We start from the raw sequence: 72,089 nt of genomic DNA on the forward strand, positions 1-72,089 counted from the left end.
ATATTTGTTCCTGTTGTTGAGGGACCTGAGTCCGTGCGTTATGTGGTGGATCCCGGCACCTGACAGGCAGCTGACTGTAACTTTCTCCTTATTCAACCTAGTGAGTGGGACATCAGTGCCCCTCACTATCGAGTCACCTATGACTAGTGTGTTGGGCATGCTGCTTTGCCTTAGGGCTTTGGTTGAGCAGTACACTGTTTAGGAGAGTTATGTGTCTCATAATTAGTGTTGTGTTGTGGTGGACAAGTGTGTTTCTGCCTTGGAGGTCTCTGCTGTTTGGGTAGATTTTTATTGAGAGCCTCTGCGAAGGTGGGTGTGTTGTTTGTGTTTTTATGTGAAGGCAGTGCAGGTGCATGTTCTGGAGGGCTATGTGTTCCATGTGGAGTGGTGCAAGTCTTGACCTTCTCTTGACCAGCTATTCCAGTCTTGGCTGGAGAGTGCGTGCCTTCCAGTTTGGATATATAAGTGCATCTCTCACAAGTTTGAGTGTTGAGAGGTAAGAGGAGAGGGTTGTTAGTGTACATGAGGCAGTTGCTACATTGCCTCAGGATGCCCAAGTTCACCAGGTGAATAGGAAAAAGCACAGGGAACTGACCTTTAGACATGCTTGGAGGGATGGGCATGAATAATAAGTACTGGAGCGGTTTCCTTGTATAACATTTAGTGCTAATAGCACTTTTGTGTGCTACAATAATTGCTATAAGAAGTCTGGTAAAGTGCTAGACTAATAAGCTAGTAGAAGTGCAGAAGAGGAGAGAACTAGCAGATCTATGGGAAAATTTGAAGAGCAGACTTTGGCACCGCTCAGAAGCATACAAACAGTCCTAGATACAGCAAATCTGTATCTGGACTAGACTAGTTATAGGGAAGGTGGGAAACAAGCGCAAATGTGGGCGTTTAAATCAGAAAGTTGAAAGAGATGGAAAAAACTGCCCAAACGGCCAATGAGATTCTCTCTAGAGAAATTATCTGTGTTCTTCATATTGATTACTGCGCAGTAGCCTAAACTATATGGGTTATATCCTGTATAGGATATAACAGCTGGCCATCTTCCAAAGATTCAGGACACCTTCACCATGCTCAAACCATTAGCCATTCTAGGTTAAGATAACTAAAACGATAGGGTTGGGCACCAAGCCCTTTAGGCCTTTCCTGTTCCTCAGCAGGCTTTCAAGTATTAGCAGTGGGCTTGTGCTCTTTCATTGCTAGGCAGGTAACTTCCCTTTGGGAAGAACCTTCCATGTATCAATTTTAATGTTTAAATTTGCTTTTCTGTTTGGAAAAGTACTTTTCAAGCTAGAAATATGTTTTTATTGACTGTCTTGAGACTTTGCAATACTTTTAAATGAGCGTGCACTTTTGTGTTTGGCAATTTAAAAATTAATTTAAATATTCTAAAACCGTTTTTTTTTTTTTTTCATTTGGAAAACTGTGTAGGGAAAAATGACATAATTTACTAGTTTGTTTATTTTATTGTCATTGTTTACCAGGAAAGTCTGACTGGGTAACGTAGATCATTGTGCATCTTGAACCTAGTCAGCCACTGTAGCTAGATAGCATGTGCATATAAGTTACTGAGCATGTGCAAGATCAATGCCATTTTGTATAGTCAGCCAGATTGAATGCAGTCATGAATGGAGATGCACATGTGGGTGTGTTTGAAGTCAGTTAGTTAGCTTATGAAGTGTGAAGTATATGTTCCAGTTACAGCTCCTGATGTGTTTATGTACAATAAACAACTTGAACGCACACCCAGCTTCAGTGTTTCATTTGATTACATGAGACATGTGATGGGTAATGCCCATTTTCAGCAGAGGCCCGGGGAGAGAAGCTCCATTTGTTTACATTGCATTATACATAGTTTCAATTAAATACAGAGTAGTTACATTTTATATATTACTTTTGACATTTTTTTTTCAATAATATTTATTGTTTTCCTTATTTTCATTACATAACATTTCAGAAGAGAACACACAGGTGATGATCAAACAGTGATAACAGCAATATTCTTACAACATATTTACACTATTTACATGAATGCTTCCATACTTCCCTCTTAGTGGAGGAGATAAAGGTTATTTTCTCCAGGGTTCGTATCTTAGGTTAATAAAGTCTTATATCATGTTATGTTTTTTATTATGAATATTATAAGAGCATTTCAAGTTCATTGCTTTATGCCAGTATAATATTGAAAATTTGTTCCCAGAGTTTCAAATTATAGGAATTTTTGTTTTGTTTGTTTATTATGTATTCGTGGGCTAACATGTTTTATCGCTAATATCCTAAAACTTTTCCATGAGGTTTTAAGATGGGGTCAGCCAGTTCATAGCTATGTATAGTTTCATTAGTAGAAAAATATTAATGAGGATGATTATTTGGGTATTAGGTTATTTGGGGAGATATGTAATATCATAAATTCCAATGTAAGCATTGATGATTGATAATCCTGTCTTTTGTAGTTGTATTTTCAGGGAGTTCCAAAGTTTAAATATACATTTATAGCTCCAGAACATATGCAAAAGGTCAGCAGTTTCATCTTTACAATGTGGGCACTTTGGAGAATTTTTAGGATTAAATTTATGCAAACTAAGATGTGTGTAGTAGGCATTATTATATATCATGAGTTGGGTAAATGTTAACTTTTGAAGAGATACGGATTTTCCCGTTAGGTACTTTTGAAATTTTACCAGCTTAAGCTGCTTAGTTTCCAGAAAAAGAGGCACCATTTTTGGTTTGACCATAGAACAGTCTGGTAGTCCTACAGTCAGTCATTCTTCCAGCTGCAAAAAGAAAACTTTAACCAAACAGCCTTTGCCATCACATTAGGCTATTGGTTTGTCTCAGTTGCAGTTGTGTATCTCTGCTTTGCCTATGCTGGTTCCTCAGGCAACTAATTTTTTTCCATTGATCCCTCTAGTGTTGCCCATACAGCCAATATAGACTAGGGGTTAGCCACATTCTCTGTGTCTGTCGGGCTTCCTTTAGTGGGCAAGTGAGAGCCACTTTTGTCGGTGTTGCGAGAAATGGCAGGGAAGGTACCCCTGCTTAACCAGAATGTTGTGCCCATCCCTGGAGAAGCTGCTGTTATTGGACAGGACTAGTTTATTATGTCCGGCTCAGGGTCTTGAACAAGCTGTTGCCCCTTCTTATGTGATTCCTGGTAAGAGAAAAAGGGATTCCTCTTTTTTTTTTTTTTTCAATTATTTTATTGAAAATTTTAACACCAAAACATTAATATATGATAATAGAAATAAAGACATTGAATCTGTATATGAATTTGATTGGATATAGATTTTTCGCTTCAGAATTCTGATTTGGATCCATAGGGGAGCATGTTATCTGAATCACCCTCTCAAATATTCTCTTTCTCCAAGACTGTTTACAAAATGTGCCAGTGTTTTCAGTGGGATAACACTGAGGTTTTTCAGTCCCTCAGAAAATAACCATGAAATTTTACAACCTGTATTCCTAGAACCTCCTCCCATCCCCCAGTTATGTTAGCATTGGAAGTTGCTTGTCACAGCCTGCAGTTTCTATGATAGCCAGCCTGCTGCACCTAATAAAGCAAACAGAATGTACAAAGTTCTTCAGTCTTTCATATTTCTTTACACTCATTCCAGACCTGGCCCAGCAGCTATAGCTTTAACTAATCCAGCTGCTGCAAAACATTTTGTTAAGTGTAATCCTTTCCCTTCTGACAAGGATGGTTAAACAGTTGGTAAATTTGGGGATACAGCATAAGCTTCTTCAGCTTTCATTTTTAGAGGTTTGAATTCAGAGAGGAGTCACCTAATGGGGCCAGGAAACACAGCTTCCAGAGCAGTTCTTCCCTCAGCCTGTCTGTTCTGGCCCCTGTTAGATGATGACGACTCTTCTCTGGAAAGTATGAGGAATGTTTTATCTGCAGTTTCTTCTTGTGAGGAAAAGGCTGCTTTGTTTGGTTAGTTTCTTCTATTTCTCAGATCACTATTCATTATTTAAAGTGTGTCTGTGACCGTAGCTACTACATGCAGGGCTGTTGCCACTAGTACTCTGTTTAGGAGGTTTGTCTGGCTGCATTCTCAAGGACTCCCAGAGGATGAATAAATGAGATTTTTAAATTTGCCTTATGATAGAAATTTATATTTTGGTTCCTCTGCTGCGGAGGTTATCAAAATGTGATGAGAGGAGTCAGCTGATACAAGGAATCTCTCAGATTTTCAGCTCTCCTCTTCTAAATTTTCCAAGGATTTTTCTGCTCCCTCATCCAATTTTGGCAAAAAACAAAACCGCCTCAGCAAATGCTAGTAAGCAGATGGTTAAAATCAGAGGCAGGGAGGCTCCAAAAAGAAAGCAGCCCCCCCCCTCAAAAAAAAAAAAACAAGGACAATCACATAAGAATGACTATGTAAAGGACTTTCTCTTCCCCCTGTCCAGTAGCCTCTTGTCTCTTCTCAGAAGTCTGAATTGCCATTTCTGTCTTTGGCAACATATTGTTTCAAACAAATGGGTTCTGAGACTGATTCAGATGGGGTATCGATGGCAGAAAAAAATGCGTTTTCCATCCTGTCCTACAGCACATGCTTTCCAAGGGGATAATGGAAACAGTTCCTCCTTCCCAGTGCAAAAGAAATTTTTATTCAAGAATGTTTCTAATGCTATACAAAGAAAATGCTTGAATACCATTTCAAGCCTTTCTTTCCTAAACCACTTTGTGATCATGCCAAAGTTCAAAATGCTTTCACCACCCAGTCTCTTACCCCTTCTTCCTCATCTGAGATGTTTGGTAATCTTATGTTTAAAAGATGTGCATCACATTCCCATCCATCCAGACGGACAGTTTTGTCTGGATTATACTGAGCTTTCTCCCTTACCCTTTTGGCTATCCACTGCTCCAAGAGGGGATCACAAAGTGTCTAGCTCCAGTTATAGCTCATTGCAGGCAGCAGGGTATGCATATTTTAAAGGTTTACTTATCTTTGCAGAGTCTTTTTCAAAGTGTCAGCAATCTCTCACTTTGGTGATGGATCTCCTGTGCAGGTTGTGATTCCATTAGAACATTCAAAGGTCTTTTTTGACTTCTTCACACAGGATTGTGATCCTGGGGTGCCTGATAGACACTTCAGTACAAAGAGCTTTTCTTCCACAGGAAAAATAAATAAATAAATCTATATTTAGATCTTTTACAGTAGTTTTCCACTCAGACTTCGGTCAGTGGGAGGGCAGGATTCTGGATCTCATGGCATCTATGGTTCTTATGATACCTCTGGCAAGGCACCACATGAGAAACATGCAATGGTATCTGGTCTATCTCTCAACACCAATAGACATGATCTTTTCAGATTTCAGTTCTTGGATTTGTGAGAAGAGAAATCACTTGGTAGAGACATCAAATATCCCTGAATCCAGGTCTCCCCTTCTATCTTCCTACTCCAAAAGAGCAAGTCACCACAGACACCTCGGACTTTGTATGGGGAGCAGTGTCAAGGGGGAAAGAGTAAAAATGTATGGGGAGCAGTGTCAAGGGGGAAAGAGTAAAAATGTATGGGGAGCAGTGTGAAGGGGGAAGGAGTAAAAATGTAAGGTTATCTGTGACAAAGACAGACACAAGCACATAAATATCAAACAGATGCTTGCTTGTATCAAGATACTTAACACTGTGAATTACCTTTGGTTGCAAGGACCACTTCAAGTTATGGACAACACCATAGTTATGTGGTACATAAACAAGCAAGGGGGAACCAGATCTTGCCCCCTATGCAGACTAGAAGTGTTAGCATGGGATATAGCTTTACAGTACAAACTCACTCTACAGGCATCCTACATTCTGTCAGACCAAAACTGTATGACAGATAAACTGAGCAGGACAAAGGCTGACCCTCACCAATGCAAACTAGATAAGGGGATCTTTCCAGATTTGATTCATCTGTGGGGAGTTGCTAAACTAGATCCTTTTGCTTCGTTGCTGAAGAATCAGCTGGAAAAATTCTGCTCCTGGATTCCTACAAGAAGGCCAGGAAGACAGATGCCCTTTTCTTTTCCTTGGACAGGAATGTTCCTACGTGCTTTTCCACCCTTTCAACTGATATCCCGGGTACTTCAGGAAGAAACCCCAAGATAATTTTAGTCTAGGCAACAGTGGTTCTCCCTTTTTTTGGAATTGGCCAGAGGCAAATACAAGCTTCCTCACAGACTGGAACTTCTCACACAAGAACAGGATGTTTGGTACAGTCTGACCCCAAATAACGTCTTCTGACTCCCTGGGTGATACGGTCTTAATACCTTTTAAGGCTCCTGTATATTGAATACATGCAGCAAATACTAAGGGAGATAAAGCCTGCTACGAGAAAATTTTATATTAGTAAAGGGATAAGGCTTTCTATTGGTGCCACCAACATAACCAATACCCATTCAATGCTGGTGTTTCTTTGGTTTTCTAATATTTGTATGAGTTACTTTCCTATGGCCTGTCTTGCTCCTCTATCAAGGTTCATTTGTTGGCCAATTCAGCATGCCTGCCATTTCATTAACCCCAAAATGAGGAAGAAAGGTATACTTCATACATTGGACGTCCACAAACAACTACAGTACTATCTTGACAGAACTAAATCTTTCAGAACTTCTGATCATTTGTTCATTTCTTGTGAAGGTAAGAGGAGGGGACAACCTGTGTCAAAGCAGACTATTTCCAAATGCTTGTCTTGGGCTATTACCTTTTGTTATTTCCATCATAGCAAAACTATACTAGGCAAGATTAAAGCATATTCTACCAGGGTTTTGGCTTCACCTGTGGCTTTTTGGAAATGGCTGGACAAAGAACTACAAGCTAAATTCCTTCTCCTGCTCTAGGTCAGACTTTGCTAGCACCATTTCCCAGGGGTCTTGGGCCCTCCTCCTTCCACCTCCCAGTATCTATCCATATAACTTTGGCTATTGCAGCAGTGATCAATATGAAGAACATAGTACAATTGTGTAAGTAAACTTATCATAGCAGTAGATGTCTGAATGATCACTGCTGCAGTAGCCATTCCCTGACACCATCTTCCTTGTTTTTGGTGTGTTATGGTGGATATTTTGTTCCTACCAATGTGCTATCACAGCTCAGCCTCCCTCTCTCTCAGTTGGCATAGAAGTTCTGAAGGGCTTGGCACCGAAACCTGCCTTTTTAGTTAGCTCAGGTTGAGCTGACTAATAGTTTGGGTGCAAAGGTGCCCTGAAGCTTGGAAGCTTAACAGTTGTAGCCTCTGCAGGATGCAACCCAGATAGCTTAGGCTACTGCAGCAGTGATCATTCAAACATCTACTCTTATGGTAAATTTACTTACACAACTGTACTTTTTACAACACCATATCTAGAAAGAAAGCCGCCTTCAAGTGAGAGGAAAATAAATTTCTGAAGCTCAAAAAGACATTTCGTCCTTCAGGTAGATAACCCTAAACCTCTGGCCCACCCCCCTTTTATTAGAGGATACGTTCAGTGCTGCTTGTACTTCAACAGGTAGTCAACCTCCTGCACCCCCAAAACACAAACAGCCTTTACAAAGTACCCCATCCCACAAATTCCATTTTGTAACCCCTTAACAGACCCAGCTATTTCTTTACCAAAAGACACTTTCTCTAAGCAGGTAACTACTAATAACCCTCTGCCATCAGACAAGGAAGGAAGGAAGGGCTTTTGGTAGGTATGAGAGAACTACTTTATACATCTTCTGTCCTAGCCTTTAGAAGTGTAAATTGCTAGGTTTTCACTGATATGAATAAATAATTGCTGAGCTGTCTTCTCTGAGGTCAAACCTTTGCTTTACCCGATTTGCTGTGTATCTCGGGTAACGAAGCATTGCAGTATCCTGAGCAGAAGCAGAACGATGAGTCACACACAGGTAAAAACGTACCTGAATATGGAAAAGCCCACAGTCCTAATGCTCCATTGCACAAGGAAGTAGCATCTTCTACTTCTGCAGACAGGGTAAAAAAATCATCCAAGGGATAAAGTGGATTTTTCAGTCTCCTATCCCAAAATACAATGCAACCTACCTAGCCAGTCCTAGACCCTTTATTAGGAAGCCCTTTAACAGACGTCGGGGAAACAGCACATGAAAAAGTGGAAAGGAGGTGATACTCAAGATTAGTCAGAGAGCCATTAAAAACGCATGGCTGTCATTCTCTTCTCACCTCTCGTCTTGCCCCCCCCCCCCCCCCAATATCTGGCCACTCTTTCAACTTTACAGGCAGTCTGTTTCGTTTTTTCCCTCTTTGGAAGCAAAGCAATGTAAGTAAAGCAGCTAAACTCTAGGGGAGTCTAAACACCACACCACAGCTCACAATCCTGCACATAATCCAATAACATTGTTTCTGCAGAGGGTACTCCCTGTACCCCCAACATAAGAGCACACCAACGATTTCTAAATATACTAACTTTGAAGTTGCATAGATACAAGAGTGAAGAAAAATGACTTCAAAAATCACCTTTTCTATTTAAAGAATCAAGAATCTTCCCCAGGAAATGGTCTGATAATCCTTGGATCAAAGTTTTTGGTTTAATTGAAACTCTTAAATTATCGTATTCTCTATAATTCTGACTGAATGTTTTTCTTGAATGTTTTGAATTATTGTTTTGGTAAATGGAAGTTTCATTATTTCTTTCCTGATGGAAAATGTTCATTTTAGGCTAAATATAAATAATGTATATAGTTATTTAACAAAAATTTACATTAGAATGATTGTAATATTTACATGTGTTTAAATTCAATAAAAATATTGGGGAAAAAATCACCTTTTCTGTTATGTAGGTTGACTGTGCTCAGAGTTGGTATTAAACTTAGAAACCAAAATCTAAATAAATCAGCAGGCAACATAATAAAACATTAGCAATCCAAAATATATGTGATACAGTGACCAACCATAGTGTCCCCTGCTTCGTTAACTTAAACATTATCTTACGACGACTTGAGAGATTTATTAATCATATTTTGTTAACCAGTTAAGTGCACCATTCACATCTGCGTATTTTAACTTGCATGAAGATACAAGATGGTCGGTAGGTACATATCGTGATGCAACTACAGTCATCAATTACATAAAGGATGAGTTTTATACAATTTTATGATGCAACAATAAGCACTATTTGCAAAACGTAGTATAACAATTTATTGACAACGACACTGAGCCTTGAGGAGAATACTGATGAAAACAACACATACAGAATGAATACAAAGTCCGTTGAGAGGGCAAGTGTTATTCTGTAAGTCTGAAGTCCATACTCTAAAACCGTGTTCATGTTTGAGAGAATTATAGCAGCAGAGATGACATCATCCATTCACAGGGATCTATTCAGTAGCACAAACAGTGACCGTGAAATTTGTGCACATAGGCCACAATCTTAGTGCCCATGTACTGTAAGCTGTTGCAGGGGATCACAATTCATACATATGAATCTTGGTGTTCCCCAGTGGGGCGCAGTCACATTATGAGTATCCTGAATGGCACACAGGAACACCCAATACTCATTAACGTACCAGGCAGTCTTGTGCTTTTTAATGACCGGTAGCACTGTGAAGCCTGGCAGCACCATTGAGGGAGGCAGCAGATGCTGCACAGCATACCGCCACAGGAAGCAGCAGATGCTGCACAGCATACCACCACAGTCGCTGCTTGGTAAGCTGTGCTGTACAGCAGTTCCCTACCTTGCTCAGTAGTGCTGTATGCTACAAGCATGACTGGTTGTGATTTCAAGAATGGAAGATTATGAGGAATGCAGATGGACGGCACAGTGGTGCAGCAGTAGCGTTGTCGCCTCACAGCAAGAGGTTCCCTGGTTCGATTGTTGGCTGGGGTGCCTTCTGTGTGGAGTCTGCATGTCCTCCCTGCATTCGTGTGGGTTTCCTCTGGGTGTTCCGGTTTCCTCCCACGTTACAAAGACATGCATCTAGAGCCTTTCTCCCTGGGCCTCTGCTGAAAATTGGCTTCGTTCCAAGTCGGACTTTCCCAGTTAACAAATTTTAAATAAAAAAATAAAACAAATGGTGCTGGGATGTTGCTGTGCAACCTTCCACTGGTGGATGTTCACCAGTTGTAGCTTAGCTGGGGGGGGGGGGTGAAGGGGGTAGCCACCCCAGGAAAAAATGTTGGGGGCATGATTGGGCCAATCCTGATCACTTTACAGTCTCAGTTGATTGTAATGAGTGTTCTTTTTCTGGTGCCAGTGTATTGCCCAGAATGGATACTGAGCAACATACTGGCAGGAGACGGGGATTGCTTTGCTTGTCTGTGCAGCACCATTGTGTAGTCCACCATCGCTGTCACTTAGGACATGCTGTTGGGACCATTAGAGAAGAATGCTGGTACTGCTCTGGTGAATGGTGTGTGATTGTGGAAGTGGTATCTTGAGAATAGAGGTAAATGGATGCACAGTCTTGTATCAGTGGGTTTAAGGACTTGGAAGTGCTTTGCTCATCATTCTGTCATACACATAGCCCTTCAGAGTAGCACAGGGTTTTATCTGGCCCCCAGCCTATACATGTGCAGTTGCATGTTACAAGTTGAGAGCAGAGTTTGCAATGAGTGCCAAACTTTCCACAGGATTAGCTCTGGGAGAAGCACATCAGTGGAGTGATTGGCAGCATCTTAAGCTGGAATATAACCACTATTAAGTAAATGCAGCCTGTGATGTTTTATTAGGGAGTCCCAAGTCAAACTAACCCATTCAATAAATACTTTATTAGCAGGATTTGTTCTAACTGTGGCTGACCCTGGAAGAACCACTATTGTAGTAATCTACTAACTCTAGTCAGTGGGCACCGATTACTGTCCACTGCTATTCTACCACATGGATTGACCTAGAAAGCCTTGTGTGGTGCACACATTGTGTAGCACTCAGCACTGACATAGCACAGTAGTTTGTTCTCTAGTTTACTTTCTAGCTGGGGTGATTTTGGTATGGAGTTTGGATCTCCTCTTGCCAAGGTCTCTAGTTTCCTTGTACATCTAAGAAGTGTGTCTGTGTGTGTGCCCAGCTATCCTGTGGCCCTAAACAGGATAAATAAATTATGGAGTATATTTACTGTGACTTGGCTAGAGAATCTGTAACGCTTCTTATGTATATCACATTCATTTAGAGCACAGTACAGACCAATATCAAATATTATAAGCCATGCTTCTGTCTTGTATATTGCTATTTACTGCACTGGAACAGAGGACCCTGTTTGGCAGTCTTGAGAACAGTGTACTTGATAGGGGAAAGTCTCTACCTCAACTTACAGTATGTAACCACACAGTTAGTTCCAATCCAGTTTTTATTTGACAGCTCTGCAAGTTCTCAAGATGTATGCTTTATATACAAGTACCAGGGTGCTCTGCTAGGTGATTCAAAGGTGAAACTTTTTGCAGATGCTCTTTCTTGTATCTGAAAGTTGGCCTGGTACTCCAGATAGAGCCTCAGGAGCATCTTACCAGCTAGTGATAATATCCATTTTTCTTGTGATGTCACTCTTCTAATGTACCTTGCCACCTGACCAGCTTTAGTCACTTCCCCTGCCTTACTGTATCACCACCACTGAATCATTAAAGCTCTTTACTTGCAGACCTGTTTATTTTTTATTGTATGAACTAGTTTCTAGGCACTGACCTAGCTATGCATATCGTTTATCCTTTTACTGGAAAATTCCTCTTGTCACTGTCATCCACAGAGACAGTGGCTGTTTCATTCCTGACACTACCCTGGCTTTTTGAAGTCCTGTGGCGGACCCAAAGAAGTTAGCCGTTTTGTTTTTCTTCACTGGGTCTTCAGCTTCAGAAGCCCATCTACTGGGTCTTGACATGAGGCTGTCAAAAAAACCATCATGGCAGCTGGGCATTAGTTTTTACCCACCTTCACCATCCTTTGACATTCTACCCCCATTTCAACATCTTGACATTGGTTTACTTTATACAAATATTGTTTAGCCTTGACCTTCTGCCATGATCTTTAGAGGATCGTAGGTTCACATGTAAGTACTAGGCTAGCTGACCTTGTATGCCATTTTAAGTCTAGGTAATTTCCCTTTATGTGCTCAAAATAACCTATCCCATTTACAAATTGGCCTCCCCCATTCCACGGTCAATAAATATTACCCTTACTGAGAATAACTGGGTTCATACCATAGATAATTTGAGGGGACCCATGGGTGGGATAAAGGATTTAGGAGCTGCATCTGTCCATTAGTAGTACAGGGGGCAGTCCTGGGGTAAATTTTCTGTTTCTTAGCCATAGATCTAAGGTAAATTTTCTGTTTCTTAGCCATAGATCTAAGTTGTGCTTGAAAGTGGTCAAGGATAAACTTGTTTTATGTGGATGGAGAGTCTGTTCCATAACAGTGATATCTTCTACGAAATATACCAGTCCCTCCAAACTATTCTGTTGATGTTGCAGAAGCAGTTTAAATCCCTAGACTGAATATTTCTGATGCCATTTGACTTGCTGATGTACAGTACATCCATCAGTAATGGGTTGGAGGATGCCTTGTATTCCAGACGCAGGTCACTTCTTAGCAATCTATAGGATACTGAATATAGTGACAGGGCTTTGAGTCGGTCCATGTAGGGCATTTTGTTTAGGCCTTGTATCCTTTGAGTAAGGTATCATCGTGAGTGTTCCAGTTCTTACATGCATCTGGATGATACATGCCAACGGGGGCATTATATTGAATGATTGGCCTAATGAGGGTTGAGTAAAGGGGGACAATAACATCCCTAGATCTAGACACAATCCCTTTGTTCATTAGCTGTACAAGTCAACTCTTGGGGGCATATTGTCAATGTGGTAGTACCCTGAGGTAGATGACTTCCCAAAGGATGTAATAATGCACTTTTGGCATTTAGTTTCAAACCATGATTTTGTCATCAGTTATTTACACAAATGGCTCCATACCTTTACTCAGCCCCTCCCCCAACCAGGGTTTCCACCTGTGTTCCTCTTGGACAGGAGCAATAGGTGCTGATTTTAGTGTCTGCTTGAACCAGACACTGTTGAGAACATGAGTTGAACGTGGCTAGGCTTGTAAAGGCCCTGGGGTTGTTAGCCTAGCAACCTCCTATGAGATATCTACCCTAACCCCAGACCCACACAGCAAATATCCACTATGGCCAACCTGTTACTCTCCAATGCTCCCAACACAATTTTCCCTTCAGGTAATGAATCTAACCTCATTCTTTTCAACATAATATCCATACATGTGTAGATACTTACTCCCCAGACATTCTAATTGCCACTGAAACCTGACTAAAACAAGAAATAACTGACAATGAAATTATTCTCCCAGGTTTCAATATACTCACAATGGACAGAAAACTTAAAAGAGCAGGTGGTATTGCCATTATTTTTAAAAACAACTTAGAATTAACTCAAGCCCGTCTAAATCTTCCAAAATTTAATAGTGCTGAACATCTGACTGCATACCTGAAAATAAACCAAAAGAAATGTGCATGTATCTCAGCAGAATGCATCCAACTAGGCAACATTATCACAGCTGAAAATACCCTACACTGGATATCTTACATTATCCCCCAGGATGTCTTCATCTTAGATGACCTAAATACAGTCTGGCAGTCCATGAAGAGCAACAACCGCAAGGACTCTGTTCACTTATTTGGCTTCACCCAACTAATAACTTCCACTGCCGCAATCAACAAAATTAAGCAAATTTGACAGACACATTTATTACAGCCCTGTCTCACTACAACTGGAATGTATTGAGAGTAATACCCCATATGAAGCAGTTACTCACTTCAGCTACACCTTCCTAAAAATACTAAATGATTTGATGCCAATCAGGACAAGAAGGGTAAAAACTAACACAACACCATGGCTGACAAAATAGACCAAACATCTCATGCTACAGAGAAATCAATACTGGAAAGAGTGGTATAAGAATAAAACACAGCATGCCTACCAAAACGTTAAATATCTCATAAACCATACCAAGATCCTTGTTAAATCTGGCAAGAAATCATAATATACTCATCTCCAACAAAAGCAATAAACAACCCCAAACTTTATTGGTCCTTTCTAACTAAACTATTACACCCTGGCCATACTGTTACACCTTATCCTCCTACTTCAAACAATAGAGTTCATTGTCACTCAGTTCAACACTCATTTTATCCAGTCATTTCTATCACTAATCAGTGACCAGCTCACTTAACCCATCCAACTTCCATCTGTTCTCAAAAGCAACACACTGTCTTTTAGTTTTTAGCTCATCTCGATGTCATCCAAAAAAAAATACTAGCCAAATTAGAAGTGATAACCTTCCCAATAAGTTCATCAAAATAACTAACCTTCCCTGTCTCCTTTCTGGTCAACTGGTCAATAACTGAAAACTATATCCCATCCATGTTGAAAAAAAACATTATTGTACCCCTTCATAAAGAAGGTACTTCAATAGAGTTAACAAACTATAGACCTACTGCTATCCTGTCACCCCCTCTAAAATCCTTGAGAAATGTACTCACTCAGTTTGATACATATAACCAAACACAACCTCCTCTCCAACACCCAGCACAGATTTAGGCCCAACCACAGTACAACTACTGAACTCCTCAGGCCAACTACAGTACTACTACTACCCTCCTCACCTTCAACATAGTAAACCAATACAGAAATGAGAGAAACTTTGTTTCTTCACTTTTCCTTGACCTTTCCAAAGCATATGACACAGTATACCAAAAGCTCCTTTCTGAATTGCAACACTAGGTCTCACTTACCCCTTCCTCTCCTGGTTTCACAGTTATTTATGCAATCATCAGCAGACAACTAAATGGCAACAAAATCTTTCAGCATTTGAACCAGTCTCTGTTGGTGTTCCCCAAATATCAGTATTCAGCCGCTTCTATTTACTATTTTCATAAATAAACATCATACCACTACAACACTTGCCACTCTCACATAATTCACAGATGATTCATCCATTGTCTGCTTTACCCCATCCATATCAAAATAACAGGAGATCCCTCAAAAGTCTTTACTGACATTAAAATATGCTTAAAAAACTTTGATGCTACTTAATGGAAAAAAAAAAAAAAGCTTATCCGATTTACTCTAAAACAACACCTTAACCAGAAACATGTATTTCATATTACCTCAAGTAATAACACCAAAATAGAAACCATAAGCCAAACTAAACTACTCAGAGTCACAATAGTCACAACTCATCAAAACTCTACTCCCTCTGTAGGGCCAAACAGTACATTCTAGATCAAGCAAGGGTTACCTTAGCACCAACATACCTCCTTCCTTCCCTATTATATGCTTCCCCTACTCTTACAAATATCAAAACTACATATAAACTAAACTTAGCTTCCTGTTACTACAAAAAAACTAAATTCTGGACACTGGAAGAGTAACCACTCAGTGCTGGAAGTAAACCGAGCTCAAAGTAAATAATCAAGCTTATATTTATTAACGCCACACAAAAAAAGAAAGAAATGCGTTTTCGTCTAAGTTACCCTCAGACTTCATCAGATTAAACAGTGACACAACAATTACAGCTGATATAATATGCTCATTAATTAATACAATCAGTTACTATTTCATTTAAAGCCACAGTATTTAAAAACATAGTAGTATACTTAAAAACTATATGGTAAATAGAAATTTAAAAAAAGAAGCAGAACATAATACAAAATAGAACTGTTTTAAAATATGTAATAAATAATATAATTAATTAGTACAATAAATGTATAAAAATGTGCTTATATATATATATATAGATAAATATTAAACTGATGGCCATATTGAAAATGCATAATTCTCCCTGGCTAAAAATCAGTAATAAAAGGGTGGGAGGATGGCATAATGGTTAAGGTGTTTACCTTATGAACACAAGGTGCAGGGTTTGATTCTCACAAGGGGTAATTGACTAGGCTTGAAATGGCCCACAAGGGTAGTTAGCCTAGTACTAACATATGAACCTATACCATGCCATAAAAAATGCATTGTATATATGTATAAATTCATGACCAAATGATAAAACAGTACAACTAGTGACAATTCAAAGATAATTCTCTTGTTTATAATTTGGCTGATCTGAGTTTAAGTAGGGGTACCAAGGAAATGTGGTAATTAAGACCTGGGCATTTATTAGATTCCAGAAAAATTTGCCAATAGGTTTCCCTATATTCTAATTTGTACTCCCAAGGACCCCCTCTTAGTTCTTTAGGGACAGATTCAATAACAAAAAAAGTAAATCTAGCATTGGGACATAATAATGTATGTTTAAAAAGTGCATTATTAGCATTTCTTTTATTGACATCATTCATATGCTCATAAATTCTTCGTTTAAGTTGACGTTCAGTTTTCTCAATGTAGTAACTGTCACAAACACAACAGGAAGCTAAGTATACAAATCCTTGGAAGTTACAATTACTGTAAGTTTTGGCAATTAGAGTTTTTTGTCTGGGCACAATAACCACTTGTTCTTTGTTGGAAATATAAGTAAACTGGTTACAAGCCTCACAATTGTAGGTACCCTTCCTTCTGTGTGTAAAAACCTTTTCATTTATGACAAATTCCAAGATATTTTTGATATTACGTCCCTTTTTAAATACTACTTTAATAGATTGATGTTTTAAAATGAAAACACAAGTCCAAGCAACTGCAGAGTCGTCACACTAGTTTAATAAAAACTTTAAAACTTAAACTTTAATCGCTTTTCATTTGCAGTCATGCAAACTTCATCAGAAGCACAAATATAAAGAAATAAACCTTCCTTAAATATTCACTTGATCAAAAAACGCGGGACAAACAGTAATTAATTTCTTAAACAGACATTGCCCAAAACAGCAACCTGGAGGTGCTACAATTGCTGTAGTTTCATCCTGTGTGTACAAACTCTGACTCGATGCTGAACCAGACGTCATCACAAACTGAGAAAAAATTCATGGCACAAGAAACTGTTTAAAACGAAAACACAAGTCCAAGCAACTGAGTTGTCACACTAGTTTAATAAAAACTTTAAAACTTAAACTTTAAGTGCTTTTCGTTTACAGTCATGCAAACTTCATCAGAAGTACAAATATAAAGAAATAAACCTTCCTTAAATATTCACTTGATCAAAAAACGCGGGACAAACAGTAATTAATTTCTTAAACAGACATTGCCCAAAACAGCATAAACTATATCTGAAGCACGTCTTCGATAATTATCTTTATACACATACTGTAATTAAAGCTCTATAAACATGGATGCTGATATTAAATAAAACATTAAATAGACAGAATATTAGTCCTGATTTGAAGTACCCATAAATACTTTAGAATTATGTGACAACATTGTTACCAACTCAACAGTAGTGAAAAATGATTTAAAAATTAATAACGAAATTTATCTTTGTAAACTTTTAAGTTTAAGAACACTACTGATAGAGCATGACTCATTTAATCCTGGAACATTGTGTGCATTAAGTTTGATCTGCCACATTAATTCCAATTCTTCAAGTCTGAAAGAAAAAGTATCCTGCAGAATATCATCTATGGCCGTAAATTTGAATTGGTGATTCGCATTTAAATGAATATGCTTTGCTAATGCATTATCTAACTTATTATGGCTGATAGCATATATATGCTCATACATTCTGTCCCGGAGCCTACGCTCCATTTTGCCCACATAAAATGCAGGACAGCATGTGCATCTCGCCAAATAACTATAAACCTAGAATTACAGTTGAACCTTGATCTTAGTTTATATTGTTGTCCATTTACCACGAACAAATTGGTTACATCCACATGTTTACAATAGTTGCAGTTCTGACATTTAGTCATCCCCACTATTCTAGAAGGCCTAATATACTGCTTTTCTAATAGGTTTTTGAGATTTCTGCCACGTTTATACACTATAGTTGGTGTACTACCTAGTTTATTAAATAGTGTCTGGTTACATCTAAATAAATTCCAATTTTTCCGCACTATTTTAACACAAAGATTACTTTCTGCACTAAATGTAGTTATAAAACAACTTTGTAAAGGTTGAATATTATGTGGGAGAGACTCACTAATACTTACTACCGCTGATGTATCTAAGACCATAAGGTTGCTACTGCCCATTGGTTTAGTAGCCAAAATGGGCTTAAAGATTAACTTTTCTCTTTTATAAATAATCTCTTCGATTAAAGAATCCAACAGAGGTTCTGGATAGCCATGGTGTAAAAACAGTTTTTTCAAAAACAGACATTCCCTATAAAAATCTTCGTCTTGGCTAGTGATGCAAGAAGCCCTTACCAACTGACCTTTGATGACAGACCTTTTTTGGTGGAAAGGGTGGTAACTAGAAAAATGAATAAAGAAATCGGAGTATGCACCTTTCCTAAAAATTTGAGTGGTGTAACAACCCAATGTTCTATTTTTAGAAAGCCAAATGTCTAAGTATGATGTAGCATCAGTGCTAAAATTAGATGTAAAATGCAAAAATTCAGTTGTCCCATTAAACTTGTCTAACTCGCACCCTGTCTCTTCATCTCCTTTAAGTAGAACAAATATATCGTCCAGGTATCTGGTGTAGTATGCCAAAAATTTGGAAATATTCATATTGTTTAACACAAAGTTGGATTCCCAGTGTCCATAACTAAATTGGCCACACTTGCTCCACATGGGGAGCCCATTGCTAGACCTACTTTTTGCAAGTAAAACTGGTTATTAAACAAAAATAAATTATTAGTGAGTGTAAGGTCTAATAATTCCATCACTAAAGAAATGTCTGTACTCGGGGTGCCGTGCTTCTTCATCATTGAAGCCACCCATTCTATGCTAACTTGATGTGGAATGCATGTATAAAGGTCTTTGACATCGATTGTCAAGAAATTGTAGTTTTCATTATATTCCAAGTTGTTGATTCTTGCCAAAAATGACCAAGAGTCCTTATATATTTGATCTTCGAAAACTACATATTTCTGCAACATTGAGTCTATAACCTTAGCACAGGCATAGGTTGGGGAACCTCGACTGTCTACGAGCGGCCTCATGGGTGGGTCTACCAAATCCTTGTTGATTTTTGGTATACTGAACAAGGACGGATATTTAGGAAATGAAGTGACCATGTAATTTGAGTAATGCTTGATCTATTTGGCCTTCAATGAAAAGGTCGTTGATACATATCTTGATTAAATTATAAGCCTTGTTGACTTCTGACCTAGAACTCAACTGGTAAGCAGCACTATACAATAACCTTTCCATCCGCTCAATGTAATCGGCTCTATCAAAAACTACTAGTCCACCCCCTTTATCTGGTTTACATACCCGTATATCTTGTGATTGAATGTATTTCAAATGATCACATTCATCACTAATTGTGTTTGAACAATGTTTAGATTTTGAACTGTGACTCGCCATATACCTGAAGTCTAGTTCACACAACTGTTTAAAAATCTGCAGAACTGGATGTAACAGGGGATTAAAAGTACTAGATATACGAAACACATTAACATCTTCTGTATTTAAAGTGTGCTCAAAAAATAACTGAAAGTTTAACTTTCTAGTGAAAGTCTTAATCTTGATAATGGCTTTGACAATGTCCATTTGATGATGGGGTACATAAGTGCAACCTTTGGCTAAGAAATTCACCATATCCAACGAAAGTTCACTTCCAGAGAAATTATACACTCTAAAATATGCTTCATTGTTACAAATAACTTTAGGACCTGGTTGATGTTGTTGTATCTCTACAGAATTACCAAGTGGTTTAAACAAACAATAAACATAATTTTCAACAATTATTTGTGAACGTGGATCAACAGGCACAGATGAAGGGGAAGAAACCCTGAATGAAGCAAGTACTACCTCACTAAGGGAATCTTCCCTAGTCATTACATTTGGTTCCTGTTGAATTTTGACTTGCCCCTGTTCCCTTGAAAGTTTCTTTGTTGTTTCTGCTTGGCACCTGCCTGATTGACTTGCTGAAAAACCTGATGTTCGTTAGCATTCTGATTGTACTGCTGTCTATTATTGTTGTTATAAAACACTCGAGGGCCATTTTGAAGTCTCTCGCTCCTCCAAATTTCAGGCAACACAGGACCATCAACACCAAGTTCACTAATGTTGTTGAGCTCATCCGTACCACTATTAGAACTGTTAGCATTAAGGGCCACCTGCTCAATACTAAGTTTGACTGATTGGCCTGTGTTCAAACTGCTGAGCCGATGCAAGTCCACCCCTTGCTGGTTGAACAAAGCCTGACCCGGGGATGGGTAAGCTACCCCTTGGCTATAAGCTTCACAGTCACGGTCCAACTTTTTTATTTTATTCCCCTTAAGCTTGCTCATGTGCTGGTCAATGCTAGGAAATACCCAACTGTATTCAAATTTGTATCTTACAAATTCTGAATCACTGTGCACTTTTTTATCTAAACCCATAACTGTGTTCGATATGGTGTCAATGTTTAATCATTAACTCTGTAAGTTCAAATCCTTGCCTGTCGAAGAGTTAGATTAGATCAACGTGAAAGGGCGAACCTTTAACCAGCCCTATAGGGTATTGATATCTGCACAAGCCTTTTGGTATCACTTTGAGCTTAGCATTCTTTAAAATATGATATTTCAAGTTGTGTTTTCTTAAGCTTCAAAAGGTGAGCATCTAACATTTTCAAATTGTGAACTATGTCAGGAGAATTGGAATTATTACCTCTCACTGGCTGGAATTCACCAGTAGAAGACGATTCTAACCTGGAGAAAGAGTAATTATCTGAAATCCATGCTGCTAAAGTCGTAAAATTACCGGCGCAGTCTTGTGAATGAACAGAACTGGCTTGGCGGTCAACCGGTAAGTGAGAATGAGCTGTCCTTTGTTGGTTACTGATATCCTGGGTGTGACCTTGCAGTAGCTGATTAGACGGCTGAGTTGAAATCAAACTAGAAGACACAGTAGAGCCAATAACGGGCCCTTGTGCTAGCGGTGGCGTTGATACATCCACCTGACTTCCGTTGTTAACAGCTGCCTAAACTGCATAGCGATCTCATTGGCCGGTAACAATACAGAAGAAACGCCTTCTTGGTGATTAACAATGTTGCCACTGCTATCTGCTAGTGGCAACCTGTTCACAGTATTAGTGTTGAGAGGAATTAAATCCTTGAGCACCCGTTGATTGTGATCAAGTTGATTGAGCCTTGTACATATTGACTCGATTTTACTAACCAGCAATGTGAATGTTTTGTTTTTAACAAAGAAGCATTAACAACCAAAACTGGAATCCCAGTCACATTGTCTTCACCTGGAGGTGCTACAATTGCTGTAGTTTCATCCTGTGTGTACAAACTCTGACTCGATGCTGAACCAGACGTCATCACAAACTGAGAAAAAATTCACGGCACAAGAAACTGTTTAAAATGAAAACACAAGTCCAAACAACTGAGTTGTCACACTAGTTTAATAAAAACTTTAAAACTTAAACTTTAAGTGCTTTTCGTTTGCAGTCATGCAAACTTCATCAGAAGTACAAATATAAAGAAATAAACCTTCCTTAAATATTCACTTGATCAAAAAACGCGGAACAAACAGTAATTAATTTCTTAAACAGACATTGCCCAAAACAGCATAAACTATATCTGAAGCACGTCTTCGATAATTATCTTTATACACATACTGTATTTAAAGCTCTATAAACATGGATGCTGATATTAAATAAAACATTAAATAGACAGAATATTAGTCCTGATTTGAAGTACCCATAAATACTTTAGAATTATGTGACAACATTGTTACCAACTCAACAGTAGTGAAAAATTATTTAAAAATTAATAATGAAATTTATCTTTGTAAACTTTTAAGTTTAAGAACACTACTGATAGAGCATGACTCATTTAATCCTGGAACATTGTATCCATTAAGTTTGATCTGCGGTAGTAAGTATTAGTGAGTCTCTCCCACATAATATTCAACCTTTACAAAGTAGTTTTATAACTACATTTAGTGCAAAAAGTAATCTTTGTGTTAAAATAGTGCGGAAAAATTGGGATTGATTTAGATGTAACCAGACACTATTTAATAAACTAGGTAGTACACCAACTATAGTGTATAAACGTGGCAGAAATCTCAAAAACCTATTAGAAAAGCAGTATATTAGGCCTTCTAGAATAAATGTGAGAACTGCAACTATTGTAAACATGTGGATGTAACCAATTTGTTCGTGGTAAATGGACAACAATATAAACTAAGATCAAGGTTCAACTGTAATTCTAGGTTTATAGTTTATTTGGCGAGATGCACATGCTGTCCTCCATTTTAAGTGGGCAAAACGGAGTGTAGGCTCTGGGACAGAATGTATGAGCATCTATATGCTATCAACCATAATAAGTTAGATAATGCATTAGCAAAGCATATTCATTTAAATGTGAATCACCAATTCAAATTTACGGCCATAGATAATATTCTGCAGGATACAAGGGGGGGTCCTTTTTCTTTCAAACTTGAAGAATTGGAATTAATGTGGCAGATCAAACTTAATGCATACAATGTTCCAGGATTAAATGAGTCATGCTCTATCAGTAGTGTTGTTAAACTTAAAAGTTTACAAAGATAAATTTTGTTATTAATTTTTAAATAATTTTTCACTACTGTTGAGTTGGTAACAATGTTGTCACATAATTCTAAAGTATTTATGTGTACTTCGAATCAGGACTAATATTCTGTCTATTTAATGTTTTATTTAATATCAGCATCCATGTTTATAGAGCTTTAAATACAGTATGTGTATAAAGATAATTATCGAAGACATGCTTCAGATATAGTTTATGCTGTTTTGGGCAATGTCTGTTTAAGAAATTAATTACTGTTTGTCCCACTTTTTTTGATCAACTGAATATTTAAGGAAGGTTTATTTCTTTATATTTGTACTTCTGATGAAGTTTGCATGACTGCAAACGAAAAGCACTTAAAGTTTTTATTAAACTAGTGTGACGACTCTACAGTTGCTTGGACTTGTGTTTTTGTTTTAAACAGTTTCTTGTGCCGTGAATTTTTTCTCAGATTCGTCTTTTAGATTGGGTAAATCTGTAAGTTTTGATAATGTATCCCATTCTCTTTGCACAATGCCTTTGATTTGATAAGCATTAGTAGTAAATTCTGTAACAAAGGCTCAATTATATATAATATCATTGGAAAGTGTAGAGCCATGCTTGCTAGAAAAATTAATTCCCGTACCTCAAATAGGCCTAAATTTTCTTATCCTGCCCTCCGTGACTTCAGCTCAAATAGAAGCTATAAGTTCACGAGGGTAGCCACGATCCTAAAACATTTGCTCTAAAACCATAGACTCAGCTTCATAATCCACTTCATCAGATGTCATGCAACTAATGCTCACATATTGTCCTTTGACAATACCTTTTTTCTGACAGAGTGGATGAGCACTGTTGAAGCTGTTGTAGGTGTTGGAGAATGTAGACTTTCTAAAAAATAGTTGATTTAAAATAATGGTTAACTTTGTGCTAGGAGACATCTAAGTAGTTAACACTGAGTGTAATCTTGATAGGAGAACTTAAAGTCCATAGTTTGATTAAGATAAGTAATAAATTAATCTAAGAGTTCAGCCCCCCCCCACCCAAAAAATGCAAATATAAAGAAACCTTGTGTATAAGTTCCAGTATCTAGTGTAAGGACAATTATGAACAAATTTATGTTCCCATACTGAAACTATGATATCTGCAAAGGTGGGGACGCAACTAGCCCACATAGCAACCCCAGACTCTTGGCGATAAAACTCGCCCTCGAAAAACAAGAAATTGTTTTTAAGTATGAGTTCTGCCAATTCCATAAATAAAAAAATATCTGTTTCCATGATACCAGATTTCATCCTCAAGGCTTCTTTGAGCCATGTAATACCTATATTGTGTGGAATGACAGAAAATAAATCTACTACATCTATTGTAGCGAATAGAAGGTCTTGTGAAAAATGTTCAGGTTTAATTTAAATAAGAAATTCCCATGAATCTTTAAGGAGATGTAGTTCCCCACCCCATAGTGATTTCAATTTCCAGTCTGGATATTTGGCTATGGGAGAGGTCTTGGACCCTTCTGAGGCCACAATTGGTCTAAGTGGGGGATCTTCCACACTTTTGTGAACCTTGGGTATCCCAAAATAGAGGATACCTGGGGGTGAGGATGGTCTAAATACTGATAAATATCATAGTCGATGACCCCCTGATCGAAAAGGTCCTTAAGAGCTAATTCAATCTTTTTAAAACAGATGTTAATCTCATTAACAGAGACGTTGAATCATGTAAGATTGAATGCATTTTGCCATCATATATGATTTTGTCCATGATTACAATCCCCCACCCTTATCAGGTTCCATAACCCGAATGTTGGAATTGGTACATACAGTATCTAATAACTGTTTACCCCCTGTATCCAAGTTGGAATTATAACCCGAATGTTGGAATTGGTACATACAGTATCTAATGACTGTTTACCCCCTGTATCCAAGTTGGAATTATAACCCGAATGTTGGAATTGGTACATACAGTATCTAATAACTGTTTATCCCCTGTATCCAAGTTGGAATTATAACCCGAATGTTGGAATTGGTACATACAGTATCTAATGACTGTTTACCCCCTGTATCCAAGTTGGAATTATAACCCGAATGTTGGAATTGGTACATACAGTATCTAATAACTGTTTATCCCTGTATCCATGTTGGAATTATAACCCGAATGTTGGAATTGGTACATACAGTATCTAATAACTGTTTACCCCCTGTATCCAAGTTGGAATTATAACCCGAATGTTGGAATTGGTACATACAGTATCTAATGACTGTTTACCCCCTGTATCCAAGTTGGAATTATAACTCGAATGTTGGAATTGGTACATACAGTATCTAATAACTGTTTACCCCCTGTATCCAAGTTGGAATTATAACCCGAATGTTGGAATTGGTACATACAGTATCTAATAACTGTTTATCCCCTGTATCCAAGTTGGAATTATAACCCGAATGTTGGAATTGGTACATACAGTATCTAATAACTGTTTACCCCCTGTATCCAAGTTGGAATTATAACCCGAATGTTGGAATTGGTACATACAGTATCTAATAACTGTTTATCCCTGTATCCATGTTGGAATTATAACCCGAATGTTGGAATTGGTACATACAGTATCTAATAACTGTTTACCCCCTGTATCCAAGTTGGAATTATAACCCGAATGTTGGAATTGGTACATACAGTATCTAATAACTGTTTATCCCTGTATCCATGTTGGAATTATAACCCGAATGTTGGAATTGGTACATACAGTATCTAATAACTGTTTACCCCCTGTATCCAAGTTGGAATTATAACCCGAATGTTGGAATTGGTACATACAGTATCTAATGACTGTTTACCCCCTGTATCCAAGTTGGAATTATAACCCGAATGTTGGAATTGGTACATACAGTATCTAATAACTGTTTATCCCCTGTATCCAAGTTGGAATTATAACCCGAATGTTGGAATTGGTACATACAGTATCTAATGACTGTTTACCCCCTGTATCCAAGTTGGAATTATAACCCGAATGTTGGAATTGGTACATACAGTATCTAATGACTGTTTACCCCCTGTATCCAAGTTGGAATTATAACCCGAATGTTGGAATTGGTACATACAGTATCTAATAACTGTTTACCCCCTGTATCCAAGTTGGAATTATAACCCGAATGTTGGAATTGGTACATACAGTATCTAATGACTGTTTATCCCCTGTATCCAAGTTGGAATTATAACCCGAATGTTGGAATTGGTACATACAGTATCTAATAACTGTTTATCCCCTGTATCCAAGTTGGAATTATAACCCGAATATTGGAATTGGTACATACAGTATCTAATGACTGTTTACCCCCTGTATCCAAGTTGGAATTATAACCCGAATGTTGGAATTGGTACATACAGTATCTAATGACTGTTTACCCCCTGTATCCAAGTTGGAATTATAACCCGAATGTTGGAATTGGTACATACAGTATCTAATGACTGTTTACCCCCTGTATCCAAGTTGGAATTATAACCCGAATGTTGGAATTGGTACATACAGTATCTAATGACTGTTTACCCCCTGTATCCAAGTTGGAATTATAACCCGAATGTTGGAATTGGTACATACAGTATCTAATAACTGTTTACCCCCTGTATCCAAGCTGGAATTATAACCCGAATGTTGGAATTGGTACATACAGTATCTAATAACTGTTTATCCCCTGTATCCAAGTTGGAATTATAACCCGAATGTTGGAATTGGTACATACAGTATCTAATAACTGTTTACCCCCTGTATCCAAGTTGGAATTATAACCCGAATGTTGGAATTGGTACATACAGTATCTAATAACTGTTTACCCCCTGTATCCAAGTTGGAATTATAACCCGAATGTTGGAATTGGTACATACAGTATCTAATAACTGTTTACCCCTGTATCCAAGTTGGAATTATAACCCGAATGTTGGAATTGGTACATACAGTATCTAATAACTGTTTACCCCTGTATCCAAGTTGGAATTATAACCCGAATGTTGGAATTGGTACATACAGTATCTAATAACTGTTTACCCCTGTATCCAAGTTGGAATTATAACCCGAATGTTGGAATTGGTACATACAGTATCTAATAACTGTTTACCCCTGTATCCAAGTTGGAATTATAACCCTAATGTTGGAATTGGTACATACAGTATCTAATAACTGTTTACCCCTGTATCCAAGTTGGAATTATAACCCGAATGTTGGAATTGGTACATACAGTATCTAATAACTGTTTACCCCTGTATCCAAGTTGGAATTATAACCCGAATGTTGGAATTGGTACATACAGTATCTAATAACTGTTTACCCCTGTATCCAAGTTGGAATTATAACCCTAATGTTGGAATTGGTACATACAGTATCTAATAACTGTTTACCCCTGTATCCAAGTTGGAATTATAACCCGAATGTTGGAATTGGTACATACAGTATCTAATAACTGTTTACCCCTGTATCCAAGTTGGAATTATAACCCGAATGTTGGAATTGGTACATACAGTATCTAATAACTGTTTACCCCTGTATCCAAGTTGGAATTATAACCCGAATGTTGGAATTGGTACATACAGTATCTAATAACTGTTTACCCCTGTATCCAAGTTGGAATTATAACCCGAATGTTGGAATTGGTACATACAGTATCTAATAACTGTTTACCCCTGTATCCAAGTTGGAATTATAACCCGAATGTTGGAATTGGTACATACAGTATCTAATGACTGTTTACCCCCTGTATCCAAGTTGGAATTATAACCCGAATGTTGGAATTGGTACATACAGTATCTAATAACTGTTTACCCCTGTATCCAAGTTGGAATTATAACCCGAATGTTGGAATTGGTACATACAGTATCTAATAACTGTTTACCCCTGTATCCAAGTTGGAATTATAACCCGAATGTTGGAATTGGTACATACAGTATCTAATAACTGTTTATCCCTGTATCCAAGTTGGAATTATAACCCGAATGTTGGAATTGGTACATACAGTATCTAATAACTGTTTACCCCTGTATCCAAGTTGGAATTATAACCCGAATGTTGGAATTGGTACATACAGTATCTAATAACTGTTTACCCCTGTATCCAAGTTGGAATTATAACCCGAATGTTGGAATTGGTACATACAGTATCTAATGACTGTTTACCCCCTGTATCCAAGTTGGAATTATAACCCGAATGTTGGAATTGGTACATACAGTATCTAATAACTGTTTATCCCCTGTATCCAAGTTGGAATTATAACCCGAATGTTGGAATTGGTACATACAGTATCTAATAACTGTTTACCCCCTGTATCCAAGTTGGAATTATAACCCGAATGTTGGAATTGGTACATACAGTATCTAATGACTGTTTACCCCCTGTATCCAAGTTGGAATTATAACCCGAATGTTGGAATTGGTACATACAGTATCTAATAACTGTTTATCCCCTGTATCCAAGTTGGAATTATAACCCGAATGTTGGAATTGGTACATACAGTATCTAATAACTGTTTACCCCCTGTATCCAAGTTGGAATTATAACCCGAATGTTGGAATTGGTACATACAGTATCTAATAACTGTTTACCCCCTGTATCCAAGTTGGAATTATAACCCGAATGTTGGAATTGGTACATACAGTATCTAATAACTGTTTACCCCCTGTATCCAAGTTGGAATTATAACCCGAATGTTGGAATTGGTACATACAGTATCTAATAACTGTTTACCCCCTGTATCCAAGTTGGAATTATAACCCGAATGTTGGAATTGGTACATACAGTATCTAATGACTGTTTACCCCCTGTATCCAAGTTGGAATTATAACCCGAATGTTGGAATTGGTACATACAGTATCTAATAACTGTTTATCCCCTGTATCCAAGTTGGAATTATAACCCGAATGTTGGAATTGGTACATACAGTATCTAATAACTGTTTACCCCTGTATCCAAGTTGGAATTATAACCCGAATGTTGGAATTGGTACATACAGTATCTAATAACTGTTTACCCCTGTATCCAAGTTGGAATTATAACCCGAATGTTGGAATTGGTACATACAGTATCTAATGACTGTTTACCCCTGTATCCAAGTTGGAATTATAACCCGAATGTTGGAATTGGTACATACAGTATCTAATAACTGTTTACCCCTGTATCCAAGTTGGAATTATAACCCGAATGTTGGAATTGGTACATACAGTATCTAATAACTGTTTACCCCTGTATCCAAGCTGGAATTATAACCCGAATGTTGGAATTGGTACATACAGTATCTAATAACTGTTTACCCCGTGTATCCAAGTTGGAATTATAACCCGAAGGTTGGAAGTGGTACATACAGTATCTAATAACTGTTTATCCCTGTATCCAAGTTGGAATTATAACCCGAATGTTGGAATTGGTACATACAGTATCTAATAACTGTTTATCCCTGTATCCATGTTGGAATTATAACCCGAATGTTGGAATTGGTACATACAGTATCTAATAACTGTTTACCCCCTGTATCCAAGCTGGAATTATAACCCGAATGTTGGAATTGGTACATACAGTATCTAATGACTGTTTACCCCCTGTATCCAAGTTGGAATTATAACCCGAATGTTGGAATTGGTACATACAGTATCTAATAACTGTTTACCCCCTGTATCCAAGTTGGAATTAAGTCTGAAGCCCTTTACCTTTTTACGAATCTCAGCTTCAATAACATTTTCCAAATTCTTGAGTTGGGGGTGGATGGGGGGATTGAAAATACTAGGTTTTTTAGGGGGATCCTTCCTGTCAAGGAACTATTATCACCAAACATATTGTGTAAGTTGAGCCTTCTTATGAACATTTTTAAGTCCATAATGACTTGGGGAAGGTTACTACTAGTGGTAGGCACAAATTTGAAACCTTTCATAAATAAGTCAAAGAATTTGTCGATGATCTCAAGGCTGCTGTAGTTGAAATATGAAACGCTGCTCTACTAACCACATAGGGATGTTCATACTGTACAATTCCATCAATTAAGGATGATTCCAATGGTAATTCCCTCTGTACCCTCTCCACCCCTGATAGTAAATCCCCCTGTAAAAATGGTTGTTTGTGTTTTTGTTACGGAGTCTTTCAGATCTCCATGGACCATTATCATCATAAACTTGGGGAATCGGGGTGGGTTGTCAAAACTAGGATGCTGATGTATAACGTGCTCAGAATCAACAAAACGATTGTTGGATTTAGGTAATGGGTACTGTTTGCCATCTCCATATTCCCTGATATCCCTATCCAGTTTCTTATACTTCCTGTTCAGTAAATCACATTTTTGTCTATTTGAATTTTTAAATCCAAATATCTGTTTTTCCTCCGTTTCAACACCAAAAAGTAAATTGTTTGTTATACGAGAATTCAAAACATCAGTTTGTTTTTGGAAAAGTTCCATTTCATGATTATTGTTATTTACAGTAGCCCTTAAAATATCTAAACCACAATTATCAAAGATATGAAGCAGCTCTTTATGAAATTCACTTCCATTGGTAACATTGTTAGGATATTTGAACACTCTAAGGCCCTTAGGCACAATACGAAGTTTAATACATTCGTTTAAATAGGCATTGTCTATGCTATATGATTTGTACCTGTAAAGGGTATTGTGTAATTTATCAAGCGAGTCTCTGTAAGTGTCCATTAGACCAACAGCAGTTGTAGTTAAAACAGGCTGGCAGAAAAGTGGTTTATCCTGCAACCACTGATTAAATTCAGTCATGTTGCAAAGGGTAGTGTGTTGTCCAGTCACCATACTGGTGGGAGAATTTATATTGTCTTGTAAGGCCAAAACCCACAGTGTTTGGTTGAAAGTCTGGCTGTTGGAGCCCTGCACTTGTGCATTCACGCCTGGAGAAGTCATTGTAATACGCTGGTGAATAGTACGCACATTTCCGGGCAAAGCTTCCTGGTTACCAGGCAAGCTGGCAATGTTAGAGAGAGAAACCAGACCCTGACCAAGAGGAGTAAGGAGCTCGATTAACTGGGTCAGCTGTCCAGCTATCTTGTGAAATTCACCTACCTCAGTTCCCCTCTGTGCTTCCGGTGGGTTGGTAGATGTGGAACACCCTTCGGTGGACTCCATAAGCAACTAATAACCAAAAAGGAGCAAGTCCGAATAAGAACACCAAAAAATGAAATTCCGGATACTGGAAGAGTAACCACTCAATGCTAGAAGTAAACTGAGCTCAAAGTAGATAATCGCACTTACATTTATTACTATTTATTAGCTGTTACTACAAAACAGCTAAATTTGCAAATGCCCAACCTTATAAACCACACCACTGCCTTGCATTAAAACAATTAAACTGTCTTGAACTCCCAAACCAGTTGACATACAACTTCTCATTGACCACAACCTACTGTACTCTCCAGACAAATGCCCCGCATTGATAAATACTCTGCTGTACTATTCAGCCACTAGAGACCTTTGCTCTAGCAATAAATTTTTACTGTGCATCAGTAAGACATTCAGCACTGCTGGAGACTGTCTCTATCCTCATTAGGTGTCAAAAACTCTGGCATGAGATTCCCACACAGTTAAAACTGACTTTCTCCAACTGTTACAGCCACTTTGCTTCCCAGCCTTTTGTACCTTCTCACTCTTCCTCATACAGCACTAATTTCCTAAACTCCTACTCTTTCTCTCTCACACCCCCACTAACTACGGTTGCCCCTCTCTGCAGTTTTCCTGCTGCTCATTTCCATAATTTCTCCTTTCATATCACTCTCATCAGTTTTTAAGCTACAATACTATGTCTGCAAAAATATCACTAACCTCAAAACATGCCAGTTTGATCTTTTCCCTGCAGCCGTCATGCTATAAATACATTAACTGCTATTGAATTTTATGTTTTTATTCAATAATTGGTGACTATAACTTAATTTTTCTTTTGTGTTCTGTGTTAAAATGTAAGAACTATTTAAAAATATTGTAAATAAGCTCAGGTACAGATGTTTTACCCTGCAATTATAAATGTGCATCACATATAACTTGCATGAGGAGCTTTTCTCTGTGGGACTCTGCTGAAAGTGTGTTCTACCCCGTCAGACTTCCTCAGTCAACAAAAACAAATAAATAGATTTATTTGAGACAAACCTTCCTGCGGGATGGCTAAGTCATGTGGGGATTAAATAGCTACTCCTATCCTGCAGTCATCTTCAAACTTAGTCAGCCAGAGCCCTTTGATATTGTTTTTTACCATAGAAAAGTTGATGCCAATCAGGAGAGATTCCAATGCAGAACCCTGGGGGACTCCATTGGTGACTGCTCTCTTTGTGGAGGTAACTTTCCCTGTTTTTATTATCTGCATCCAATCTGTGATCCAATTGGCAATCCAGTGGGAGACGTAGGGGTTTATTCCCATTTTATTTGCCTTTTCTACTATGCCTGATTGGGGAATTGTCAAAAGCTTTGGCCAGGTCGAGGTATGCAGTGTGTACCATTTTGCCTTCATCCATTGCTTTCGCAACATTTTCAAAAACATCCACCAGGTTGAATAAGCATGGCCTGTCCTTGATGAATCCAGACTGATATAGATTTAGTATCTGGAGGTTCCCTGTGTCCTGATCGAGTAATTCCACGATATGTCTTTCCATGGCTTTGCATATGAGGCTGGTCAGACTTATCGGTCTGTGGAAGGTCCTGTTTATTTATTTTATTTATTTCCAGTTTGATTACTGGGGAAGTCTACTGGGCTGAAATTACCCATTTTCAGTGAAGGCCCGGGGAGAAAAGCTAAAAGTTGCATAGTACAGTTACAATATAAGTGGAACATAGATATAACAGATACATTTATACAAAAAGTTACAATTAACACATTTGGAGTCATGGTATTTAACAGAGTTCAGGATTTTACAATTTCATTTAAGGAGCGCTCTGATGTGTGGAGTTTGACAACAATATATGTATGCACATGAGTAGAAAGAGAGGAGACAGAATAAAGACACGAAGAATACACTCTGCTTACGCATAATTAAACATGGATGCTATTTACAATATTTACAAGGTTGAGTTGAGTCAAAGTGGCTGTAGGTGTTATTGAGAGCATAGAGAGCCCAGGAGAATGAGAGAGAACACACTGGGACCAGAGGGATTAACTTGGATTAGGTAGGGTGAGGGCAGGTGCATTTCCGCTTAGGGGACAGGTGTTTGAAAAGCAGGCTTTTAAAGGTTTCAGTTTGGCATAGATCTTAGAGTAGATGGAAGGGAATTGCATTTTTTGCCAATTGAGTAGGCGAGAAGAAGTTGGCCAGCAGGATGTTTAGGATTATTGATAGATATTAGATTCTGATGTTCAGATCTTAGTGTTCTTTTAGGTATGTAGGGGTGAAGGAGATTATTTAGGGATGGACATTGAGTTGGGTGAAATATGAGTCTATAAGCATTAGTGAGTTGGAGATAGTCTAGGTAGTTAGGGAGTGTGAGCCAATTCAGGGATTGTAGGGTAAGGCAGTGATGGGTATAGTATTTGGAGTTTGTGGCGAATTTAGAGATTTAATTATAGCAGGTTCCTAGTTTGGAGGTGATAGTGGAGAACAGATTGCTTAGGAGAGGGGCTCTGTATAATAAGGAAGGGAGAAGATAAGTTGTGGCCAGTGTATGCCTAGTAGAGTTGGAGAGAAATTGATTGCTCCTATACAGCAAGCCCAGCATTTGGTGGGTTTTCTTGATATTTTGTTTTGAGGTGTTCATCGATGGTAATACCAAGTAGCTTAGCGGGGGAACTACTTCTATAGGTGAATTGGTATTTCTCTAAACTTTGAAGTAGTTTTTGTTATAAGAGAAGGACTTTGTAGGAGGGAAAAGTAGAATCTTTGATTTATTTGCATTTAGAGAGAGGTGGTTTTGACACATCCAATTTCTGGTTGTTGAAAAGGCAATTTGGGTTTTGTTTATAAGTTCAGAGAAGTTTGATGCTGAGATTAAACAATGTTGTTAGGGATGGGGCTAAAATCGTTCTTCATACTATTTAAGACGCATTCATGGATATTTTCAGGACCCACTGATGCAGTATTTTTAGCTTTTGATAGCACTTTTAGGACTTTGTCTTGTGTGACAGCTAGAGGCGAGCCTGTTTCAGGTATATCTTGAGATACAGACTGAGGGGAGAGAGGGGTAAAGCTGGAGCTAAATTTATCAGCCAGTAGGTTCGGTATATCTTCCGTCTTGGTGTAGGTAACATTGTTCACAATCAGCTCGGAGCATTGCTAGGTTGTGATTTTGAGATCATGAGCATAACTAAAAAAATGTCTTGTGATCGTCTTTGACATGGGTAGCTATTTTAGCCTCAAATTTCTCTTTGGTGAATTTTATTAAGCTCCCAAGTTGTTTATTTCAGCGACAAGGACGCTAACATTCTGGGAATTGCTCTTCTTTTTATATGCCAGCATTCTTTTCCTTTTATTATAAAGCTTGCTTTTATGGTTCCACCATGTGGGTTTGTTTCTGGGTTGCCCTACACTTATTTCTGTCGGGTATGTGCTGGTATAGCATGATATGTATAGTGCTATATCTTTAATGCTGCTTGACATCTATATGGCTGTAGGTTACCATAACTTAACCCCAGTGCAGCTAATATCAAGAAAATGGATGCTATCCTTTCACAGTTACCCGCTCATTACTAAACTGGATGTCCTGTGTAGGAGCATGCAGCCCTACTGCCTGGACTGCACAGCTGTCTGTAACCCTTTGATCAGTGAGCTGCATGCAGCCCTACTGCCTGGACTGCACAGCTGTCTGTACGTCTTCTGTAATTACCCTTTGATCAGTGAGCTGCATGCAGCCCTACTGCCTGGACTGCACAGCTGTCTGTACGTCTTCTGTAATTACCCTTTGATCAGTGAGCTGCATGCAGCCCTACTGCCTGGACTGCACAGCTGTCTGTACGTCGTCTGTAATTACCCTTTGATCGGTGAGCTCCGTTGTAGGAGACATTAGTACTAGCTGGGGAGTTCAGGTGACAATAAGGCCATTACTGTCACTGTAATGAATCTGGGTGCTCAAATGTGGAAATATTAATTAAAACATAAAAAATAAAAATTAATTAAATTAAGCAATCTATCTCAAAGAAATTAAATCCATGCCACATTTGCAGTCTGTTTTCCCAGTAGGTATTGCTTGTTTCATTTTAGGAAATGCAATTACTTAATGAGGTAAGGACTACATTCTTCCAAAAATTGAGAAACACTTCAGTTGCAAAAGATTTACTTTTCTTTTTACAGAAAAAAATGCAATTGAATAACCATGAAAGCAAATAAATTACTTGTCTGGTCTGTGAGCAGGAGGCTATTTTATTAGCTGCTGCTAAAAAAAAAAAACTTGCATGATATACTTTGATGGTTTCCAAAAATGCTTTATATATAGTAGTCACTTTCTATGCATCTGAGACAGTCATCGACAAGTGGTTGTACATCTGCTTTTAATAAAATGTTCCTGTGAAAATAACTGTACACGTCTTTCTTCGCACAACTGTAATCGAGTGCTGCATCAGAGCAAGAGCTACAAATATGCTATTGAATACAATTTTCTCTGACTGGGGTAAACTGATAACCCCTTAAACAGCAGACTACAAGGATTTTGTTCTGCCCACGTCTCTGATATCTTTAGGCAGTGAAGAATCCAGTACCTAATATTTATTCAGATGCCACTGCTTCGTCTGGTGCTCTTTGATAGATGATGCCGGTGCAGGTGAAAGACAAGATGATTATTTTACTTAGATAAGCATTCATATGACTGCAGCCTCCACAGTGAATCATAAACAATTTGGTACAATAAGAGACAGAAGCCATGTATTGAAGTCATAAAGATTGCATTATTTCCCTCATGTTTGCATAATTTTGTTTGTTGGGAGGGGAGAGGGCCTCTAGCTGGACAAGAAAATAAATGTAAACAACATTTTAAAAAGTGTTTCAGACAGGAACGTTATTATCCTATTGAAGAAAAAGAGGATATATACTGTGAACAACAATACTTCTGCTAAATTAGCTTGTTTTTTGTATTGACTTGCTCTAAAACAGGAACAGAGAACATGCACATCTGGATTTGGGTACAGAAAATTACATCAGGAAGCATCAACTGTGATTTTGTCTTTAGATAAAAAATAGTTTATGAAAGTAAAGGTTGTCATGTTTGATGTTCCTCAGTTCTTAGTGTGCAAAAACTGATACATCTGTGTCTTTAAGATTTCATGCAAAGGGTTTATACAACTATTACTATTTATTTTCTAGTTCTTGCTCTGTCCCAATCAGGGTTATAGGGGAGCAAGATTCTATATAAGCTTTCAGTAGATGTGAGGCAGAGAGAAAATCCTTACTAATTTAATTTATATTTTTTTGACATGTAGACTGGGTCCCGAGGGTTCATTTCAGCCTTGACCTCGCTGACCGTTAAGCATGAATGGTTCCACTACATATACTTTACACAATCCCACATTGAACTGACCCGCTCACATTAGCTTGTAGATGATGGCTTGAATGCACACATATTCTTGTAGTGCATGTATTCAAGCTTTTAGTTAAGAAGCAACTATGATAAACAAAAATGTATTTTTCAGGGGCAAGCCACCACCCCACCCCTGCTGTCACTGTGCCTCAAAGGAGGACACACCCGCAGAGAATGTAACACCTGTCTTGCTGTTTCTGTAGGGTGCGATGTTACTAAGTAAGCATATAAAAAGACTCTGTACAGAGGCAGAAACAAGAAAAAGTGGGCACAAGGCAGCATGAACCATTATGCATGAACTGCTGCGAGTCAAGCTCTTGTCTATAAACCAGAGCAAATGTAAAGCAACCGGATGATCTTGTTAGAAATAAAGTGCACAGTATGGAATTATCTTTAGTGATGACAGCATACAGTAGAAGTCATCAGAAATGACTTGAGTAAAACTTACTGCAAATAAAAGTAGTACATATTTAACAGCAACAGACAATTGGAAGTGCAACTGATGTTAAAATCCAAATATACCAGAGTGTCCTGAATGAATGCTTCACCAACCAAAAAAAGGAATCCAACAAAAAGTAAAATGGCAAAGCAAGACCAGGTTTTCATAAAACCAACACATTTTTATTCACAAATTAAGCATAAGAGCTTTCACAGTAACAATACTGCTACATAAAGCTCTTGTGCTTAATTTGTAAATAAAAATGTGTTGGTTTTATGAAAGCCTGGTTTTGCTTTGCCATTTTACTTTTTGTTAGACGTGCAGCTGAGTTTGTTTTCTCTGATATGTGTGGTGTAGTGTTTTGGGTTTGGATGCTTGAGAGAAGTGGAGGGGAGCAGCAGAAGTGATACTTGTATGGAGAATCTTTTGGGTGGGGGGATGCTAGAGTATGAACAAGGTCACAAAAGCAAAGTTTGAGGGTTGTTGTCTGAACCATGCAAGAACAAGAAAGGTATGTAGAAACAGCACCAGCTAACTGAGTGACTATTTCTTATATTGAATTGTTTGACTCAGTTATACATCCTAAAGCTCCCATTTCAGTTTGTTATACTCCTTTATGTATATAAATAAAGCAGTATAAAAGAAGCCATGACAAACAGTGTAACATGGATCTAGATGTTAGCATTTTCTACCTGTAACAGCGTGTATCACTATGTTATAATACCAGAACAGAAGTAATTTAAATAAAAAGCCCATCTTGTCTTGATCACCTTTACACCAAAACATAATGTACGAGTCAGCTTTAGTTAAATAGCTGACCTCGTACACAATACATTCATTAAACTATGTTGCTGTGCCTCTATGGAACCTCTCCCTTCTTTCCTTACCAGACAGCACATTTCTTTGTCATCTGCAAACAGTAGAATTGCTGCCATGAAGAAACACTGCTGGCAGACTAACAAAAGATGTATTCCTGCAGAGGAGCATACTTTTATGACATCAGTCATGATGTATGAAGCCAAGATGAGATGAAAATGAAGATCAGTACACAGGAATGAATAATTAATAAAACACAATTCAGAGATCTTCTGAGCATCCAATGGCACCAGACATTCCTTTGTAGTGCCATAGAGACTCTTTTATTAAGCCCTTTCCTTAAAACTGGTCGGTGCACCTTATTAGCATGAATACACACACACGTGCATGCCAGACCTCTCAACCAATTGGGGACAAATTTCTACTGAATCAGGGACAAGTCAAGAAAACATCAGGGACACTTTTAAAAAAGTAGTGCTATTAACATGAAACATTCACAGAATCAGAGCATATGAATTAATACACATTTTCTGAAGTAAAAGAAGTTTATAACTCTTAATTATTGTCATTATTCATTAACTGCAATTCACCACATTTCCTCCAAAAGTCACTAGTTTTAGGAGGGATTCAGAGGGACAGAGTTAAACTTTCAGTCAAAATCAGGGACGTACCTGAAAATCAGGGACAGTTGAGAGGTATGGTGCATGCACACACTTAGCTTCTGGAATGGAGAGATTCTCGATATTTCTGATGGTCGATTGTCTGGTCTCAACTGTTCCAGATGGCTTCTGATGGATGGGCTGATAGTTCTCACAGAGCATATCTGCTAACTCCAGTTTAAATGCCCATTTATCTCACTTAATTGCATTTTCTAAATTGAAAAGACTATGCACATACCTGTTAACTCAAACACTAGTAGCAACACCAGTAATAACCCCTGTTTAACTCACACAGCTGCTTTCTCTAAACAGAAAAGACCATACTTTCAGCACTAAATCCATTTTTAGCTCCAGAAAGTCTCTCATTGGCCCAAACTTCAAAGGTCTCCCATTAGCAGAAATCACAATAAGTATATTCAGCAACCTCAAAAACACTACTGCAGCAACACCCACCATGACACAACACCCACTATGGTGCAATCCGCTGCACATTACTGTACCTCAGCATTTAAGCCCACAAGGCAAACAACCTCATAATCCAATCATTTGGTCATAGGGGACTACATTATGAGGTATACTGATGTCCCATTCACCAGGCTGAGCAAGGAAAGGGTTATGATCATTAACCTATCAGGGCCAGGATTCACCAGATCAGGCAAGCTCTCGAGTCATTAATCCACAAATACCAGTATGACTCGGTCATAGTCCATGTGAAAATATTGACACTAAAATGCAGACCTTTCTATGTACTAAGGAAAATCAGTGGGATATATGTCACAGCAGTGCACACCCCCCCCCCCCACTGTGAACACCACTGACGTTCAAAATAAACTCCATGATATGTGTGATCTACAAAGCAGAAACACAAAATTTGCACATGTGACAGCGGGTGATTTCAACAGAGCTCAGCTTAAGGAGGTGCTACCCCATTTTTATCAGTATGTGGATTTCCCCACAAGAGGGAGAATACCTCAGACAAAGCTTACAGCAATGTTAAAGGAGCCTTTAAAGCTCTGAAGCACCCCAACATAGGCAGCTCTGATCAGACTGTCATCCTGCTTCTGCCTACCTATAAGACAGCTTTGATTGGAGCAAAAACGACAACTAAACAGATCAGAGTCTGGCAGGAGGGTTCCATGGAGTGCCTTCAGGACTGTTTCTATACCACCTGCTGGGAGGTTTACAAAGAAGCGGCTACACTCAACCTCCAGTTAAACATAGACACTTATACCAAATCAGTTCTTGGCTACATAAATAAATGTGTGGAGGATGTAACCACCACAAAAGCTATTACTATAAAAGCTAATCAGAAGCCCTGGCTCACCAGGAATATCTACAAGCTACTGAGGGAAAGAAACACAGCCTTCAAGGCAAATGACAAAGAAAGGTTAAAGGCGGCCAGGTCAGATCTGAAAAAGGGCATCAAAGAGGCAAAGAGGTAGTATGGGAGGAAATTTCATATCTGCTTACAAGACATGAGGGATACGAGAAGCCTGTGACAGGGGATACAGCAGCTCATGGCCTATAAGACTAAAACACCACAATGTGATGACAGCTTGGAATTCCTAAATGAATTGAACTCCTCCTTTGCAGATTTGAGGATAAGAACACAACTGTACCTTCTAAAACAAACACTGACAAAGGAGATAGTGCTCACATTAAACTCCAACGATGTGAGACTTCAGCTTTAGAAGGTGAATCCTAGGAAGGCTGCTGGAGCAGATGACATACCTGGCAAGGTGTTGAAGGGGTGTGTTGATCAGTTATGTCTAGTACTGGCAGACATCTTCAGTTTATCCCTTGCTATGGCAAAAAGTTCCATCACATTTCAAGGAAACAAGTATTGTCCCATTGTCCTACTTCTGAAAAATCCCAACCCTACCTGCCTCAATGACTTCAGACCAGTTGCCTTAACCTCAAGCATCATTAAGTACTTTGAGAGGATTGTAAAGACACATCTGTCTGTGGGTCTGCCTAAATCCTTTGATCCGCTCCAGTTTGCATACCAGGCAAATAGATCAACTGTGGATGCAATATCAGTTGCACTACACCTGGTACTAAAACACCTAGAAGGGAGGAACAACTACATAAGGCTGCTGTACATCAACTTCAGTTCTGCATTCAACACTGTGAAGCAAATGCAACTGGTAGATAAGCTTGTGAAAATCAGAATAAACAAGCACCTATGTAACTTGGACTCTTGACTTTCTGATTGGTAGACCCCAATGGACATACATGGGAAACACCACCTCTCAACGCATAGTCCTGAATACTCGTGTTCCCCAAGGCTGTGTGCTCAGCCCCTTGGTCTTTACCGTCCTCACCCATGACTGTACTACAAAACAAAATTCAAATGATATTATAAGATTTGCCGATGATACCATAGTCATCAATCTCAGTACTGGGGATGAACATAACTACAGGGATGAGGTGAACACTTTGCCTGGTGTGACAGGAGCAATCTGGACCTGAATGTTAATAAGACCAAAGAAATGATTATGGACTTCAGGAGAAAGGCAACAATTCACCAACCATTCACTGTCAAAGAGGAGGTAGTAGAGAAAGTCAAAATAATCAAGTTTCTGGGCCTTCACATCTCTGACCTCTCCTGGGCTGCTAATACCAACCATATAGTCAAGAAGGCTCAACAGAGGCTTCATCTCCTTAGAAAGCTCAAAAAGTCCAGACTCCCACTGTCTGTTCTTACCACTTTTTACAGAGGAGCTATTGAGAACATCCTTACTAGTAATAACCTAACGAGGATGTGCAGGCAACCAGGAAATGTCATCAACAGCCAAACCAGCATACAACCGGGTAGATGTAAAAAGAAGTAAATCCAAAAATGAAATAATCCAATTTCAGTTTATTGCGACAACGAAGATGACCTAGGTTTCGTTCAAAAATGAACTTCTTCAGATAAACATCCTGAGTTGAGCAACTTCCTTATATACAATGCTTTGTGCTCAATTACTTCAAATTAACCCATAATTAATCAGGTTATATTAATTAACTATGATAAAAGACCCAATGCACTGTAACATTTAAAAACAAACTATGCTCTTGTAATACATGCTAAATAACATCATAACCTAACATGCTAACTAACCTACTTATCATACACACTATAAACATAATAATGAAATTAAATATAAAAATAAAAAGTATAAAAAGTAAAATAAATTGATATTAGCTATAAAGTGCAAGTGACTTCCTATAACATTTCTTACCAAATGTACAATATTAAAATCTCATACATGAAATTATACCATATATATTAAAATAGATGATTATGTAAGTGTGTAATTATAAAATTTACATGTGCATGAAGAAAGTAAATGTGCACGAAGCTGATTGCATCATGTCCAACCCAAACTATTTCCCTTTAATCATATTGTTTTTCAATATTGGCTTAATAGTACAAAATTCATTTAAACCTGGTATATTACATGCATCTAAAAATATCTGCCATTTCAACTCATAAATATCTAGATCGTATGTAGTAACTCTACCTTGTATATCATATATTAAATTTTGAATAACACAAAATTTGAATTTGTGTCCATCGTTACCTTGTATGTGTCTGGCAAGGGCATTAGTTGTTTTTAAATTTTTAATATCTAAAAGATGTTCCCTCACTCTATCCCTAAAATGTCGGGCAGTCTTCCCGACATAAAACGAATCACAATCCTGACATAGTGCGAGATATACTACATTGGATGTGTAACAGTTATAATGCCCTGTTATTTTAATGTTACAAGAATTTACAACTATATTATCATTGGTGCAATAAATATAGGGGCATATGGTACATCGACCGCATTTAAAATTACCTGCCGGTCTGTGTGATGTTCCTTTATTATGGCTATTGTCCCTTTCAAAAATATTCTTAAATGATGCATCTTTTTTATACACAAATTTCACACCACCTTGAAACAGGTGTCCCAATTTCTTATCTTTGCATACAATATCCCAATTCCTCTGGATAATATCCTTTGTAATTTGATAACAATCATTATATACAGATATATATAAAGGAACATTGTTTAACTTAACTTCTTCCATGTTCACACTGTTACTACTTCCCAAATTTAAAAATGGTGAAGTTAATATGGCCTGATATGACCCTATTTTCCTTTTGTATGCTACCTCATTGTATATTTTGGTGCATAACTGTTCGGGATAGCCTCTATTTTGAAATAAATTTGATATATACATCAATTCTTTCACAAATTCCTCTTCATCGCTCACCATTCTGGCAGCCCTGACCATTTGTCCTTTAACAATTGCTTTTTTCTGATGGTCAGGGTGCCAGCTGTTATAATGCAAGTAAGCATTTGAGAATGTTGGTTTCCTGTATATATTAGATTTTACCCTTCCCTGTAATTTATCATAGGATAACATAATATCCAAGTATGAAATTTCTTCCTGACTTATTTCATGGGTAAATTTTAAAAATCTAACAGTATTATTAATATACAGCAAAAATGATTCCAACTTTTTCTTGTCTTCGTCCCAAACAATAAATATATCATCAAGGTATCTTGTATATATTTTAATATGTTTGTAGTACTCAGTTTTAAAAATGTAATTGGATTCCCAGTAACTCATAATCAAATTTGCGTAAATGGGGGCACAAGCTGCCCCCATTGCCACGCCATTCACTTGTTGGTAATAGTTACCTTCGTAATATAAATAATTATTTAATAACACCATTTCCATGAGATTAACAAACATGTTTATCCTTCCTTGATCATATATCTTGGTCTCATAAAGTTGCTCTTCGAGCCATATCAAACCTATATCTTGGGGTATAGTTGTGAACAAGTTACATACATCCACCGTAATGAATGAATACCCTTCTTTCATTCTTAGCTCCTTTATTTTCCCCAAAAAATCCCATGAGTCTTTGGTAATATAAGGGAACTTGGTCAAACAGTTCTTAAAATTATGGTCCAGAAATTGACTAATAAAACACGTCTTACTCCTCTTCCCATCCCATCCTTACTAGTAACTTCATAGCATGGTTCTGCAAATGCATGGTCATTGAGAAGAAGAAATTACAGAGGGTGGCTAAGAAAATATTGAGCAAAAACCTCCCTTCTATTCAGAGGCTTTTCTTTACAAGAGCAAGAAAGAGAACATAAAAACATACTAGCTGATTTGACACATCCAGCCCACAACTGGTTCTCACAACTTGCGTCTGGAAGAAGGTACCGCAGTTTCCGCTGTAGGACTACCAGATTCAGCAACAGTTTGTATCCTACAGTTTGTATCCTACAATTATGTGACTTATTAACTCAGACACCACCCATAATACCTGCTACATTGGAGCCTCTGTTTTCATTTAATCCTGCTGCTCTGAGCAATTACTCTCAGTATTACCATTATGCAATATGATGGCTATACGGAGTCACGTCTAAGGTTGCCAAGTGCAATACGGTAACTAAACAGCTGCTATTCACTGGTCTCTATTCTCTATCTTAACAGCGTAGGGGTTTGGTGGAGGGTATTTATTTATTATTTATCATTGGATAATGGGTATTGAGTGTGTTTATGTAATGTGAAATACCGCTTGCATGTCATACGTGTTATTTTATTTCTTATGTTATTGTCTGATACCGCTGTATCTATGTTATTTGCACTGCATTTCTCTTGTGAGCTGACATTTGTAATTTCATTTAGGATGCACTTGTGTGGTCCTAAATGACAAAGTTTTTCTGAATCTTTGAATGAGAGTTTAAATGATCTGAGACATACCTCCCTGAAAAACATGAACTGAGAGATGCTGAAGCTCTCAGACTATATATCCCAGACTGGTATAAGCCTAGCATTGAGCAACATTCTGCTTTCTCCAAGGATGATGCCATAATATGAACAGAAAGTAATTGAATTTAATAATTTACTTTTTTTGTATCATTCAGAGAAGGTACAATATTTGTTGGGGAAGATATGGTCAACAAACCATGCTGCTTCTGCAGGGATTGTCTGCACTGATCTCCTTCAGGATTTCATATATTGGCTAAAACCTTGTCCACCCTCGTAGTGCCTTTTTAGGCATTGCCAACCTGATAAACTATCGAACACAGTGAAACCAACCCAGAATTATCTAAGGGCAATACTGCTCAATGCTAGGAGTCTAAACCAAAACTTCATTCCCTGCCAACTCTCCTCACCCTGGAAAATATAGATGTATGTATAGCCACAGAGAGCACTGGGGCAGTGCAGGGCTAAAATGCCTTTGACGCTTTTACTACTGTGCAGAAAAGGACAAAAGGTGGAGGTTTCTCAATTTATATAAAAAATAAATGCACCTCAGGGTTAGTCAAGAAATATGATGCACTTGAGCTTGTCCATGTATGAATCACCATAGGGAAACTCCCATACCAAATCTTTACATGCTATGAGTCCCCACCTATGACCCAGGAAACCCACACCACTTACGTAAATGAACTGGAGTCACTCTCCATTCAGCCCAACAGACCTCTGATGGTAGACTTCAACTACCCCACTATAAACCTGTACGTGTATAATCCTGGCCTTGTATGTCGAATGTAACACACACACACACACCCCCCCCTCTTGTAATCTCCTCACTGCTCAGGTAAGACAATAACATTGTCTCCTCTGAAATACAAATAAAATGTGACACCAGCTAACTCTAGGTTTTTAAAAATTATTCTAAGACAAACAGACATTTAATAGCACTCTGGTAAAATTTAAAGCCCCCTAAATCCAGGGAACACTGCTACCTGTGGAGAGCCATTCATGGAAACCCTTTAAAATCATGCATACGGCTGCATAAATGCAATGGTACATAACCAAAGTAAGCACAGGACCAGCTCTGAAAACAAGCCATGCTGCTAGAATCCCTTCATTAATAGGCTGCATAACAGAAGGCAGACAACCATGTCCAAAAATAGGCAATACAATACAATACCCTGGAATCTACTGTTTGAGTAAGAACCACTGACACCAATGAAGTAGTAGGTCTCAATCTTGGTAAATGCAAAAAAAAAAAAACTACTATCATTGGTTACTAGTTTTGGTACTTAATCCACCTTTGTACTTGTTGGAGGCTGACAGGAAAAGGAACCATTCTAAATATTTGACTTCTTAATTGTGGTAAGAAAAGAGGTTGCAAATCCTTGTGCTGAAGAGTTTTTAGTACATTTTCTGATATGATTTTGGAAGAGCCAGGTGGTTCCCTGAATCGGTATCACACTAAGTAATATACAAATGCCTGAAAAATTGATGCACTAAGTTTTTCATGTTTCAGTGGTGCAGTTTGGCATAGCAGTAGAGAAATAGACCCCCTAGAAGTGTTACAAGCATTACCATGGCCAAATAAACAATAAGGATGCCTGTCTGTAGGTGGAATAGCTTAGCTTCATGAACACTGTTTAAACAAAAGCACTAATGTTACCAGGCTATGGGTCTAGGCCCAGTGGCACAGAAAATAGTAAAAAAAACTTCTGACAGAGAAGAAGAAAAGCAAATGTAATCTGCCTGGACCTAAACTGCTACAAAGACAGAAGCATTGAATTAAAGGTGAAAAAGCCAACAGTCTAAGAAAGCTGCTCAAGGCTAGTTTCTTCTGCGTAACACTTGAAGAACAGCACAAAAAAAACTGAGAAAGTGCCCTCCATATGGTGTATGATGTAAAGGAAAGGGTTTATGGTAACCTGGGAAAGTTTGACATGGTGAGCAGTCTGTGTCTAGTCCATCTGTCCTGCTGCTTACAGAAGCTGGACCTCTTCTTACCAGATCTTACGTTATGTACATTGTGCATGACAGCAAGTGTTTCAAACTTGCTTTCACAAAACAAAAGAGTATTTGTCGAGTATGTCAGACACAAAACCATATACAAATCTACTATTCACTCTTCCATTACACACACAAGCATTTAATTTATAATAATTATTAAAGAAAACATTCAGAATGAATTCTTCATATATACCTTTTAGAAGATAGTTATTAATGAACTAACATACTAGTAATTGTATATTATCAGAGGTTATAAAAGCGGTTACACAGTGCACACATGATATTTGAGAATGAAAATAATTTCTTCTGCAAAGTATATGTTGTGAAGCAGACTATAGGAAGTATTTGGTTGCAGCATACACACACACACACACACACCCCTTTACACACACCCCTCAATACACACACACACACACGTCGCTTCATACACACATCCCCCCTTTACACACACCCCTCAATACACACACTGCACACACAGACACCCCCCCCCCCCATACACACACTGCACACACTCATCCCCCCACCCCTTACACACAGCATACAACAGACAAGGTTAGATCTGTGAGAATGTTTTAATATCAGTGAGGAAGAGTGACTAACATAAGGAAAGAGAAGTGTTGGTAATAAGCAGCTAAAATGTTATCTTAGTGTTTCTTAATGAAATAATAAGACCTAGGGCATATGGCTTACTACATTTTTGGCAGCAAATAAGCCTGTATGTAATCATTTCAAGACATCATGCATTATTTTATTGATTCATTTATTCATTTGATCACAGTGTCACCTGTGTTACTGCATAAACATTGAGAGTCTATAAAAGAAATCAAAGCAAAATTAGAACAAATGCAAACAATGCCTAGCAGAAGGAAGCAGGGTGGAATAATACTGCCAGTTTTAAGGTAGACTGAGTAAATGACAGAAGGGCATAGTTGGCAAAAACGTCCAAGAAATGAAAAAGGGATTATGAAAATAAAATTTAACAATAAATAAGACATTAGAAATTGCAACATCCATAGCTGTTCTAGAAGCATGTATTCTGATCGTAACACAGGTCACTCCAAAGGTTCAGGAATGAGACTAAAAATGAATTTAGATAGTGGCTGGGATTCAGAAAGAGCTACCACCAATAGTAAGCCCCAAGTCAACCATGTGCAGACAGCCTTTCTGGGTCAGAGACAAGCACAACACAGTGATTGGACATGGTCGATACAGTCACTGCTGTGGGTCATTTCTGTAGTCATACTACATGCTAATGAAGCATTCCACAGGAGTGGACAATGATGATTAGTCCTGTGATCTACACAAAATATTGCTGGCCCCATTATAATCAGTGAGAGAGACCATGTTGCAGGTTAGTTTGGGGAGGTTTAGTGGAATTGTAGTGCTGGGGGATATGTGAGTGTATATGGCAGTATGTGTACATGTCTGCAGGGGTATAAGTGGTCTTGGGTGACTAATGTGTCTGTCTGCATATGTGTGCACGTTTTTTGTCTGTCTGGGTGATTGCAGTAATTAGAGGATTGCTAGAGAGAAAGAGACCATATGTGTGTGTGTCTGTGAGAATGGGCTAGTGTGCCTGTGAGTGAGATTGAGTGAAGTAGGGATTATGAAAATCAAATTTAACAATAAATAAGACATTAGAAATTGCAACATCCATAGCTGTTCAAGAAGCACGTATTCTGATGGTAACACAGGTCACTCCAAAGGTTCAGGAATGAGACTAAAAATGAAGTTAGATAGTGGCTGGGATTCAAAAAGGCTACCATCAATTGTAAGCCCTAAGTCAACCATGTGCAGACACCCTTTCTGGGTCAGAGACAGGCACAACACAGTGATTGGACATGGTCGATAGTCACTGCTGTGGGTCACTCCCATAGCCATACTGTGGGAGGTTGGCATAATGGTTAAGGTGTTTACCTTACAGACATAAGGTGCAGGGTTTGATTCTCACATGGGGCAACTGGCTAGGCTTAAAATGGCCCACAAAGGCACTTAGCCTAGTACTAATCTATGAGCCTATGAACTACATGCTACTGAAACATTCCACAGGAGTGAAGTAGGGTTGTAATGTGCACTGAGTGCCTGTGTGTGTGTGTGTGTATGTGTGTGTGTGTGTGTGTGTGTGTGTGTGTGTGTGTGTGTGTGTGTGTGTGTGTGTGTGTCCACACAGTGAGTGTGGGAGGGAGACTTGTGTCTGTGTGTGCAGTGGGTGAATGTGGGGGATGTCTGTGTTTTTGTGTGTGCGTACGCATGTGTTTGTGTGCAGTGTGTGTAAGGGGATGTCTCTGTGTTTAAGGGAATTCTGTGTATGTGTGTGCAATGTGTGGGATGTCTTGTGTGCATGTGCAGTGTGTGGGATGTGTGTGTGTGTACATGCAGTCTGTGTTTGGGGGGATGTGTATGTGTGTGGGAGGGATGTCTGTGTGTGCATTGTGTGTACATGTGGGGGGTATGTCTGTGTGTGCAGTGTGTGGGGGTGTGTGTATGTGTGCAGTGTGTGGGGGAGATGTCTGTGAGTGTGTGTATTGTGTGGGTGTGGGTGCAGATGTCTGTGTGTGAGTGGGGGCTGTCTGTGTATGCAGTGTGTGTGTTTGGGGGGTGTCTGTGTGTGAGTGTGCAGTGTGTGTGTGGAGGGTGTCTGAGTGTTCAGTGTGTACGGGGTGTATATGTGTGTGTGTGCAGTGTGTGCTGGGGGTGTCTGTGTGTGTGTGTGTGTGTGTGTGTGTGAGGGGTGTGTGTGTGATGTCTGTATGTGAGTGTGTTGTGTGCATATGGGGGCAATGTTTGTGTGCAGTGTGAGGGTGATGTCTCTGTATTTGTGTGCGCGTGTGCAGTGTGTATATTTCAGATGTGTGTTTGCGCAGTGTGTATGGGGGGATATCTGTGTGCAGCATGTGTGGGGTGTCAATGTGTGTGTATGCAGTGTGTTTGTGGGGGGATGTCTTTGTGTGTGCAGTGTTTGTATGGGGGGATGTCTGTACACAGTGTGTGTGGGGGGTTGTGTATGCATTTTTTGGGGGATATCTATGTGTGTGAGTGCAATGTGTGTGTGTGTGTCTGAGCAGTTTGTGTGTGTGGGATGTGTAAGAGTTTGTGTATGTGCAGTGTGTGTGGGGGAATGTCTAAGGATGTGTGTATAGTATGTGTGTGAGGTGTGTGTAAGAGTTTGTGCATGTACAGTTAAGATATGGAGGGATGTCTGAACGCATGTGCAATGTGGGGGGGAGATGCCTCTAAGTGTGCATGGGGTGTCTGTGTATGTATGTGAGGGAATGTGTGCGCAGTGTGGGAGGATGTCTATAAGTGTGTGGGAGGGATGTCTGTACCTGTATGTATGTGTGTGCCCATATGCATGCAGTGTGTGAGACACAAAAGGGAAATACTCCCAGCCCAGCTATCTGGAATTTTGTAAATAATCATGTCATTTGTGAATATCAACATGATTCATATGCTTGTCTTACAAATGTATTCAAACTATAGGTTATGTGTATATTAAACTACAGGTACAGAAGTGTGTGAACAGGGTTTGTACAGTACTGAGCTTCAAAAATGTGTTCACATTGTTCCCTACTGGAAAAGAATAGAAATGTATATAACCTATTGTAATTGTGTAAATGTATATGTTTCAACAGTAAAAACTAGAACATAGAGAGTTAACTTGCAAAACTCCAACAAAATAAGTTGAAATTAAATTGTTTACAATTATGCTTTAAATGTTATCTCTCAATTTCAGTTCAGTAGCAGACAATGTCTAGAGCTAGAAGTTTTTGTATTGTATTGGAAAAGAAGTAATTACTGGGTTTGAGGTGCAGAAGTGTTTTATTGTTTTATGACTTCCAGGGTCTGCAAACATATGAAAGATATGTATTTTTCACATAGAGATGTTAAATTCTGTTAGTTTCTGACAATGGGGGTTTAGCTTGGGAACCGGAATTCAGGTGAAAAAAAAGTGATGTCATCCAAGCTAACCTAGCAGTAATATTTGATATTAATTTAAGAACTGTCTCGGAGAGAGACTGTACATTTTGTATCTTGTCTTTGACCTAGAAACATCCACTCATCTTCTTCTGCACTTGGCTTGCTGTAAGTAAGTTTTTAGGGCATAGTAACTCTTTTATATTCAGATAAGAATTTAATAAAGTATAGCTTAGATGTTTTCTGTATTTATTTGAGACTGTCCTGCAATGTTGTTTTAAATATTTCCTGTGATTTTGAAATCTGATGTAACTGATTTGCTTACTGAGTATTGTCTTGTTCTTTTATTATTTATTATTAAATATATTTAAACCTTTTAATTGTGGCTAGTCTGTGTAGAGATATTTAAGCTCTGAGAGTATCTATTTGATGACGCTGTACAGGACACTCCTACATAGCCTTGCTCTTGGTCAGACTACCATTTAGATTATTAGTGACATTACACACTAGGATTGGACACCCTTTGTTAAGGACCTTAGAGTAGCTGATAAAGAGTTGGCTGGTGGCAGCTGGAACTGCCTTATAGTCTGGGCAGAAGGGGGTATAGCTGGTAAACCTATGCCAGCCTTTCCCAGGTGTGTGTATGTGTTTGTAGATAAATCAAATCTCAGTTTGTGTGTGTGTCTGCTACTTGTGATGGAACATGAAGCACTGGTTGGACAAAGAGGTTGCTGGAGGTTTTGGCTTGACCACTCAGCTGAGCTCTCAACCTTATAGCTATGCCAGTGGGGAGTATTATTGGAGATCTGGAGAAAGAGGGAGAAACCAGCCCCAAACTGACTGTGATCTCTGTGTGCTCTTAAGGGTAATTGCACTTTACTGTGTGTGTTCTTGTCATCCTCCCAGTGTGTACGTTCCCCACTGCTGCCAGTGATGAGGATTTAGGCTCATTGATTACCAGGCCAGTGTAGGTGCATCACATGGGAGGGTGAAAGTCTGAGTGTGATTATGTGCTGTGTTGTGGGGATGTCTGAGTGTGGGTATAAGCAGTGTGGATGAGATGTCTAAGTGTGTGCATGTGCGAATGTGGTGGAGGTGGTTTCTATGCTTCTCATTTCCCTCACCCAAGATTTCAGGACAATGCCAGTAATAACATGAGGAAAAAGCATCCAACAACAGGAATAATTCTTTTAAATATTACTCCAAGTCACTTTAAAATTTAACATAATGACATTTTTTCCTTAGAATAACAAAACGTTAATAGAATAACAGAGTTTGCAGCAACATGCTTTTGCTAAACAGTAAGAGGTGTGAAACTCTGATGTCTGGCATTATTCACTAACTGTAATAGTCAGTGACTTACCAGCAGCTTAAACTTTTACAAGGTAAAGGTTATACTAGGCTTATGATTACCAGGGTCTTTCTAAGCTTAGCTGTTCAATCATAATGTGGCCCTATGTATCATGGGCATATATTAGTAGGTAGTATGTTAGGAAGTTTCTAGAGGTTATATGTCTACCTCTGTCTATCAAAGACATGGGAGCCAGACCCAGGGTGAATTTCTGATTTCCCATCCATTGGTCAGTGTTACGCTTCAATAGAGTTAGGGATGGATTCTTCTTCACATGGATGGAGAGCCTGTTCCAGAGCATGAGGATCCTCTGAAACTCTTACCTGTCTTACCAACATGTCGTATTTATTTCACAAGCAAAATTTAAAGCCTTAAATTTAGTGGTTCTGATGCTGTTCATTTTGCAGATGTGCAAAAGGTCCATCAGAGCTGGATCTTAGGATGCCTTGTATGCCAGGCATTGATCGCTTCTCATTAACTTGTAGGAGACAGAGTGTAGAGAGAGGGCTTTCAGGTGCTCCATACAGGACAATGTGTTTATCCCTGGATTCTCCTGGCAAGGAATGTTTGTGAGCATTCCAACTGTTGCATGTGTTAGGTCAGGTACATGCAACATACATGACATGACTTTGAGAAGGTAACCAAAGCAATGGATGAGGGAAAAAATGGTTCACAGTGCCTACCTTGACCCTGGCCAAGGCATTTTACACAATACCCCATTGTTGAAAAACTCAAAGGTTAGGTACAAACTCTTATGTCATCCAGCGGATAGCCAACTGGCTCACAGACTGGAGCCAGGAAGTTAGAATTGGGGAGTCCAACTCTACAAAGAGGCCAGTCACAAGTGGAGTCCCTCAGGGATCAGTCCTTGGACTGCTCCTTTTTGGCATTTACTTCCTGAAATAAAGGCCAATGTCAGTGGTCTCTGTCTGTCTAAATTTGCAGATAACTGCAAATTAGGAGCGATCATTGAATCCCATACTGACACAAATGTTCTCCAGCAGGGGCTGACACAAACAAACAACTGGTGTCAGAGCCATGGACTAAAAAACTAAATGCCAAGAAGTGCATAATAGTATTCTTTGGGAAGTCATCCATCCCTGGTAACTATCATATTGACAACATGCCCCTTAGAGTTGACCCAGTAGTCAGGGAACACACATAGATAGTAATCTAGCCTTTGACCATCACGTGTCTATAGTAGTGAGGAAATCATTCAATGTTGCGCAACTTATAAACAAAGGTATGGCATCCAAGTCTAAGGAAGTTATTGTTCCACTCTATTCGGCATTCATCAGACCTATCATTGAGTTCGATGCCCCCATTAGTATGTACCTAACTAGACATATCCAACAACTGGAATGTCCACAAAGGTTCTTCACTAAAAGAATACAGGGAGTAAGTAAAATGTCCTATGCAGACTGCCTCAAGGCCCTATCCCTGTATTATCTCTCCTACAGACTTTTGAGGGGAGATGTATGCCTGGCAAAACAGGGCATTATCGGACCCCCACTCTGATAGACCTCCTGCATATCTACAAAGCAAACAGCACCAGAATTATCCATTCTAAAGACTTAAACCTTGCCTGTGATATAAATAGGACCTGCTGGAGAGACAGGTATTGTATCCCAGAGACTACCTCATCTATGGAACAGGCTGCCCATCCATGTGAAGCAGAGTTGCTCCCTAACCCAATTCAAGTGCAGCTTGGGCAATTGGATGGGGAACAGCAAATTTACCCCTGGTTTGGCATCTATATCTCTAATGGGCACAGGCAACCTGTAAATGGTTCATCTCCCAGGCCCCTGCTTACACTTATCAAGGGTATCAGAACTTGTCAGTGATTTGGGATGCATGGCTAGGCTTAAAAAGGCCCTTGTGGTTGTTAGCTTAGTAAACACCTATGAACCTATAATCAATTACAAATGAAGCTACAAGACTAAGGTCCCAGAACAAACTAAACAAATGCAAACAGGTAAATGGATAAAAAGCAGAGAAGTACAAAAATGTATCATCACACAGGTCACTATAAGTGGATCTTAAAATATTTAAGCAGAATTGAAATAAAAAGTTTTGTTTTTCTTCCCTTTTGATGAAAAGCTTAGAGCAGTATTTGTTTACATAATAGATTTTCTGGAAGTTTAGCAATAGAGTAAAGATTAGCTATAGAACAGTGTTCAAATGCTGAGAGGTGTGAGATATAAGAACTACTAGATCTAAGGATTTAAACTTTGCTTGCAACTTAAATAAGACATGTAGGAGGGACAGGTATGTATCTCAGAGAATCCTTATTCTCTGGAACAGGCTTCCCATCCTTGTGAAGCAAAGCCCTTGCCTAACTCTATTCAAGTACAACCTGGACCAGTGGATGGGAAGTATGAAATTCACCCCTGGTCTGACATCTATGTCTGTGATGGACAGAGGCATATGTTAAATCATGCTCTAAATAACACACATCCCTTAAAACAATCTCTAAGACATGTCCTAACTTACGTACACCCAGGGTTGCCAGACGTCCCTATTTGGGCGGGACTGTCCTGGGATCAGCAGCCTGATCCCGAGTCCCACACTGCCAGTTCAAATCCCGAGCAGCCTCCGCTTTTTTTTTTTTTTTTTGTGATTGGCCCGTATACCGGTATATGGGCCAATCAAAAATCGTTAAACACGGAGCTTCTTGTGTTTAATGCAGAACATCGCAGTTCCGCATTAAACAGAAGTAACTCCGTGTTTAGCGATTTTTGATTGGCCCGTATACCGGTGTACGGGCCAATCAAAAAAACCGCAAAACAGAGCTACTTCTGTTTAATGCGGAACTGCGATGTTCCACATTAAACAGAAACAGCTCCGTGTTTAGCGATTTTTGATTGGCCCATATACTGGTATACGGGCCAATCAAAAAATCTCAAAACAGAGCTACTTCTGTTTAATGCGGAACTGTGATGTTTCACATTAAACAGAAGTAGCTCCGTGTTTATTTATTTTTGATTGGCCCGGGCCAATCAAAAAAATAAATAAATAAACACAGACCTACTTTTGTTTAATGCGGAACTCTCATGTTCCGCATTAAAGACCTAGCGTGGAAGACATTTTTTTTTTTTAGTCTTCACTTGCTGTGAAAGACCTTTTTTGGTCCCTACCTGGCCGGTCGGAAATCTGGCAACCCTGCGTATACCCCTTAAAATAACCTCTAAGGCACAATAACGTCTAGGCTACATTAGGTGGCTTGCTTAGGCTTATAAAGGCTTCAGTAGTTAGACTGGTATAGCCCTATGAACCTAATTTGCCCACACATGTACTCTTTTACTTTATATACATAAATGATTGGAGAAATCAGCAATAGATGATTATGGTTCTTAGTGTTCTGCTGGCATGGGTAGAGATGTTCTATCTGTAAAGCCTTTATCTTGATTACTGGCAGACTGGGAGACAAAGGTCCAGCTTTTGGGGGGGGGGGGGGGGGGCGGACGCAGGATTTAATTATATAATAGCTTTTCCAGAATTTTAGCAGTAGGGGAAAGATTATCAATAAAATAGTGTTCAGAAAATGTTGTCTTGGCACCATACCACAGTGAAAGATGATACATGACTGTTTCCATTCATCAAGAATGATCTCAGAGCACAGCGAAAGAATGAAGATAGGAGTAGGTGGGATATGAAAGAAAAGGCTTTTTAATAAATCGAGAGTGCAGTGCTAAACCAGTTTCTGTTGGGTATTTTTTCCAAAAACAGTGATCAGTGTTACTAGAAAGGGATTCAAAGTGAATTTTGGGGATTCATAGATAATGTGAACTGATGGAAGGATATAAAGATGGGATGCAGTGGAAGAGAGGGAAAGAGAGGAGAAGAAGAATTAATAACAGAGCCACACAAGACAGGAGAGTGAGTTCTGTTGTAAACATTCTGACTGCACTCCTGATGAAGATGATGCGAGAGAAGTGTAAACTAACACACTGCTAGTAAATCGGAGAATCGTGCATTGTTATTCAGTACTGGGACAAGAGCAACCGTGCATAGCAGGCTACAAGCACAGAACTGTAAGGGGTCAAATACAATTAGCTGGGACAAACATTGGTTAGAGACCTAAGGCAATGACAAGAAACAATGGGAGCCAACAAGTTGTAAGAAAAGCCTGGGGCCAGTATGGAGGCAACAGAGAAGAAGGGGGAAATTAGAGCAGTTAAGACCAAGGTGGGAATAGATTGGCAGAGGAGGATAAACCAAGAGATAAATGATTGCTAAAGCTTACAGCAGAGGAAAAAACTGAAAGTCAAGTCTGTGCAAACTGGTAAATGTTGGTGGGGAGGAAGTACAACTGGTTGGGGAGTAGGTAGAGGCAGGAAATAAGTTCTCAACTTCACTTCCATTTTTATGAATAAATAAAAGGACAAAATAGTGATCTTGGAAAGAGAGAGAGAGAGAGAATAAAATGGAGGTGCTTGGATGGAGAGACAAGCAGATCCATAGAGGGTGAAAGAGGAACTTACCAGAATGTTCAAGGACAAGGCCCCAGTATCAGATGAGTTGCCGAGTAAAGTCCTTTGATAAGTGAAGCTGCTACTGTGTCTGTATACATTGAAAATGTGCACTGTTGTCATTGCTAATTTAAGACTATGTTCTACAGTATTGCCATTTTAAGAGTGTACATATCCCATAATGCACACATTTAAGCCTTTGGGGTAGTGGGCTCAAGATGACTGAAGTGTTAATGGCATTTCTGTTTAGCTGTAATTTTGTGCAGAATAAAAGCAACCCATTTCAGTAAAGTGCTGTTATTTCCTGATAGCACTCTCCAAATGTGAACTGACTTGAAAGTCATTGGTGCATGTCTTGACTCCGTGTTAAAAATGAGAATCTTTTGAAGAAGGACCAAAAAAGTCCAACCAGCTACAAAAGAGCACTGCATCATCCTGAGCGAGTCTACCAAGCTCTGAGTTAACTACTTTAGTAATCTTATGCTGTTATTCTTCAAAAAGTGGTAATTTAGCCAAATTTAAATTACTTATATTGAAAATGATTTTAAAATAAAGTGCAGCTGTGTAAAATCTCACCAGAACAGTAGATGTCCTTTCCTTCACTGTCCAGTATTCTTTACTTACTGGATTCCCTGCTGTGGAAGCCCAACGTCGGCCAGTATACCAAAGTCTACAGTTGCTTTAAGGTAAGCCAAACATCACATCTATGTTCCTTCCATAGGGTAGGACATAAAGGTGATGTCTGGACATACCATCCTCAGAACTGATTGTGCCAGTAGAAACACCAGACCAAGGAAACCCAGGAGTTGACCAGTACACCCCGGAAGCAGAAAGGAGTAGGAGGAGGGAGGGATTGAATACTGCAACAGTGAATGTAAGGACATCTGCTGTTATGGTAAGATTTTACACAATTGTAGTATGCCCTTACATTCACTGTTGCAGTATTCTTTACATATGGGAGAGTGCCAAAGCTCAAGAAGACACTTAGGAGGAGGAAGGAGAAGTAGAGCTCTCTATGAATCCATGAAGAATTGCCCTCGCAAAACCAGCTCTAGTTCTAGAGATACCATCCAACTTGTAGTGCTGGTAAAATCATGCACAGACATATCCAACCCCTTGAAAAAAGTATCAGAAGAAAATACAGCTCTAGTTCAATGAGCCTTTACAGAAGAAGGAAGGCTCTCACCATGAAAAGTATGACAAAACAAAATAGCCTTAGGCATAAAAGAAAGATTAGTACGCAAAGGCACCCTGTCCTTATGAAATATCAAAAAAAAGGAGGACAAGCCATAAGGGCCTGCAGCTCAGTCTTCTGGCAGAAGTAAGGGACAACTAAAAAACTATCTTCCAAGAACAATGCTGCAAGGAAGCTGAAGCAGCAGACTCAAAGGGAGCATGAGCCTACTTCTCCAAAACAAAATTAAGATCCCAGGAAGGAGGATAAGGCTTCCTGGGAGATATATGAAGGACACCTTTGAGGAATTGTTTAGCCTCAAAATTAGAAGTTGAAGGAGGAGATAAAGGCAGATAAGCAGAGATAGATAAGTGTGTCTTAATAGACGAATAGGGCAAACCAGTATTGAGCAACTCACACAAATCAGAGAGAACCAAAGGAGCAGCCACAATAGGTGGGTCCAGGTTATGAAAAAGACAACTAATTGAAAACTTCTTCCATTTGGATAAGTTGGATTTCCTAGTAGTAGGTTTCCTGGCCTCCTGCAGGATCTTCAGCACGTCCTCAGAAAAAAAAGGTATCTATGTGGAATCTAAATCCTATCACCCACAATGTCAGTCGAAGAGATGGGAATGGATGGGGGATCCCTGTTTTGAGTGAGTAGCTGCACCCTGTGAGGTAACCTGTCATGATTGCTCTTGGCTAAATGTAGAAGAGGGAATCAGTGCTGTCTCGGCCAAAAGGGAGTCGCCAACAAGATTTTGGGAGCATCCTTTTGAATTTTTAATGGGACTTTTGGAATGAGAGGAAGGGGAGGGAATGCATAAAGAAACATCCCCTTCCAAGAAAAAGAGAGGGTGTCAAGCTTCCAAACCAGAGGATTTGGGAGTCTGGCACAAAATAGAGGAAGTTGTCTGTTCAGAGGGGAGGCAAATAGATCTACTAGAGGAGTAGTACCCACTAATGGACAATGTCCAGAAACACATCCCTGTGAAGCATCCATTCATGAGCTTCAGTTAAAGACCAGCTCAGAGTGTCTGCCACAATGTTTTTACCTGAGGGAATGTAAACTGCATGAAGAGTCACTTGATATTTGACAGCAAGATCGCATACCAGGAGTGCCGACCTGAAAAGAAGGTAAGATTTCGTTCCTCCCTGTTTGTTTATATACCACATCACTGTGGTATTATCTGTGAACACCTTGAGAGAAAAAAGAGGATGAAAAGCCTGAAGAGCCAGCAGAAGGGCTCTCCTCTCTGACACTGATGTGCTCCTTCTGCTGATGAGACGCCACACCCCCTGCACCTTTAGGGAACCAAATGCTGCTCCCCATCACACATCTGAAGTGACTGTGAACAATTCCTTAGAGGGAAGAGGAGGATGAAAAGGGAGCCCTGGATTTAGAGACAACTGCTGGATCCCGTAGTGAAGTTCCTTTTTGAAACAAGGAAGAGGAGGAACTACAAAGTGTAGATGACATGCACATTGAAGCCAAACTGACTTCAGAAACCACTGAAACGTTCTCATGTGGAGTTTGGCCTGAGGGCACATATGAAATAGGAATGTGGATGCCATGAAATGGATCCCTTATGAAACCCACAATGCTCACATTCCTGACAACCTAAATACTGAGACCAAAGACCCGAAACTCCAAAACACCAAAAAACCAAAACCGCAAAATTCAAAATCGCAAAAAGTATACCCAGACATACAGCACACACACACACACACACACACATTCACACACCTTCCCCAGAAAACTAACAAACCTACACTACAGGCAAGCCCCCCTGTGCCCCCCACACCCCCCTACTTAAATATTCTAACTCCAAGATCGCACTACAGACACACATGAAAAAAACACCACACACCACCATTCCCCTCGCACACACACATCTCATTCACAACACGCACTTAAACACACACTACAACCCCTAACCAACACACACAAAGAAATACTTACCCTACCTTCCACCTACCCATTCACAAACTGCAACACCAGAATCGTGAATTTCAACATCTCCGATCATCAGGATTTTGAATTTCGTGCTTCTGATCTTTCGGTATTGTGAGGTTTCGGCACTCTGGTCTTGATAGTTTGAAATTCAGTATTTCAAACATTCGAGATTGTGTAGTTTTCCCCATGAAACCCAGAGCTCTCAAACTCCTTGGCTGTAATGGAGTCCAGAGAAAGAAGAGTTTGAAAGAGGGAAATGAGAGTTAAGGCCTTGGGAGGAGGCAGGGATGCCAGCATAGGCACCATCTGAATCCTGCAACTCAGGAAGATGTGATCGTGAGAAGGGGTCAGAGAAGACTTTTTGAAATTTATTTTGAACTCCAGGCTCTGAAGAAGGGAGATGACAAAATGAAGATTTTGCAAAAGAATCTCGGGAGAGGATGCCTCAATCAGCAGGTTGTCAAAATAAGGAAATATTTGGATCCCCTGAAGCCTGCAAAAAAAGCAAATCACAGGAGCGAGACATTTAGTGAATACCCTTGGGGCAGTAGCATGGCCAAAGGGCAAAGCAGAGAACTGAAAATGCCAGAAAGCAACAGAGAAACACCAACACTTCCTGAAAAGGGAATGGATTGGAAATGAAGCATCCTTGAGATCCAGAGACCCCATACAGACCTGAGGGAGCAAAAGAGGAAAAGAATCTGAAGGGGAAATGTCCGAAAGGTTGGTACCTTCAGAAAAGTGTCGAGATGAGATAGGTCTAGAACTGGTCTCCAAGCACCCTCTCTTCTGGGCACTACAAACTTTCTGGAGCAAAACTCCCTCCCCCTTTGAGACCCAGGTACCTCTTGAATAGTACCCAGAGTCAAAAGGTCTCAAAGGACCTCTGGGGAAAAAAGGAAGTTGTTCTCAAGGAGGCTGAGGAATGCCCATAAATGGGGGATGGGATTTCCACACCAAGAAATACCCTGACGAATGATGGACAGAACCCAAGAATCCTGAGTAATCTGAAGCCAAGCAAGAAGAGAGAGAGAAAGGTGAAGAGAAATAGGATTGTGGCTGGGATGAGACGGATGATCATAAAACACCTGATTTATTCGGAAAGGAAGATTTATGAGTCCCTGAAGTCTGAGTAGCATTAGCAGTTAGACCCACTTGTCACTCTTTGCCCTTAGTAGGAGGGCAATATTGCCTGCAAACAAAAGTTGGCTTATCGGGGCTAATTTCTCTGAAATTTAGGCACAGGAGAGACAAACGTTTGAATTCCTGTAAGGCTTTCCACTTATACTGAAGGGATTTAAACAAACTAGCCACTGCTTCCACAAACAAGTGTTTATTATCAAGAGGAGCATCCATCAACTTAGCCTTGATATCATTTGGCAAATGTTGAAACCATAGCCAAGGATACCTTCTTATCACCGAACCAAAAGCAGCAGCCCTAGAAGAGGCATCTGCTGCATTATAACTACACTTGATAGAATGTTGAACCACTTGAGAGGAAGTCCCTAGCAAGGAAAGAGCAGACGTTTTACTTTCAGAGTCTGGGAGATCAGAAATAAGCTGAGAAGCCTGAGAAAGAAGACCCAACACATGCCTGGACATATGGGTCTGATAGTTAATAGATCTAAAAGACACAGTAGCAGAGGTGTAAACCTTCTTACCTAGATTTTCAGTGGTTCTGCTGTCTTTATCAGAAGGCAGTAACCTGGGTGAAGGAAGCAATTGAGAAGGCTTGTCAGAGGCTACAGATACCACTGAGGGGTCAGCACCAGAAAATTTGTACAAAAAGTTACAATCCTCAGGTGTCCTGTAAAGCCTATCAGGCTTCTTAGGAGCAGGAAGCAGAGAATCAGGAGCTTTACAGGCACTGGAAAAATCATCCAACAAAGCAGCAAAAACAGGTGAAATAGTTTTGGAGATTCCAACTGCAACAACTCACAGTACCTCTTATGGATGTCAGAAACCTGAGCACAATCCCATTTAAAAGATTCCATCATCCTGGTGAGTGTGTATCCAAATGAAATTTCCTCAAAGGGAGTATCAGTACTATTGGATACCTCTTCCTGTGTCCATTAGTCTAAAAGAGAAGGAATTTGGGAAGAGTAAGCTAGGGATTCTTCATCAGAATCTGACATCTCCTCTGCAGAATTCTGTTCCCTGTGCCTTTTAAGGGGAGAGGACCAACAGGGCACAGGAGCAGAAACCCACTACAGAGGTTTTAATGCCATTAAAGCATTAAACAAGCCCTGAGTAAAGGCCTGCCACTTGCTGTGTGGATCCCTAGGAGAAGGAGAAAGAGAAACCTGTTTAGTTTTGTGTTTCTTCTTTAAAGGAACATCCACCCTATAAAGTTTAAAAGGTTCTGACCCAGGATGGCATTCAATAACTGTAATAGGAACTTCTTCCCTAGCTAAAATCTGCAGAACATCCCTAGGCCCCTCAGAAATAATCAACTGTGGTTGCCCTGAATGTCCAAAATAGACACCTGCAAAGCCTCATTGGATGTGCTGCCAGCCGATTCCTTGCTGGCCTCCAACCCAATCCTGGCAGAGGACACTTGACATCAAAGCCGTGCAAGCCTCCAGGTTCTTACCAACCTTGGGAGAAATGTCCGGCATAGGCTGGACAGTGGAAGATTCCGGTCTAAACTTTTTAAGCTTCTTTCCCTAACAGCTGACCTTCAGGGTGGGAAGTTCCTTCCACTGTCTCTTTAGTGAGACGCTTAAGATGCTGGTTCTCAAGATGCAAGGAAAGGGAAGAAAGCCGACTGCGAAGGGTTTTTGTAATGAAAGCCTGACAAATCGAACAGGTTGTATGGTTGTGAGAACCTCCTAGGCAAAAAGACACTTTCCGTGGTGGTCTGTATGGGGAAACTATCTCCCACACTGGCATTTACCCTTTCTGTATGATATGAATCCCCCAGAGCAACACACAAGCTAAGAAAAAAAACAAAACCCCAACAAGGTACTTATCCGCAATGGCTCAGTATCAGGAAGAAGATGTAGGCATTGAAACCAGGAGCAAAAGATGCATTAAAACTCGCCAAAATGGCACAGGCATTCTGATTGATCTGGAGATGCTTTTAGACTGGTGGCAAAGAATTTCTGAGGGTGCTATGTTCCGATGTCATCTTTATGCCCGATGCTGTGTGTTGAGCATATTTGTGATGTTTGGTGTACCTTAAAACAACAGTAGTCTTTGGTATACTAGTCAATGTTGGGCTTCCACGACAGAGAATCCCATATATAAAGAATACTGCAACAATGAATGTAAGGACATCTGCTGGAGCCATTTGACTTCTCAAACTCATTTGACTGGCCTGCATATAGGCAAATGTTTGCATGATTTAGACTGGCAACCACATAAGGCAAAGAATCAGATAAAATCCAGGAAAATACATCCCCTTGTGTTCCACAGCTTGCTGTAGAGACCATTTACAGTTACTTTTCATTTTCACCGAGCCAAAAATAAGAATAACACATGAAAGGCATACTTAAGTAAGTAAGTAAACTTTGTCATTCAGGCTGTACAACCATAAAGTGCACAGCTGAATGAAATTATGTTTCTTCAAGCTTATGATATAACACAAACCATCACAAAAATAAAATACAAGCAGTTACATCACATATACAGTAAACACACACATGACTCAGTCCCAACCAACTGAAGCTTCATCTATGCACTGGCAAGTCCCAGTCTAGTTTCACCAATCCAACAAAAACAGACTTTCAAGAGTCTGGATCAGCACACATCCAAGCAGGCAGTCTGGGCTTCACCATCTGCCCTCGTCCAGGTCAATGACCACAGTCTCCACGATCCACCATCCACTCCAGCACCAACTTCGTCTCCACCAGCAATGGTCCAGTTCCACCTTCACAAACCACTCGAATCCGGCACAACACCCTCTGACACCATCCAGCACCTGTTCACCACCATACGTTCCTCTCCACATACAAGCATGAAGAGCTACAACCAGGCCAATCACTCCAGCCATGCCCACGACTCCAGCTATCGGAATTAATCCGGAACAGCCCCCGGTCCAACTGATCCACCAATACCATGGCTGCCTTCTCTCCACACTCAGTCACCAGTGACTCTGTAAATACTGCCCAACTATAGAAAACCAAGATAGCACAAGACAAACAATGGAAGCCGAAGAGGCCGCTGCTGCATATGGCACCAACATCTTACATGTGTACAAGCTGTACCTTTTGTAAGGTGATTGTTTGACCTGACTGTAAACTGTTACTTTAAGGGTGCAAAAGATGAACAAATCAGAGACAAAATTATTTAATGTAGAAGTGTCTCAGAAGTTGCGACCTTAAGTGAATTTAATAGCACAGAGATATCAATCTTCTGTCACACAGCATGAAAGTGCTGGAGAGGATGATTAACAATCAAATATACAGAACAGTAGAAAGCAGGATAGAAGATAGGCAGTTGAGTTCAGGCTAAGCTACAGTACAACCAACCTGATGTTTCCAGTGAGATAGATAGCAGTAGTGAAGCTGGAGATAAGGAAAGAATCCAACTGGACATTCTTTGAGTTGGAGAAAGGACGTGATAAGGTACCAAGAAGGCTGATTTGAGCAGTCCTGGCATGGTTCAAAGTCTTGGAAATATTGGTAAAATTAGTGCATGCTATGTACAAGGACCTATTGACACAAGTGTGAATGTTGTTTAGACTCAAAAATGGGCTCCCATTGGGGAGAGAGCACATCACAGATCAGCTGTGAGCTGGCTGCTGTTGAGAGTACAGATCAACAAAGCTGTTGTATGTAGACAATATTTCACTGAAAGCAGACTCTGAACAGGAAAGTCAGCAAATTATAGAAGTCTGGAATGCAAAACTGAAGGCGCATGGATCAAAATGAATACAGGTAAGACTGCTGTCATAACAACAAATGGAGAAATCAGAAGAAGCTGAAAATGGAGATAAAATGGTAAACAGAGCAGGTTAACAGCTTCGACTATCTGGGAGGGGTGGTTGAGGAGAAGGGGAGTCTGAATGAGGAGGTAAAAGTATCAGAGGGTCTGCAACCAAATGGCACAGTGTCAGGGGTATGACAGAAGAATGCCAAAGAGGCTGAAAAAGTAAGAAGTACAAAACAGTTGTGCAACCAGTACTACTTTATGGTGCAAAAACCTGGGCAGTAAAGGCAGAGCAGTTAAAGCTTGAAATAATGGTGACAGTGTCTGCAGTGAGTGATCAGATACACACTGTGGGACAAGTGAAGAAATATCAGAGCAGAATTCAAACTATCCTTAGTTGCAGGAAAAAGTGAAGGGGGCACATTATGCTAGTTCAGTCACATGTGCATGAAAGCAGAAGACAATTTGCTAAAGATTTAGGAAACCCAGGAAGAAAGCTAGAGGAAATGAGGATGACCAGGCAAGGGATGGATGGATTGAGAAGACCTGAGAAAGTCAGGCATGATGGGTGAAGCATGTAAGAGAGTGGCCTTAAGTCAATATCCCAATCCCATGAAAAAAATGGGAAGGGGGCTTAACAATGATTAAAAAAAAAGCAATACAGATTACCAGAGAGGTGGGAATGGTTAAAAGCTAGAATGTGTATTTAAATGTAATAAATGATGTGTGTGAGGTAAAACACAGGCTGTGGCAAGCTTAAAAAGAGATTTAATTCTAGTCAAACCAAGCAAATGAATGATAATTAGTATGAGTGTAAGCCAAGCAAATGCATGAGGTGTGACCGTCACCAATTTGAATGGGAGCAGTGTGTCCTGCATGTAGCAGAAGGTGTAAAAAATGTAAAAGACTGGGCCACTTTGCCATACAACAAGGCTGATTAGAGGTTGCTTCAGAATATAAAACTGAAACTACTATACAAAAAGCACTCTTTGAGTTTAATTACTACTGTGTCTGATGTTAGAGCAGACTGGCATGTAAGACGTCCTATCTGTGTAACTCCAGTGAGTTTCAAGATTGAATTGTAGCTGATGTTAGTGGTATTACATGCTGCCTATAGAAAATGCTCAAAGTATCTTCAGCTGCATAAAGCAGAGAACGAAGTTCCTAGCCCTGTAGGTAAATGTAAGTGCATTGGTAAACTTCTAAGCATGTCTGACTGGAAGGGACATAAGTCTTGAGTTTTGCTTTTATCTGCTAGACAATCTGTACATAAATAATTTGCTCAGCAATGCTGTGTCATGTGGAATGGACTAAACTCCCAGAATAAATGATCAGTGTTGACAGGTTTAGTGAAGTCAGTCCGCTCGCTTAACTGTGACCCAGTAAACATTAAGTTACAATGCTTTTCCATAGGCTTTGTTCGCACCTTGGCAGCTGCCAATTTCCTATGTTTCCTAAAGAAGAAACGGTGCTTAAATGAATGTAAAACCATGACATAATTGAAAGACTAACTGACCAGATAGAGTAGTGTAATCCCATGGTTCCAATGATTAAGAGAGATGGACATGTGAAAATATGTATTGATTTAAAAAAAAAACAGTGCTGCTGTAGACAGGTGATAATAAAGTGTTGTTTCAACTAGATGTATTGCTAGTTACAGATAGAAAAGAAAAGGAAAAATAAAGACTTGAGCACGAATGGCGCGAAATGGTGTACCTGTCCAGGAGCTTTAAAATCCTGTTCACCACTTCACTTTAACAAACTACTGTTTGTGTGGCAGCATGAAGTCTATTACAACCTGTAAAGGTGCTCAAGTCCTCTTACTATCATGTGTTGATTGCTATCTGTACTGCAGTATGAGAGATGATTAGAATAATTTTAAAAAGTGAATAACGTGGATGATTATGGTTGGGCCTCCCATCATAACCAGCTTATGTGTTTAAGAAATGGATGTCAGAAAATTCACCCTTAGAATGAAGTTCAAGAGGTAAGTCCTCACATGCTTGTTGAAAACACAAGGCAAGTTCAGTTATAATCTGAGACATTAAACTTTTTGTGCTATAGTAGTTAGAGAGAAAGAGTAGGAATGCAAAGTCTTTACAGTTTTGAAAGCTGTAATATAGTTACTGCTGTCACGCAGGGAGTCGCCACTACAAAGACTGGCAGAAAGCACAGAGGGGTGTAAAATCATGTTAAACATTTCAACTAAATGAAGTTTTTAGTAGGTTTACAAAAACTGCCTGTGTTGCTGACCACTGTTAATGTTCTAACATGAGATTAGGGCTTAACTGTGATGAGAGGTGTTTAAACAAAAGCTTGTTAAGCACCTTTCTGACATCAGAGACCTGTTTAACAAGATTGCTTTTCCCCAGTGTTGGAGTGTAATCATGGCACAGAGAGTGTTCAGCACTTATCTGCCTTTTTATTAACAGTAGCCACTTCCAGTGATCAAAACACTAAAGGACTTCTGGATTAGCCTACTAACAATAAAATGGTTAGTACTGGAATGAGCCTACTATGTCTAGCATACTATAGCAATAAAACTGTAATGTTTAGTACTGGAATGAGCCTACTATGTCTAGCATACTATAGCAATAAAACTGTAATGTTTAGTACTGGAATGAGCCTACTATGTCTAGCATACTATAGCAATAAAACTGTAATGTTTAATACTGGAATGAGCCTACTATGTCTAGCATACTATAGCAATAAAACTGTAATGTTTAGTACTGGAATGAGCCTACTATGTCTAGCATACTGTAACAGTAAAACTGTAATGTTTACTACCACAGTGCTTTTTTTCTTTCTTTCTTTCCTCATCAGTTATTTTGCTACAGCCGTTTGGAATTCTGTAAGCCTGAAAAATCTTGAGCAGCACCTCACATTTTTAAACTACTACTCCTTCAGTTACATGAATCATCAGTCTGCCTGGCATTATTTGTAACCCTGGAGGAGAACCCATATTTGTGATCCTTTCCAGTCGTCGCATTAGAGCCCCTGGTAACTTCAAAATATCCTAAAACACGTTACTTGGTTTTATATACCTGTTCAGTGGCCTCTGAGACCTTTGATAGGTAAATGCTGTTATACCTAGCTTTAGTTTTGTAATCATCATATTATTAAGAAAGTTTATTTTTTCTACACATAAGACGTCTCAAGGCTCCCCAGGACTCCAGATATATCTGCCTTATACCCCTCCAGCTGCCAAGTCACTTTCCCATGCAGTGCAGATCAGTTTGCAGATGTACAATGTAGATTTTGACCTCACAAATGAAAGTTGTATCCTATTTTGCTTCCATTGTATCACATGAGCTCAAACAGCTGTTGAAATTTTTGACTCCATGGTGCTTGAAAAGCAAGCTGTTTCAAGTGGCTTCTGTTTATGCTTATCCATCCAGTCTTTCCTTTTGCAGCAGTCTGTCTCCTAATTTTAATTAACATTTATCCTGATTTAAAGCTGGTGTTTTGTGAAGCACATTAAGAACTCTGTAGTGCACTATTCCATAAATACATCTCATGAACCTCTGATTTTAGATCGCTATGATCACAAATGTCTGACTATTTTTTTCACTCTCCAAGATAAACCTGTTGCCCAAACTGCACTTGTAATTTCACTTTTAATATTGTCCTGTAAAGCAGTCTCTGCTGTTACTGAGGTGTCTTGTTGATTAAACAAAATAATTGTATAGCTAGATTTTAGCTACAATAGCAGCTTTTAGGAAGTGTGAGATGGAATTCTGTAATGCGATCAGGGAAGGTTAATCAATAAATAATCATTGATCAGCAATAACCGTCAGAGTGGGGTCCAGACACTGAAAACAATTGTTTTACTGATCTACTTTTCTTATTTTTATACATGACTATTCTCTGTTACTAGGGAGCCAACATCTTCAAAGATAAGTAATGTTGCACACATAAGAAAAAAATTATATTGTTGCTAGAATTCCCTACTTTCAGAGATTTCTCTAGCAAGGGGACCAAAACCAGTTCCCACTTCAAATAACGTGTTACACTGTTAGTACACTGTCCCTGATCTTTTCAGAAATCTCTGTAAATAATTATACAGATTTGTGTTTGGAGCGTGTAGATTTACACTTAGTCTGCCTTGCTGTGGGGCTCGGTAGATCCAAGGCACTTGCTGTCAATCCTTTAACCTTGTGTATGTATGTCTTTTTGCCAATGTAAATCATGGCCAGCATGAAGAACCCTTATCTGGCAAAAACAGTGGTTATGCCATTGCAAAACAAACAATATCTTTGTAAACTTTAATGTCATGTGGTCTTTTATATTCATTTTTTGGAAGAAAACAGCATCTACATTCAGCTAAAGAAATATTTCAGAAGTTTGGTCACTGTGGTTCTAAGGGATGATGCTAAGTCTGTTATTAACACACAGACCATATAAAAAGTTCAGAGTATCTTCATGTGTAAAACTGTAACCCAAGTGAAAATAGGAATGTGTAGATATGTGAGGATAGACAGTGGTAACCAGGAAGTCAGGATAATGAAACAGAGGTAGGGAGAATGAATCCACTGCATGCAGGCTGAGCTTCTTCTGAAAATATATATGTGATGCAGACATTTGTGTGTGTCTGTGTTTGTGCATGTGTGCATGTCTGCATACATTGTGTGTTGCTTTTTTTGGGCTGTGGATTTTGTATGAGTGTATATGTATGAAGGTGTGTGTCTGTGTGAGTGTGCACTTTGCTGCATGTTTAGTTACCTGTTGAACTGCGTGTGGTGAGCTGACCATTATAGCCAGTAATTTAAGGGACAGATAAACTGGAACACACTCAAGCTCAGTGGAGGAATGTGGGGAATTCGGGTGAAGAATTGTACTGGGAGATCTCTCTCTAGGACCTTGCTAGTGGTTTCCCTCTCTACTCATTCATTCTCCCCAGGGCAAGAGTCAGGCATTTCCCAAATAGGTGAGTGCCCTACTACTCACTTTCTGATGGTCAGGAAGTAGTCAACCCTTTTATTCCACAGGTGGTGAGAGCTTGGCATTAAAAAGCAAGCTAGTATAATGGTGCGGTGGAGGCCCCCTCCCCATCTCTACTAAACCCTTCCTATACGCAGCTGACTGACTAACAATGGCTGTCTACACAAGGAATGATGTGCTTCTATCCAGGTCATCTCAGACTTAATGATGCATGCTCTGCTTAGCAGTACAAGCCAGTGCAGATCTCTTCCATGTGAGAGCACCTACTCTCTAGTAGTCATCACCAGTGTGGTCAGCCATGCCCTCTCCCTTCATTCCTCCCAGGATGGGTGGGCAGACATAGACTCCTCAGCCTCATTCTTCCCTACAGAACCCCTTTGGTGCCTGTGATACTAATTAAACAACAGTGACCCCATGGTGTAGTCAGGGCAACATCCCTGTATGCCAGCAGGCCAGGTTGAGAAATCACAAGCGCAAACATTAAAAGTGTAAGCAGGGATAAGAGCAGAATAAAAATGCAGATTTTCAGAGAGCTAGTAGATGAGAGAGGAGAGCATATATTAATAAATTTGTACAAAAGGATAGTGAGGCTGAAATGAAATGAGCTACTTGTAAAATTTGCAATGGAAATTTTTTTTTTTGCATTTATGGTGAAACAAAGCAATACATGCTAATTTGTTTGTCAGGAAGAGATTGTAACTGAGGTAAGGCAGGATGTTGATGCTTTACATTGCTAATTTATAGCTATGCTGTTTTTGTTTGTTTACTCTGAAGAGAAGAACTGAGAAATGACTTAAATAGGAGCATAGGAAGTTACTAGGCTAATGGACATAAGGCCCTTACAAGCCTAGCCATGTTTTACCCTTATTTCCATGATCAGCACCAATTGCCCTTGTCCAAAAGGGACACAGGTGGAACCCCTGGGGTGAATTTACAGTTGCCCATTTAATTGTCCAGATTACATTTGAAGAGGGCCAATGAGGTACCTGTTTGACATGAAGTAGGAGTCCATTCCAAACGTACTGTAACCTGTGGGAGACAAATCTGTCCATTCCACAGGTTTTATTAATGTCACATACTAGGTTAAGGTCTTTAGAGTGAGTAACCAATGTACAATTTGACTTGCAGATATGCAGCATTTCCAATAATGCAGGGTCAAAGATTGCCTTATAAGCAAGGCATAGATCACCTCTGAGTAGTCTGTATGAAACAGAATAAAGTGACAGTGATTTCAGATGTGCCGCATACGACAGATGCTGAAGACCTTAAAATTTTCCTTGTGAGGAACCTTTGTTGTCTCTCCAATTGCTGGGAATGATTTTCTGATTCTGGAGGGGAATTATACATAAGTAAGAATACTGAATGAAATGAAATTGAGATTGAGTTAAATGGATAAGCTTTATGAACCTGTCTCAGATAGTGAGTCACTGAGTTTTTTGTGTTTGCTTACACAGGTGCAAGCCAGCTTATTAATCCACCTTATGTTAGCATCAGATCTTGCAAGTACCCACTCCAAAATCTGCATGCATCCAATAAGAATTTTATTTTTTCTACCTGGCCATGCTAATGAAAATGTTGTAGCTCCAGTGGTCAACAACAAGTTATTGCTCAGTGACTTTAGTCTCAAGAGTGTGTTGTACTCGATGTCAATGTCATATTGTTCCACAAAGGTCTCATGAGTTTCATTACTTTATCAGTGTTATGACTCCTTTGGAACAGGAGGAGAAAACAAGTGTCACTGGGATTCACTAAACTCTGTGTAGGCTTTGTGTGAAGCCTTCATGGAGTTTACATGTATGGTCAGTGATGTACGGTAAGCAGCAGTGCTAATTACATATGCTGCACTCAGTGTTTCAACATAAATAAGCACAGTTTTGTGTCTGTCAACAGTGTTGCCAGGCAGAAAACCATGCAAACCAACACAGGTAGCAATCCTGTTTACATCAGTGTTTGCATGGAATGCCACAATGATCATCAGGTCTTAGTATATATGTTTCCATAGCTCTCAATCTCTTAGTGCAAGAAATCCTGAAAAAAAACAACATAATGGGGGGACAATGACCCAGAAATAGGGGTTTATATATATTTGCACATTAGAAATGTGCTAGAATAACAAGAGATATCAATATATTTGTGTTAAGATACATTTTCTGAAGGATTTGAAGTCTAAAATTCAAATGTATGCAATTATTTAGTGACAGCAGTCCTGAGATCATCTCAGTGATATGGCAGAAAGAAACAGACCAAAAGATATAAGGCAAAAGCCTGGACAAAGTGCGAACATCTGGACAGTGGAGAATTATGAAATATATTTATATATATATATATATATATATATATATATATATATATATATATATATATATATGGTCCAAATACAGTAGAGGACAGTGTATCCAGTGCAGAATATTGTAAAATCCCATCCCTGGCATTCTGTCCCAATGTTGTGTAAATGATCTGTAAGGGTACATAGACTCCCATGTAAAAATAAACACTCAGGGGAAGTGTGTGTATTCAATAGAGACACAGATGAATTGTAGGAATGAACACAGGCAAAGGAGACAGCTGAAGCAACCTAATATACAGCAGATGAAGGCATGTCAATGGGAGACAGTTGTAGCAGCAACGCCAATCACATATCAATAGGGTACAGTAGGGACTACACAGTGAAAATGTGCTTTATGTGACTGTCGCACAAGGTGCCATAACAATGGGGAAGATATCTGTGCGAGATAAGCATCCTTAATTCAAAGGACATCTATCTATTAGGGATGTTGTATACAATTGGGGTAGAGTGCATATTGTGAAGCTGTGCAAACTGTGTTGCCTGAATATGCTAGCCTCAGCAGAGGTCTCCAGCAGGTAGGACACAGGTAAAGGCTCATGGATAACATTTAAAGAAGCAATCACAATCACAATCATGGGCAATATCAGAATAATACCACCAGTAACCCCATGCCTCTGACATAACATATGTGATTTAGAGTAAACAGAGAGGGTTCTGTACAAATACAGTTATACAACTATTATGACATTTCTGCACTTTTAGGGTAATCATGTACACCGTCCTGACACTATAACATCTGCTGGAGGCATTAGGAAGAACACTGCTATGCATGTATATCCACACTGTCACAAATGTTGCCATGCCATTACTGTCATAAAAAGGCTATGCATGTACTGTGTGCATCAATGGAACAGGTATCACACATGCATCTGGTGTAACAACTTGATGGGGTTTCCGCACAATCGGACAGTAATGTTTAAGCCACAAAAAGAATATCTGGAATACTGGAAAATATATTGGAAGATATGTAGTGAGGTACATGAAGAAGGGTGCATTGGGCTCAGTTACTGGTGTGATGAAGGTTGTGAACTATGGAGGTACTATGGCCTGTGATGTGGTTGTCCTTCACATATTCAGTAGTTGTGTTACATACAAAGAAGTAGTCAGCACTGTGGCCACATGCTGGTGGATGTTCCATATACCATCTACCCCAGGACACAGGTCACTTACCTATTGATCTGATTATAGGGTGTGATGTCTACATTATACTTGAGTTGTGTTTGTTTTCCTGATGTAACAAATCTCCCCTTCTTTTCGTGACATTGCTGGTGTTGTCATGGCTGTGGCAGCTATCTTTGGTGTTTGTTGATACTGTTTGTTTTATAGTAATATCACAGCTGCAGTCAAAGATTTCCCACAATCTGTACTCCTTCAAACAGCGAACACACATAGATAGCAATCTGAACTTTGAACACCAAGTGTCA

This window comes from Protopterus annectens, chromosome 7.part0 (assembly GCF_019279795.1).
Source record: "Protopterus annectens isolate FY-2018-M chromosome 7.part0, PAN1.0, whole genome shotgun sequence".
Lineage (NCBI taxonomy): Eukaryota > Metazoa > Chordata > Ceratodontiformes > Protopteridae > Protopterus > Protopterus annectens.